Source organism: Zalophus californianus, chromosome 17, assembly GCF_009762305.2.
Source record: "Zalophus californianus isolate mZalCal1 chromosome 17, mZalCal1.pri.v2, whole genome shotgun sequence".
NCBI lineage: Eukaryota > Metazoa > Chordata > Mammalia > Carnivora > Otariidae > Zalophus > Zalophus californianus.
This window is the reverse complement of record NC_045611.1, coordinates 25,767,193-25,839,281: the sequence shown is the minus strand read 5'-3', so window position 1 is coordinate 25,839,281 and position 72,089 is coordinate 25,767,193. Positions and strand designations below refer to the sequence as shown.

Here is a 72,089-nt window from a genome sequence, read left to right as displayed (position 1 = left end):
GGGAAGACTGTATCTTTCTAAAACTAGAAGGAGAAGTATCACATCCTTGGAACTATGTGCTCATATGTCTCCTCCCATGCACATGAACCATGTCAGTACACCATCTCTAGCTCCTCATTCAACACCTGGCCTATACTAGGCATTCGGTACATATATACACATGATTTGTAATTGCTGGAAAGTATTTTACGTTTCCTATTTTATAAAGCATGCTTGGAACTGTGGGATTGGCACATAAGATTATAAGATTTTTCAAATGAGAGATTTTTAAAACAACATGCACTCTTTGAGTGCCCACTGAGCAAGTAGAAATCATAGAGACTCCTGGGGCTGAAGATTGTTGGTACATTTTGATGACTTATTGAACATTTAAAAATAATTATTTCTCTGGCTATTAGCTAGTCCTATCTCAATTATAATATTGGTGAACTTGTTTTTATTTATTCATTCATCCAAAGAACATGTAGAGCATCTACGGGTAGTAGATATTTCTGCTGGATTTTTTTTTTTTGGGGGGGGTGGTCTGGTGGATGTTGAGTCAAAGACTGCATGGTCACCATTCTTACTGCTTCAGGAGTATATTTAATATAAAAAAGGAAATGTGATACAACATCAGTCATACAGTTATAGAATCTCTAGAATGTGCAGTGCTGTCATGTCTGGTGATGCAGTCAGGGTCTTATCCTCTCTGAGTTCATAGTCTGGTAGGGAACATGTGCAAAATAACTGTCATGTAAATCACAGCATGCTGACATTTATCACCAACAACTGTTGAATAATGTCAAACAATAAGCCTGGTTGTACATGTAAATGACAGAAATATACACAGCAGATTCTTGCGAGTGCACTAATTTGCAGAGATTCTCCATACCTCACTAAGTAATGAGATATAACGTTGAGAGTTTCTTTTTTTCCTTTTTTTAAACTATTTCCATAAAAAATTATTTTCACAAAATATTGAGAGAATTCTGATTTTTAAAAAATTAGCATATCTTTGACCCCACAAATATACTCCCAGGAATGTCTTCCAAAGATATAAATGTAAGTGTAGAGACCCAGACACAAAGGCTTATTTTTATTTTTTAATTTTTTAACACTTTTTATTATACTAATAAGCCAACCTACTCCCTCTTCCGTCTTTTATAAACTGAATTTGGAAGGCTTGTCATTCAGATTTCCACATGGCTAGCACCATATATACCCTCATTCAGATTCAGATTTTATGATTCTTATAGTTTTATTGTAGGACTTAAACACCAACTGCCATATTTAGTTGTGTGCATTGTTATTCTTATTTGTCTTTCTCTCTCAGTCCCCAAAATGCAAACTCTATGAGAACAGAGGCTTTTCATTCCCAGTCTGGGATGAGGTAAATATTGAGCAATGAACACATATTCCATAAATATTTGTCGAATGAATAAACAGCAAAAACAAAACAAGCAAAATGTTCATCAGTAGATTATTGACCCAATGCATTAGATAACTGTATAATGAAATTCTGTGCAGCCATATCCATATCGTTTAAAATGGCATTGTTATAAATATATACAGTTTTTTTTTTAATGTGGTAGGTTGTTTATAATAGTAAAAAAAGTATAGTTTGCAAAACAGGCTTTTCACTGTTCAGTATTCTCTCCCCATATACATACATATTTTTGTGTTTTTATCTATGTATGAAAAAGAAACAAAAGTGTTAATGGTAATTATTTCTGAGTGGAGAGAATTCAATTTAACTTGTTCTTTGAATGTTTTGTAATATTTTAAATTTATTCTTTGTGCTTCTCTATATTTTTTACAAGTATTTTTTTTGTATAAAAGAGTATAAAGTCATAAAGGCACTTTTAGTTGTCAGATAGATTAAGCAATCATGTTCAGCTTTAAGGATTTTGAGGGTTTTGCTAGTTTCATTTCTCCAGAATGACCTATATTGACTAAGTTTCAAACTTGTCATTGGATTGTTACCTGTTGCCTCTAATATCTTTATATAGGTAGCCAGTTATTTAATGCTAAATCCAAGAATTTAGTAGCGTTCCTGTGTGCAAAAATACTTGCAGAGTAATATTACTGTATTGTACAGTATTTTAGCATCCTAAATACACACTTTTAAAATTGACGCCTAAGGGGTGTCTGACTGGCTTGGTCAGTAGAGCATGGAAATCTTGATCTCTGGGTTGTGAGCTTGAGCCCCACATTGGGCATAGAGTTTACTTTAAAAATAAAAATAAGATTGATACCTAATATATGTTTTCAAACAAATAACAATTTAATGTAAATAGCAAATTTGTCTTCTGACTTAAATGTGGCTTTTGAGTTTTGTTTACTTTCCTCTCCTCTTTGTCACATTTAGTATAGTGCCCTCACGAAAAGAATCTATTTATCCATTTAGTCCTTTGATAAGCCTGGGATCCTCAGATATATTTACAAGAAAGTTATGGTGCTACTGCTTTGAGAATCTAAAAAGGTAATTTTATGAAAATAATTCTCCATCTAAGTGGCAATCCTCAGGCAATCTCTGAGAATTTCCCCCAATATGGATCAGCCTATGAATTCCCAAGAAAGATTAAAAATACATTTTAAACTTATTTAAACTTTTAAAATCTTAAATTAAATGCTTAACTCTCTTTAAATGTGTGACACCATCCATCACAATTTTATATTTAGACACATAATAATGTATAATCTCAGCTTCTGTCCACTTGTAAAAATGGGAATAGACTTGAAGAAATAAGTAATTTCCCAACAGAAAATTGGAAATTCTGCCAACCAATTCCAGGTGACCTGCCATCAATCAGTGTTAAATTCTCTGGAGCTATTGTTGAAGGGTATTGCTATTAGTGAAGGGCTTCACCTGGTGACTAATGGTATATAACAAATACATTGAAGAACTATAGAAACACCCCGAATCTGTAATTGTCTGGTAACTTTCAGTAGAGACCTTTCCCAGCAATTGAGAAAGTGAGATTTTTATAACCTTCTTGCAGTTCTCTTATTAAAATATCCGTTTTTAGAGAAATGGGTGAAATGATTATGCCATGCAATTAAACTAAATTAGCTGACAAAATATTTCTTTATGACTAAACTGTTTAATGTAGGCATTTGGAAATATGTGGTATCATTTAGAATATGTGCAAATGTGACAATTATTCTGATTCTGAAGTTAAATAAGAAGTCTCACTTGGTAATAAAATCTCCTTGTTTGGTATTATTAAGTAATTATGATTAATGTCTGAAATGTAATGTTCCATGGTTATAATTTTCTTGTTTGCTTGAGTGAGTACATCAGGAATTCATTAAAAATGCAAGCTCTTTAGATACCTGCAAACTACAAATGTAGTGAGGACTTTGCTGGAGGTTAGGAAGCATTTTTCAATAAGAAGCCATGAGCGGGGTGAACCAACAGCTGGCAGATAACTATGATGGATTTCTAGTACTGAAATGCAGGGATAGACAAATGGGTTTGTTCATTGATGTCAAAAATCAAATCCATTCTGATGTAAAAATCTAATTGCAAGGCATCCCTGCCATTCCTCCAACTCTTAACTGTAAGCTGAAGCAGGTAAGAGAAAAAACTCACAAAAGTGGCTAATACTGATGAGTAAGCCATGGATATACAAAGGCAGCTAAGAATTTGATGTCTTCAAAACGTAATTTGTCTTAGGGTAGTGAAAATAGTAAAATCAATCAGTTGATTGCTTGATCAATCATTCCAGCACTCCTGGAGCATGTGCCTCACCAGATGGTTGTAAAGAGTAGATGAAATGAAGTACATAAAACACCAAATCTTGTGTTTGTTCTATCAGGAAAGTGTCCTTTAAAGTGTTGCCCCACAGTGAGTTGTGTAGCGATCAATCAGTTGGCTAGGATGAAGTGATGCAATGAAGAACAACCTCCATCCCCTCGGGAGGTTGAGAAAGTTGAGTTCTGGTGTCACTTCCTCTTTTTTAAGGACCATAATCCCATCATGAGGGCCTGACCCTCATGACCTCATCTAAATCTAATTACCTCCCAAAAGCTCTACCTCCTAATGCCATCATATTGGGAGTTAGGGCTTCAGTCTAAGAATTTTGAGGCCATAAACGTTCAGTCCATGCCAGGGGTTATGAGAGCATATCCTTAAAGGCTACAAATCATGACAGATCTGCAAAGGCGAACTTCCAGAATAATAGGACCAGGATAGCCATTTTTACTGTTTTATAACTTGAGAGATTGACTAGGCAATAAAAAGAAGTCATGATACAAGACTTGGTAACATGGGATCTGTTATCATAGACAGTGTGCCATCATGAAAAGGTGGTTGGATAGGACTCAGATTTGCTGTATAGCCCTAACCATTGTCTGCCTGTGGACACATCAGTTCTCTAAAGCTAGGTTTCCTTATCTGAAAAATAGAAATCATAAAAGTTTTGCTGAACTCAGAGGAAGGTTACAAGAACACAAGTGTATAATGTATATGAAAGTGGGGCCAAATGATGGGCAAATGGAAGGAATTATTATCATCTGTATTAATTTCCTATGGCAGCTATAACAAATCACTACAAACTTTTAGCTTAACACAAATTTATTATCTTACATTTTGGAGGTCAGAAACCCAAAATTAGTCTTATGCGGCTGAACTTAAGGTGTAAGGAAGGCTATGTGCCTTTGGGAGGCTCTAGGGAAGAAGCCATTTCTTGCCCTTTCCCAAGTTGAGAGGGGCTGCCCATATTCCTTGGCTTCTAGCCCTGTGTCACTCTAAACTCTGCTGCTGTCAGTTTGCCTTCTCTGACTCTTCTACTCCTTCCTCCCCCTCATCCTTTTTTATTGTGGTGAAAACCACACAACGTAAAATTTACCATCTTCTACTCCTTCCTCTCCTTCATCCTTTTTTATTGTGGTGAAAAACACAAAACATAAAATTTCCGTCTTATCATCTTTAATTGTGCACTCCAGTAGTGTTATCTATGTGCACATTTGTATTGCATCAGGACTCTAGAACATTTTCATCTTGGAACAGTGAAACTCTACACATTGAATAACAACTCCTTTTTCCTATTGCCCTGTCTCAATCTTATGAGGACCCTTGTGATTATATTGGGCCCATCTAGATAATCTAGGATAATCTTCTCACCTCAAAATCCTTAATTATACCTGTAAACTTCTTTTATACTCACCAGGCTCCAAAAATTAGGATGTGTGGACATCTTTGGGAAGCAGTTATTCTGTCTACCGTGTTATTTGATAAGACAGTTCAGATAGTTAATATAAGCAGCTTAGAAAAGGAATCAAAAATTACCAGAAATGTTCAAGAGAGTGAACTTACTCTGTATAACTGTATTTTCTTTTCTCCAGTGAAATTGTATTTTGGGAAAATGGAATTAGATACATTAATGGATGGTAGAATCATATGGATCAATTAAGAATATGATTTAGGGTTTCTTTCAATTGTCATTAAAAATAAAATGGTTTGTCTTAATTTTTAAAAAACTCCCTAAAAAGTGCCTGAAGATGAATGATTTTTTTTATGTTCTATAGGCTATGGCATATGTTTCCTAGTGAGATGGGGGAATGAGGAAATAATGAGGCTCGTCTTCTTTTGAATGCTAATTCCCCCTCCCCCTCCCCCGTCTTTGATATTAACAAGCCATATGTTCAGGTCTGTGACTAAGAGACCAGCCTTATACAAGTATTCAGGAGAGAAGCCTTCTATGAGCTTATAGAGATTAGAGAAATGAGGTCCATTTTGACTTCTTGAATTTTAGAGCTAGGGGCAACTATGTAATTTGAGGTGCTTCTAATATTGTCTCCCAGACTTGCTGAGTGATAAGACAGCTTCCCAGATAAGACAGCCTACCAGCAATTTAATCTGAAAATCTAAGAGAGTATTGCAAGATCTCCTCCAATGAGAACAGAGAAAGAGTAGAACAGCAGTTGCCTCTTTTGGGGTGTAGTCATAAGCATGTTCAGTATATGTTCCTTGAGGACATAGACATTTTGGCTGACCTTGGTACTCCCCCAGGGACTTTATCAGGAGGCATAGTGTCATGTGTTATGCTTGAGAACAGAGGATGAGTGATCCATGCTGAACCTTCAAAATGTCCCCTAAAGATTAAATTCACTGGGAACCCAGCAGGAAAAGGTGGAATAAGACTAGATAATGGAACTTGCCAGTGGTTTGGTTTGGTTTCACATTTGGACTAAATGGAAAGAAGGCAGCCTTCAAACTCTGGAGCCTCCAAAATGAAAAAGGAGAGAATTAAGCATGGTGGGAGGTAGGAGGATCCCCCATTTTTGGATTCTCCAGAAGTTACCTCATCGATTAGTTTTTATATGGGCAGTACATGAAGCTCTTCAATTACTGGACCCAGATTTGAGTTCAGAAGACCACTATCACCATTGGAAGTCTGATCTCTTAGTTCTAAACCTGCCCCTGCCATGTCCCCTGTGACTCCTCTACTCATGTCTATCCTTCTGAGTATAACCCTATAACCCACTGTATCTTTGATCACCATTCATCTGCTAACTAGGTTTCCTACCGGACTGTCTAGAATATACTTTCTCCTTCCATTATCCTACAGATTTATAATTACCCTTTAAAATTTGGTGCATGGGTGATTTCCTTCAGAAAGGCTTTCCTAAAGCCCAGTATGATGTAAGTCATAATCTCCATCCATAAGGAGTGTGACTTATCCCTTTCTATATTATAGCCACTACATAACATAGGGTCCAGCACATAATAGGTGTTTAATGAATATATAAGTGAAGGAATGAATAAATGAATGCATAAGAGCTCTTCCAGCCCGAAGCTGTGCTGCTAAAACATAACTGTACAACTCTCTTTAGAATCATGCCTGTTACCAGAAGATGAAACTTTGTGAAAACAGAGAAACTTATCACTGTTCACATTTAATTCACTCATAATTTTACCTAATTTAGAGAAGCCACAGATACACATGTTGGCAGTTACAAACTTATCTTAAAAATAAAGACTATACCATCTGTTTTTTTTTTTTTTTAAAGATTTATTTATTTTGAGAGAGTGAGAATGAGAGAGAGCACATGAGAGGGGGGAGGGTTAGAGGGAGAAGCAGGCTCTTCACTGAGCAGGGAGCCAGATGCGGAACTCGATTTCGGGACTCCAGGATCATGACCTGAGCCGAAGGCAGTCGCTTAACCAACTGAGCCACCCAGGCGCCCCTATACCATCTGGTTTTTGAGAGCAATAGTCAAGTGAGATGTTTATTTTGAGAAGTGATACTACCTATTAATTCTATCAGTGACTATCCTGCATTGGGTTTTTGTGTGTCAGGTGTTATGCTAAGTGCATTTGTAGAGAATTTAATTCATAGAACCATTTGCTTTCATGTGTAGAAGAAGAAATAGGACTAGAGAAGATAAGGGCTTATTCTCTGTTTTAGAACTATCACATGCCTTAGCTGAGGATCTAAATTTGGTTGCTCCTACTCTAGAAGTGATGCTTTTAGCCATTATGAGGTTGTGCCAGATTGGGTCATCTGAAAAGTCCAAAATGCTCTGGTCATATTTTTCAATTATGATATGCACTTAGAATCTCTATAGCAACAGTAGGAAAAAAGCCCACTGTAATAAATAGCTAATAGGGACAGGACTGTCCAGAAATTAAGGAAAATTCGTATTATGTAGTTCTGTAAAATGTGAAGCCCTCTTGTTCTAAGGAGATGACTAGTTCAGTGAGAGAAAAGGGACCATATCAGACTTCCCATTGCCTAGAATTTGCCTGGTTGTCATGCCATTTCATATCACGCCCCAGGTTCACCACATTGTAGCTGTATTAATTTCTTTCCTGATCTTTGAATTTATCAGATATTTCTGTCTCTGGGCCCTTCCATTTACTTCCCCCACTTTCTGGAACTCTTGTCTTAGAGCTCTGAATATTTGGATTACAGGATTTGTACATGGAGCATACTATACAGCCAGTAAATACTTTCTGAACAAAGGAAAGAAACAGGCAGATGAGTTGTTGACCTTTTGAGCATTGGTTTTATACTGACTTACTTCTAGGTCTCTCTCTCCTTTACTGTACTTTGAGATTTTATTGATGGTAAGCATGTGCTTAAAAAAAGTTTTTTTTACAGCCCCAGAAGAGGGAGAAGGGAAGTAAGCAAATGTTAATTATTTGACGTACCAGATTCTTATATATAATTGCCCCTTCAATCCTCAAAACATCTCTTTGCAGTAGTTTGCAGACATGAAATTTGAGGCTCAGAGAAGTTAATGGTGTAGTCAGAATTGTTCAAATATAGAACCAGCCTTATATAACCCAGGTGTAGTGGTGCCTGGGTGGCTCAGTCAGTTAAACATCTGACTCTTGATTTCAGCTCAGGTCATGATCTCATTGTGGTGAGATACAGTTCCACATGGGGCTGCATGCTCAGCGTGGAGTCTGCTTGAGATGCTTTCTCTCTCTCACTCCCCCTACCCCTCCCCGTGCTCACACTGGCTCTCTCTCAAAATAATTTTAAAAAAAGTCTTAAAAAACAAAATCCAGGTCTATCTGATTCCAGAGACATTTTCTTTCCATGATACCAAAGTGACTTGTATGGATGAAATAATTAAGACACTTATTGTGGAAGGGAAGCAGTGAAGAAATAGGGACTCACTTTAGGTTATTAAGAAAAATGTTTACATAGGTAGAACTCTTGGGTTTCCTCCATTTAGTGCATGTCCTTTCTTGTCCTGGGGTCATTGGATTAGCTATCTGGCTAATCTGTCTTGCTAGACTATTGAGAGAGTAAGAGGCTGAGTGGTATTTTAATAGTAGTTTAATAGTAACAGACAAAGCAATATTACAGCTTTTCTCTACTAGTAAAGTTAGAGGAACAGGAATTAGGATATAGAAGCAGGAACATTGGTCAATGAGACATTTCAGAATGGACCTCAGGTATCATGGGTTGATGCTTTAAAAAGGAAAACCGGAAACTGAGGATAGGGAACATTGCATGGAAACCCCTTCTGCTCCTACGGGCCACTTTGGGCTAGAACAGAGGGAGAATCACCTCTGTCTTCTCATTGAGCACTGAATCATATCAAGTGTGTGGTTTTTTTTTTTTTAAGATTTTATTTATTTGAGAGAGAGAGAATGAGAGAGAGTTAACATGGGAGGGGAGGGTCAGAGGGAGAAGCAGACTCCCCGCTGAGCAGGGAGCCCGATGCAGGACTCGATACCGGCACTCCAGGATCATGACCTGAGCCGAAGGCAGTCGCTTAACCAACTGAGCCACCCAGATTGCTCTCCTTTTTTTTTTTAATTTTATTTATTTGAGAGAGCATGAGCAGGAGTGAGGGGAGGTTGGGGAGGGGCAGAAGGAAAGGGACAAGCAGGGCACCCCTCCCCCCTCTGCAGGGAGCCCAATTCAGCGCTGGGTTCCAGGACCCTGGGATCATGACCTGAGCCTCCGAAGGTAGAAGCTTAACCAACTGAGCCACCCAGGTGCCATCAAGTGTGCTGTCTTTGAACCTTAGCTGGTAGTAGTGTGGGGGGGACTAGAAGCATGGATTTTGGAGTCAGGCAGACAGGAACTTAATTCCTAGGCAAGTCTTCTAGTTGTTGACTGACTGACACTTAAGTCTTTAAACTGTTTTGGCCTCACTTTCTTAAAAAAGAAATGAAGAGAATCTAACACTAGGGTTGTGTGGATTAACTTCAGTAGTGCTGCAAGAAATGCTTTGTACAGAAAAAGTGTGAGCTATTGTTATATTTAATAATATTAATATTAACAAATGTAATCCTAATGCTAAAGATATTAGAAATAGTAATGGTGCATTATTTTGTAGATAGAGTTACTTGTGATTTGTTTTTTATGAAGTGGTAAAGTTCATAAAAAAGATGCTTTACTTGAATTATACATCATTTATGTACTTTATCTTAAAACGAGACTTTATTCCTTCAGTAGATATTTAGTACAGTTATGGATTCTGCTGTCTTCCTTCATTTGTTTGAGTAATTACTTTATAACTGAGACTTACAGAAACTTGATTAAAAATCACCAATAATACTGTTTCTTTTCTGCTTTTCATGTTATTTAGTAAGGTGTGAAAAACAATTATATCTCTTAATAAAAAGCTGACTATTTAAGCAGCTGAGCAGTCAGTATTGTTACTTTTTTTTTTCTTCCCTGGATTTTCAAGATAATCAGTGGCCATTTTTGTAACAGTGAATAACTGAGCTCTCCTTTGGGAACCTGAAAGTGGAAAAATAGAGGAAAAAGGAAAAGGACCTTAAAAATTCAGAGTCACCAATACTGGTTCTGCATACTAATCTCACACTTTGCCCAAGGGCACGATAATTCCCTCCCAATCTGGATCATGATTCCCACCCTGGTGGCTCTCAAAGAGTTGGAGATCAGAATCAAACAACATCTATGCTAATAATGCTTTTAAGGCATTTAAGGAAACCATTTATCAGGATCAAGGTGTTCCTAAAGTGGTGTTTAGCTGCGGAGACATTTAGATTTGTTCTAATGACAAAGAAGAAGGAGGTTAAGTTAATCAAATAATTTGCCAAACTTTTGCTTTGGTAAAAAAAATTAAACAGTCTGGAAATTAGATGAAGGGTCTGTGTAGAGCTGGGGTCTATATGACCACTGAAAAAGTGTTTCAGAAAGGAATAATGTATAGCCCCATAGAACACTGAATTCCCTTGAAGGTTTCCCTCTTTTGTGGTGAAAGCATAAAAGTAAGAGCAAGGTAGTGATTTTTTTCTCAAAATGATTTTTGCTTCATTTGAAAGGTACACATTCTGAGATGGTATCATATCTGTCTACCTACCAACCTATGTACCGATCTCCATCATCATCTATCTATCCATCTCAAAATGTTGAGGCAGATCAACATCATTCTCATTTAACTTTGCAATTTAATTGGTTCTTGGAATTCCAATTTTGGGTGCCAGCGATAGAGAGTTAAGACTCCAGGGATTACCTTCTAGTTCCAGGCCTACAGTTAATTGGCTGGATAATCTTCTTAGTCACCTTCTCCAACTAAAACTCAGTTTCTCAGCAGAGATTTATTACAGCGATATAGATAATCTGGCCCAGTGCTACACAAAGTGTGGTCTGAGAACCAGCGGCATCAATATTACTTGGGAGCTTGTTAAAAATGCAAAATCTCAGGCTCCATCCCAGACTTACTGAGTTAGAAATTCTGGTAGCGGGAACCAGAAATATGTATTTTAACAAGTCCTCTAAGTGATTTTGACATACTCTGAAGATTGTGAACTAGTACTAATTTATCCTCTGGAGATGGTGTTCTTGGTTATAGATGATTTACAGTCAAGATTACTTAATTGTAAATTTCACTCTTGTTAGAGGGTGTTGTCTACTGAGAGCTATTAACACTTTCTCACTTGGTAACCATAATAGTTGGGGGAGTGAATAACTTTTCACAAGTCGGATTCCTTGGCACCTTCCATTTGGAGGCTCTAGGAGATGAAACATTTCTACTTAGGAGGGCACTCATTGTTTTGCCCCAAAGACTCAGTATTTTGTCTTGCTGAGAAGATAAAACTTGGTGAAAGGAGATAGTATGGTAAAGTGGGGAAGAATGCAGGTTTTGGAGTTACTTTCTATTGGGTCCTAATCTTATACAAGATTAACAATGGCTTCCCTTATTAATCTCCTAGGGTCTTTGTAGATGATGATAATTGTAAGGTTCTGTTAAAATTAAATGAGGGCGGGGCACCTGGGTGGCTCAGATGGTTAAGCATCCGCCTTCTGCTCAGGTCATAATCTCAGGTCCTGGGATTGAGCCCCACCTTGGGCTCCCTGCTCAGCGGGGAGTCTGCTTCTCCCTCTACCCTTCCCCCTCCCTTCTCTCTCTCTCAAATGAATAAATTAAAAAAAAAACATTAAATGAGGGGGCACCTGCGTGGCTTAGTCGGTTAAGCGTCTGCCTTCGGTTCAGGTCATGATCCCAGGCCCTCGGATTGAGCCCCATGTAGGGCTCTCCACTCAGTGGGGAGTCTGCTTCTCCCTCTCTCTCCTACCCTACCCCCTGCTTATTCTCTTCTCTCTCAAATGAATAAATAAAAAATCTTAAAAAAGATTAAATGAGATAATGCATGCAGAAAACTTATCCCTGATCCTAGCACAAGTGAGTGAGTGCTAGATCCACATTGCATATTTTTAGAGATTAATAATAATAAATTAATAATTTACCTTCAGGAATAAAAGAACAAAAATGCATTGGGACATATGTCCAACCCATTGATCCAGAATTTTATTTCTGTTTATTTACCCATGAGAAATACAAAATATGCCCACACTGAGCACAATTTTCATCATAGCTTTATTCATAAAAGCCTAAAATTGGAAACAACTCAAATGTCCATGAACAAATGACTGGATGTACAAAATATGATATTTTCTCACAATAGAACACTAGTCAGCAATAAAAAGGAATGAACTTCTGATGTACACAACATAGATAAATCTCAAAACATTGTGTTGAGGGAAAGAAGTCAGACATGAACATTGCCTATTGTGTATGCTGTATATGAGTTTCTGGAACAGACAAAACTAAGCTAATGTGAGGAGCAGTAGCTGTCTTTGGGGGAAAAGTTGACTAGAAAGGTGCACTGGGAACTTTGGGGGTGATGGGATGGTACTTGTGAAGATGTATATTTTGTCACAATATAATATGTCAAAATGTACACTTAAAGTATGAGCATTTATTGTCATGTAAATTAAAACTCAGTGAAAAAAAAGACAACCCAAGAAAATGCACTACATATGCTAGTTACCATCTCACAAGTTGATGAGAGATCATGATCTATAAGAACTTTGTAAAATTTCATAAACTTTAGGAATTCTCCATTGTTTCCTCATAGCAATTCCCCATGATGAGTAGCAATCCAACTCCAAAGTGCAAAATAAATCAATAACATCATTTAGAGCAGAAAGAAGCCAGAGATGCTGGGCTGAATCCAAATCTATTTTATGAGAAGATTGCCCATCAGCCACCATTTACTGCCTTTGAATCCCAAGGAGAAATGTTTTGCTTCCAAATTCTCTTAGAAATACTTTGTTAAAATTAAGAATAATTTGCCTTGAATCTAGTCTCATTACTACCCAAGCATCTATTGCCACTAAGCTTATCATATTGAGTACATTCATTCAGCAAGCAGTCAGCATGCATTAATTGAATACCTACTTCCTGCCCCGTAGGGCCTTTAAAGAGGTGAAAAATAGGTGTTAACATGACATTTTAGAGCTAGGCAATCGGTGTGGTTAAAAAACCTTTTATACAGGTGGAAATTGCAACACAGAGAGGGCAGTTGGCTTATTCAAGGTCACTTTTGCACTCCTGGGCCTAAATCACCTCAATGCCAGTCGAAGAATCTTCTCATGGAATCCCATTGGTTTTAGAGGATTTATAATCTGTTTGTAGTACTCCTGTAAGCACAAGCCAGAGACTAACTAGAACATAAACAAGAAGACAGGAGAAGAGGGAAAAGAGATTTAATGTTTGAGTGTCTACCATGTGCCAGATAATTTTCTGTGTTTTATTTTTCTTAACTATCCAAGAAATGGATGTTTTCATTTCCATATCATAGTTGAGAAATCTGAGGCTCAGATGGTTACCTAAGGTTTTAATGGTGGAAAGTGAGAGAACCCAGGTATGTCAGGCTCAAAATCTTTACATGATACGAAGTTGGAACATTATAATACTCAACAGAACAAATGAATCAATTATGTTTCCTTGTTTTCAGTAAGGAAAACGGAATTTCAAAGCCACTTTGGGATACCCATTGTGGACTGGGAATTTGCATGTTCTCCTAATGACAGAGAAGACATGATGTGAGATAGGATTTATCTGGCTTTTTTTTTTTTTTTTTTGCATTCACTATTAGTGAAATAGAACTTCTAATCAAGCATTTAATACTTTCTTTTTTGCCACTCAGTAAAAGGCTTTTTATTTCAATTTGCCTCCTAGGTGTTCTGTGTCAGGCAATTACTCTACCAGAAGGTTTTCAAAGTCTAAGAAATTAAAGGGGCGGTTCTTAAAGCAACACTGTCTTGAAAGCATAATTGCAGTTAAGTAGTAACAAACCTGAGTGCACAAATTGGGTTTTCTTCTTTTCTCAGCACCCAGGCTCCTTCTATTAGTGTGAGTTCCCAATGCATCAGAAAGGAAACCAGAATCCCACATTCAGATCAGTCACCTCTATGATCCAGAAATGAGAGCATGCTGCCTAACTGTATCATATTAGGTTTGCAGAAAATTACCCACCCCCTTTTTTTGTTGAGTTATTTTCTTAGTTTATTGTATTTTTATAGATGATAGATTATTTGAAGCTCCAGTGTGGAAAAAGGACTGAGATAGAGCCCTGGAGGTACCTAGGAGGGAACTCTCAGGCAGAATATAGTGGGATTGCATTAATTCTGCTGGAATCCAGGATTTCCAAGGATATTCAGACCCACCAGCCTGACCAACTACAAGATAGCACAGCTTTCATCGTGTGAGGAATCTGCTCATGGCATGGCTCATGAAGCGTACCTGAATGAGTCATTTTCTTTCTTTCTTTTTAAAAATCTATTTAAATTCAATTTAGTTAACATAGTGTATTATTAGTTTCAGGGGTAGAATTTAGTGATTCATCAAGTTCCATCCATTCCTCTAGTTCCATCCATGTCATTGCAAATGGCAAGATTTCATTCTTTTTGATGGCTGAGTAATATTCCATTATGGATATATATATTATACCACATCTTCTTTATCTACTCATCTGTCAATGGATATCTGGGCTCTTTCCATATTTTGGTTATTGTGGATATTGCTGGGGTGCAGGTGCCCCTTCGAATCACTATGTTTATATCCTTTGGATAAATACCTAATAGTGCAATTGCTGAGTCATAGGGTAGTTCTATTTTTCAATTTTTGAGGAACCTCCAGAGTGGCTGCACCAGTTTGCATTCCCACCAACAGTGTAAGAGGGTTCCCCTTTCTCCACACCCTCACCAACATCTGTTGTTTCCCGAGTTGTTAATTTTAGCCATTCTGACTGGTGTGAGGTGGTATCTCATTGTGGTTTTGATGTGTATTTCCCTGATGCTGAGTGATGTTGAGCATTTTTTCACGTGTCTGTTGGCCATTTGTATTTCTTCCTTGGAGAAATATCTGTTCATGTCTTCTGTCCGTTTCTTGACTGGATTTTTTTGGGTTTTGGGTGTTGTGTTTGATAAGTTCTTTATAGATTTTGGATACTAGCCATTCATTTGTGAATATCTTCTCTCCTGAATGAATCATTTTAAATATGGTGGCAGGCAGAATTCTGAAGATATCCCCCAAGATGCCTATCCTCTGGTTATTCAATTAAATGCTAATCTAGGTACTGCTGTGAAGGGGTTTTATAAGTAGAATTAAGGTTACTAATCAGCTGACCTTGAAATAGAAAGATTATCATGGAGTATCAGTAAGCACATGAGCCCTTAAAAATAAATAGAAGAGGAATTCAGAAGAGCCAGTCAGAGAGATGTTGTGGGAGAAGAGGAGGCAGAAGAGATGGACAGTTGTTAGAAGAATTTTTCTCAACTTTGCTGGTTCTGACATCCTGGGGGCCACATGCAAGGACCGGAGAAAGGCCTCTAGGATCTAAGGATAGTCTCCAGTTGACAGCCACCAAGAAAACAGCACCTAAGATCTACAACTGAATGGAACTGAATTCAGTCAACAACCGATTAACCTGGAAACAAATTCTCTCCTAGAGCCTCCAGAAGGGAACACAGCCCTGCCAACACCTTGATTCTGGTCTTCTGAGACTTTAAGCAGAACAACCTGCTGAGCCTACCAGATTTCTGTTCTATAGAACCATGATATAATAAATAGGTGTTGTTTTAAGCCACTAAATTTGTGGTAATTTGTTACAGCAGCAATAGAAAGTTAATACAAATCTCTTATGATGGGGACTGAAGAATTTCCCTGTTGTATTTTCAACCTGACTTCTTCAGGTTTTAGGATGAGACTCTTTTGGCACAACTGATAACTTTTCAGAGATTCTAATTAAGAACATCATTTTGTTGTTGTTTAAGGTTGGAGGGAGTAAGAAAATGCACATTGAGCCAAAATTTCATTTGGGTAGAATTAAAACTGTGATTAGGGTTCTCTTCTCCACTATAGTTTCCATCCAGTAGACTCTCGAGGTCAGTTTTCCAACTCAGGACAATGGGTGCTTCCAGAGGTTTTAGCATATTGTTGTTCAACTGATTCAATACAGTGGTAAAAAGAAATTGTATTAGATTCCTAGTGTCGTTGTAACAAATTACCTCAAAATGAGTGGCTTAAAACAACAGAAATTTTTGTGTCTTATTCTAGTTCTGGAGGCTAGAAGTCTGAAATCAAGGTGTTGGTAGGACTATTTCTGTCTCCAAAGACTTTAGGGGTCTTCCTTCCTTGTCTCTTCCTAGTTTCTGGTGGTTGCCAGCAATCTTGGCATTCCTTGGTTTGTAGATGCATCACTTTAGCCTTTGTCCCCATTGCTATATGATGTTCTCTCTGTGTGTCTTCACATGACATTCTCCTCTCTATGTGTTTGTGTCCAAATTTCCTTCTTATAAATACATCAGTCCCTAGGAGCCACCCTAATACATACGACCTCACCTTAACTTGACAGACTACCTCTGCCAACACCCTGTTTCCAAATAAGGTCAGATTCTGGGATTCTGGGTGAATATGCATTTTGAGGGGACATTGTTCAACTCAGTACAGACATGATGTGTGCCTCCTATTTTAGCTTTGGAAAGAATAATAAAGCAAATATCAATAAAGCAAAAATAAGGAAATGTTTGAAATTTATCCCAATTCATGGTGGTTTCCTCAGTTAAACACTTCAGATCTATTGTTTTTGTCTATGTGGTGCCATGTCAAAATAGGTGAGATTTAACTCTTAAACCTTACTGAAATGTTTTATATTTTAAGGCAATAGAACAAAAATTATGTCATCATTATGTCACCAAAGGAGACAGTGACTAGTTTAGAGTTACAGAATGTTGGATTTGGAAGTTATGTACCTCCCAAGAATTCTAAGAACCCTTCTAAGACGGTTCTCTGCTGTAAGAAAACAAACATCACCCCGCCCAACATACACAGTATGTTGGTCTGATCAATCTGCATGGGAGGGTGTGAATGAGGAGTATTTATAATACCAAAGGGTTAATTTTTTTATTATTATGTTATGTTAATCACCATACATTACATCATTAGTTTTTTTTACTTTAAAATTTTTATTGTTATGTTAATCACCATACATTACATCATTAGTTTTTGATGTAGTGTTCCATGATTCATTGTTTGCGTATAACACCCAGTGCCCCATTCAGTACATGCCCTCTTTAATACCCATCACCAGGCTAACCCATGCCTCCACCCCCCTCCCCTCTAGAACCCTCAGTTTGTTTCTCAGAGTCCATCGTCTCTCATGGTTCCTCTTGCCCTCCGATTTCCCCCCCTTCATTCTTCCCCTCCTGCTATCTTTTTCTTCTTCTTCTTTTTTTTAACATATAATGTATTATTTGTTTCAGAGGTACAGGTCTGTGATTCAACAGTCTTGCACAATTCACAGCGCTCACCATAGCACATACCCTCCCCAATGTCTATCACCCAGCCACCCCATCCCTCCCACCCCCCACCACTCCAGCGATTCTCAGTTTGTTTCCTGAGATTAAGAATTCCTCATATCAGTGAGGTCATATGATACATGTCTTTCTCTGATTGACTTATTTCGCTCACCATAATACCCTCCAGTTCCATCCATGTTGTTGCAAATGGCAAGATCTCATTCCTTTTGATGGCTGCATAATATTCCATTGTGTATATATACCACATCTTCTTTATCCATTCATCTGTCAATGGACATCTTGGCTCTTTCCACAGTTTGGCTATTGTGGACGTTGCTGCTATAAGCATTGGGGTGCACGTATCCTTTCAGATCCCTACATTTGTATCTTTGGGGTAAACACCCAGTAGTGCAATTGCTGGATCGTATGGTAGCTCTGTTTTCAACTTACCAAAGGGTTAATTAATGACAGAAGTCTTGCATACCAAGAAAATATATTTAACATTTGGTTAACAGCCCCAAATTCAATTCACAGACAATTTTTACTGTAGAAAGTAAAGCATAACTTAACAAGTTACGTATGTTCACATGCTTAATTTGCATGAACTTTATTATTTTCCATGCTTACATTAAGATGCAAGGTTCAAATATTTAGATAATTGGAACCAAACCTTTCATTAGCCCTGGCTACTCAATATTTTACATTTGTCTGTGTGTTCCCCGATAGGCTAATTCATAATAGCTAATGTATTTTCATCAACTTTGGTCCTGCACCCAAAATGTGGTGTTTCTGTGTGTATACTCTCCTAAATCCTTCAAGTTATTTTTTGGTACTGATGACAGGTGGTATTTAAAAAACATGAAATGAGTGTCCTCTTCATCCCTGTTTGTCCTCTTCGAAGGTCTGCTGTGGCACGGAGAGTCCGTAGTGCCCTGAAAGAGCAGCTAGTACCTGCTCAGTGCTCATGATCCTGGATCCATATTGCCTCATTTCACCACCTCCCGCCTTTCCCTCACCATTCTCATTGTTCTTGCTCCCTTTGCATTCTGCTTTACCTAATCCTTTCAGGGGATCCCTCTGGGCTTCAGAATCTCTGCTTCATTTCCTTAGTACTGTTCTTGTCTCTTGAGCCTTAAGTAACAGCTCTACAGACAGATCTAGAGAGCACCTCCTGACCTCTGAACCTGTGCCTCTTAGTGAGACTCTTAGTGAGTCTCCCAACTTCTAGTCCTGTCTTACTCCGGTCTGTTACCCAGACTACAACCCCAGAAATCCAGTAAGTCAGTCTGATTCTCCAACTCCTCTTGCGTTCAATGTCTGAAGTCATCAATAGGGCTTGTGAAGTTCTTCATAATGCGTCCCCTGCTTATGCCTCTGATCTCATTCTTTGTGTCCCTTGTCAGTGACCCATCCTGTACTGTAGATACAGTAGATTACTCCCTTTAGCTCCCCACTTGTTTTATGTTCCCTCTCTTCTCAAGGCCTTTGTAAATTCTGGGTCCCTGTCCCTTCCCCCCGGCCCCCACTCCTGGTCTGGTACATTCTTTCCTTTCCTCTTTTAAGTTAATCACAGAGTTGCTATTTGTCTACATTGACCTAAATGTCATGTTCCCTAGGTAATATGCTCTGATCTCTGAGGATTTTACTAGGGAATCTTTTCTGTAGTTATGTAACACTAAACTTTCCCTAGTTAGTGCATATAACTGAACATCATCATGATTAATTTATCCTATTTCCCCAAGGTTAATTTGTAAGCCTGCACGTGTTGTTACCAGTATGGCACATAAAAATAAGTCAAGAAGTATTTACTATTCAAATAAAGCTGAAAAGAAAAAAAAGAAAAATGTTTATCATTCAAGAAATGAATGTAGGAATGTTTGAGTAATGACTTTTCTATTTGAGAAGCTTTGGAATATATGCATGGGTTGAAGATCACGGGCAAATCCTAGACATGTTCTATGTAACATAAGATAGATGTGTTAAGAAGTGAAATGCTACTGTTGCTAAGAATGAAGGTTGCTGGCACAAGCTTGAGTACAGGAAAAACAGGCTTGTTAGTGTAAGGTCAGTCTAGAATTCAGAATACGGATGTTCACAGACCATCAAAGCATTATCATCATGAGTGCACAGCCTCTCATTTGTGGGTCTCTTTCCTAAGAGGAGAGACCTGCAAATGATTAATAGTTATGGTTTATGTGAGCCAGGTGTAAATTCACAAATTGTGCTCTTACTGATGAGCAGAGTCATTTTGGATGCATTTGAATCAGAATGCTTGCTGGGCTTATCTAATGCCTTCACAATTAACAAATAATCATTTTGCAATTTGGGCTGCCAATGTGCTGTTTGGACATAATAGAGGAACAGACAGAAGATTTTGTTGTGTTTTTCTCGATGATGGAAATACCTAGAAAAGGGCTATCCAGCCTCTCAAGTGCATGGGATCATTTGGGGATCTTGTTAAAATGTGGATTCTGATTCACTACATCTGGAGTGGGGTCTGAGAATCTGTATTTCTAGCAAGGTATCAAGGAATTCCAAGAACCCTACTTTAAATCGCAAGTTTCTAGGGAATAAGAGGTGAGGCTTTTTATTTTTTATTTTTTTGATTATTTATTTTTAAAGATTTTATTTATTTATTTGACAGAGAGAGAGAGAGCACAAGCAGGGGAAGCTGCAGGCAGAGGGAGAGGGAGAAGCAGGCTCCCCGCTGAGCAGAGATCCTGACGTGGGACTTGATCCCAGGACCCTGGGATCATGACCTGAGCCGAAGGCAGACACTTCACCAACTGAGCCCCCATTTTTGTTTGTTTTAAATTCTGTCACTAGATACTTCAAGATCTTCCTCCAAATGAGCAACAGAAATAGAAGTCAAAAAGTGGAAGCATTTTGCTTCCACTTCCTTTTGTTCTTACAAGTTTGTACCAAAGAAAGAAAATCATAAACAATAACAGAGACCTCTACTTCCCTGCCATGCACTTGATTCTGATTTAGGGTCTAGATTGGCTAAAATTGCAACAGTCGGATTTAATCACTTCCTCCAAGAGTGTATTGATTGACAGAGGTTCTTTTTACTTGAACTTTCAATTCCTATTGTCTTATTTGACATGGAATAAAAAAAGTAGCTTAGTGATGAATCTCAGAAGGAGTCTGGAAGATTCCTGACCTTCAGTTTTCTGCGTGGTCATCAGTAAGCATAACTAAGATCTCTGCCAACGGGTCATGATCTACCCCAGCACTCTCCTGCATTTTCTTCAGATGGTTTCTCAAATCTTTGCTTTTATATACTTTAAAAAAAATCAAACCAAATCTTCATCTAACATGGAACATTTGGTTCAGTCAGCTTCAGTATCTCATCTATGTATGAAAATGAATATATTGTATTTGTGAAGCCCTTTATAGTTAGTCAATGAACATAATCATGTTTTACCTTTTTGTCTAGTTAAGGGTTTCAGTGTTTATGTTAGAATAGAGTGGGTCTGTCAGATCTAACAATCTGATTAGAAAAATATACTCAAAACTCTGACTTTTAGAGTAAGACCTTTTACAAAATACCCTCTAAGTGCCAGGGACTATGCTAAGTACTTCACACATATTATTTAATTTAATATTATTGTAACAATAATTTATTGGTGTGTTTATATCTCACTAACCTTCTGCCAGTTAATACACAAATTTTTTTTTAGAAATAATGAACAAAACGAAACCAAAGCCCCATTCAGAAAAGATAAGCAAAGCACTCAAGGCCATCCAACTAGCAATGTTAAAAAAGAAATCAGAAATGTGCCTCTTGTACATCCTCTACTCTTTCACTGCACCCTTCCTTGGAAGGTCAAGAACTTTCTCTCTAATCCCATTCCACCTTTTCTCTGCTCCCGAGTTTCCTGTTTATGAGTCCATTGCAATCATTTATAAGTCATGAAGCACACCTTGGAGTCATTGCAATTTGAAAACATTTTTTGAAAATTGACCCAACATGTGCACAGTTTCCCTGGTCAGCTGCCAAGTCCCACGATATCTTTGGTATGCTGTCAAGCTAAGAGCTGTAAATTAAGCAAAGTGACTGTCTTAACCCTGGGAAGCTGAATTACAAGACATTTTATCAGAATAAGTGACCTGCATTAATAATTTTGGCTGCTATTTAACTCCGTTGTAGGTAGCAGGTTTAGAGGAAACCCACCTGGTGCAGAGAAGCCCAAATTCTATTGGGTACTAATGAGCCCTTGGACAATATCATCACTCACTTTCCACGACACTGTTACAACATATAGAGGTCTGTTTACAACAAAGACCATTTTGGTTTTGCTCCTCAGAAGGCAAATGAGAAGTTCAAATTCTAGCCTGGCATGTTCCTTCTTATTTGGATGCCATCATTGACTTCACCTTTGGCTGGAATTTTGTGAAAATCTCTAGCCTCTTTAATGGTAGTGGCTGAAAAGATCAGGCCAAGCTTTGACAGCCAGTAAGCTTTTAATTAACGAGCAGACGCATGCACTAGACCTTTAAAGAACTCATAACCATAGCTACACTTGTAATGCAACTTACAATGTGCTAAGAACTGTGCTAAACTCATCAAGTATATTTTCTCCTTTAACCTTCAGAACAACTCTCAATTTACAAATGAGAAAGAAAGGTGAAGCCCAGAGAAGTCATGCCATTTTCTACAAGGTAACGTGCTGAAATCAAAGCTGGAATTTGACCTCATGTCTGTATCATTGCAAAGCTCATGCCCTTTGTCTCTAAGTCTCTGGGTTCAATTTGACTGTAGGACACATGATATGCCCTCTAGCAACAGATACTCTTGTTGAGAGCTCAAGAGTTAAATACTGTGGTGTGATTGTTTTTCCTCATCTAGGATTTTCTTTCTTTCTTTCTTTCTTTTTTTTTTTAAAGATTTTATGTATTTATTTGACAGAAAGAGACACAGTGAGAGAGGGAACACAAGCAGGGGGAGTGGGAGAGGGAGAAGCAGGCTTCCCGCAGAGCAGGGAGCCCGATGCGGGGCTCGATCCCAGGACCCTGAGATCATGACCTGAGCCAAAGGCAGCTGCTTAACCTACTGAGCCACCCAGGCGTCCCTAGGTTTTTACTTCTATACGTGAGTTTGCACTTCCACTGAAATTTTAAGAACTTCATTGGTTTGTTCCTCAGCATTTTGAACTTCTATCATACATTCTGTATTCCTGAATGTATCAAAATTCTTAAAATTGATTTTTGCACGTTTAAGTAAATGCCTGAAGTAAAAATACTACCACAATATGTTCTCCATAAGCACCTTTCCTCTTTCTTCAAGCCATTTACTGTTCCTTTGAACGGTAAATGCCTAGCGTAAAGCGCCATGGAAGGTCACATTTGCTCAGGGCTCACTGGGCTAGTTGTGACTCACTTGCTTTGTCCCATTCTCTCCATTGCTTTCTGATTCTTTCTCACAGTTTCCTGATCTTGTTAGTTGTTCTTACATTTCTTGTGTCTTCTCACCCCCAGACTTGACACTGTCTCCCTGGATATTGACTTCCTTCCCTCTAAGCCATACTCTGTGTTCACTCTCAATGACTCGTTCTCATTCTTTTTTCTTGGAAAAATAATCTTGGTGGCACAGGAGTTGGTAACATTCCTACCAAGTTTTTGTCCTGGCCCCTCAAAGGAAAACCAGGCAGCATTCATTCTGAGAAAACAAACAGATTAATAAAACTTCAAACTTTAAGAAGGTATCTTCTTGTTATAATAGCCTATTGTGTAATAAGTAAACAAACATTAGTTTTGGAAGTCAATTATAATGTCACACAATAGAGCTTTTCTTTCTTCCTTCCGTCCTCCCTCCCTCTTTCTTTTCCTCCCCCCTTTCCTTCCTTCCTTCCTTCCTTCCTTCCTTCCTTCCTTCCTTCCTTCCTTCCTTCCTTCTTCCTTTTTTCTTCCTCCTCCCTCCCTCCCTCTCTCTCTTTCTCTGTCTTTCCCAACATCTTGACTTCCTTTCTTAACATATCCATCAAATGATTACTAAATAGATACTTAAGTATTCTAGTCATGGAGAACTTACTATTTCCTGAGGCAGCCTGATCTGTTTTTTATTCCACTCTTTTGGAATGTTCTTCCTCATATTAAATTTGTATTTCATTGTCTAAGTTCTTTGCAACTACACAGAACAAATCTATTTCCTCTTACACAAGACAATATTTCAACATTTATAGATAACTCTCACCGTGCTAACTCTTCCCATTTATTTTTACCATTCCTTGTAGGAACTGGTTTGGAAACTTTCATATCCTTGTCTCTTGTCTTGGGTGGGAGGACCTCACTTTTTCAATATCTGGTTTAAATGATCTAACTACCTTTAATCCCAATGTGGCTTGTTCAGAATAGAGTGAGGCTGTTATTATCTTTGTTATAGACACTAAACATGCTTGTTCACTAATAAATATGTGTCAGGTCTCTTTTGGTTGCAAGTTGTAAAACGATCCAACCGAAACAAAACAAAACAAAACCAAAAAGATGAATTTATATTAGGAGTTAGTGAGGTGTGCGCAAGTTTGACTAGGCTTCAAGAAGATCTGGAGCCCAGTACATAAATGCCTAAGTGTTTTGAACCTAACCCTTTTAAATTTTGGCTGGAATAATAGAATACATAAGAGAGCAGAGCGCTGTGTATCCTGCCGACTCTCAATTATCTCCCCAAACTATCCCCTCCCCTTCATCCTGTGCTAGTGCACTTTTTGTGCCAACCTTTAGATTTCAATTGGGTTATAGCAATATCCTCAAAAGGGAGGCTGTGGCCCTAGCAATTCACTATTGTAGGTGCATTCTGCTTTCATAGAAAGTAAGATCCTAAGCAACTGGAAAGTAAGATGCCCCCTCCCCCCCCAATACCAGAGAGGTTAGACTAATAATTATGGTGCATCCAAATGATGAAACATAATGGGCCCTTCAAAATCATGGATTGAGAATTTATAATGACATAGGAAAATGTTGATGATATAATTTCAGTGAAAATTGAAGGGCAAGAAACTGTATAACCCGTGTGATTCCAGTTACATTAAAAATGAAGACTTCCATGTGGAAAATGAATAGCAGCTCAATAGTGATAATATCTAGACCATAGATTATGGATGATTTATGGTTTCCTCTGAATATCTTTCCACAGTTTCTATGAGGAACATCATTAAGTTTATATATATATATGTATATATATATATATTTTAAGATTTTATTTATTTGACAGAGAGAGACACAGCGAGAGAGGGAACACAAGCAGGGGCAGTGGGAGAGGGAGAAGCAGGCTTCCCGCTGAGCAGGGAGCCTGACGTGGGACTCGATCCCAGGACCCTGGGACCATGACCTGAGCCGGAGGCAGACGCTTAACGACTGAGCCACCCAGGTGCCCCCATCATTAAGTTTATAAAAAACAAAACATAAAAGCCAAAAATAAGCAATAAACGTTAAGGCTATTAAATTAAATAGGTATAAATTTTGATAATTGTGAGGATTATGAGAGCTAATACATATAAAAGACTAAAAAAGAGTGACCAGTTGTAGGTGCTCAGTCAGTTTCTTTTTCTCTTTCATTTTCTCTGTTCAGTCCTGAGACTTTACATAAAATGATCCATCTAGATACTGCATACAAAGGCCAGATCGACAGTGAATAGAATTTAATGTAAGTCAACAGAATTAAAATAAAGTGTGTTAGAGAAAATAAATAAGCTTTGTGGGTTGAAGTAGCCTCCGAGGTGACTTTTAAACTCTGGGTTTTGCCTGATTCTATGATCTACTCCACTATGGTCCAATTAAATGTAGCATAATTAAGGGAATAAAATTCACATTTATATTCACAATAGTGTAGGTGTTTATACGTTCTCAAGGCTAATTTCCATTTCCAAACATCAATGTGCCAACACTCTTTAAGGAGGACTTCTAACTTCACATGTGAACTTTTCCTATGAGGGCAAGGACAGCATGTTGGAGTCCCCCTGATCTAAACTTACAGAAATAAGTTTAAGAGTCAGGAAGTATTCTTCAGTGTAAAGTAGAATTGGAGCCAAGTTGCATTAGAAATGTTTCCTATTCAGTTTTCCTTTTTTCCTCTCTCTTTTTTAAGTTTGAAACTCTTTGCTAGTTCATTGTTCTGTCAGAATTTTTTTTTTTAAAAATTTATCCTTGGCTTTTGTGTAACACGTTCATGTTTGTACTGAATCTTCCCCACCTCCCTTCTGCACACCATTTTGCTTTCTTAGCTGTGAGTTTGATGCATTTAAAAGCCTACCTCAATGTACAATTATAAGCATTTAAGATGAAACCAAGCCACAGATTATACAAATGAAAGGAGCAAAAATAACAGCATTTTGTATAAACAAGGGCAGAGAGACAATTTGTTCTAGTCAAAGATAAATAAAGTTAAACTCTATCCAAATTACCACATGTCAAGCTAATCAGAGGAAGCGTTGTTTCTGCAATGCTATTGTGCAAAAATAATTGAAATGACATTTTACAAAATCTAGTAGAGGTAATTTTTTTTAAAGCAGGCCTACAAACTTCCAGATACTTCGGTTCACCCTAAGAGCTATTTGTATTGTGTGCTCAACTGAAATAATTGAAGAACATAGTTTCAAAATGTGTTCTTTCTGCTTGAGAGAATCAGGGCCATCTCTTGGGGTTCAAAGTAAAACTGGCTATGTTAAAGGGACCGCCCAAATTCCCTACACTGTCCTTTTGAGATTCAACCCATGACACTTATTTTTTGTTTGTTTCTATCAATACCTTTATATTACCTGTCAATGTGCTCATAGTAAAATCCATTTACCTGTCATCTTTTCTTGCATATTGTAGAAGAAATGTCTTGACAATGAGTCAGCTTTCTCAAAAGAAAATTGGTGTAAGTTTAATTCAGAAATTAATTTAGACTTTTATTGGGGCAGTTATCAAGTAGGAAGACTAGAACAAAGATGAATAACATATTCATTCTTTTTGTCTCTCATTCTATTTTTCTCCGACGTCAATATTGCTTAAGGTTATAAAATGAAAGTTCTACAAATCACAATCACATAACTGTCAGGAGCCTTATTAAATTTCATTCAGTTCTATACCAATTCTTAAGGGACCATCACTATCCTCCAATTTACAAAAAGATTTAATAAAAACTGATCAAAAATTTATGGGATTGAAAAGTCATTCTAAATTTGATCTATTACTGGAGAGAAAACTAGGCCAAGAAGTTTAGCCTGTTAGGCAGTGGGGAGCCATCGAAAGCTTGTGAACAGAGGAGTGACATGATTATATCTGGCAGTGACACAGAAAATTGATTCCTTGATCATTGCTTACACTTTTTTTCTTTTATTATGAAGGCATAAAAAATATTGTAGCAAGCCAAAGCATACAGACTTCTTGGAAAGTTAAATCACTGTGGCAGACAGTACTCACAAAATATTCATGCAGTGTTCTCCATTTCTTAGGCTTTCTTGGAATTAAGTGACTTGTTCTGGCTGATGGTCTCTGAGTGACATGTGTCATGTCTGGGCTAAGGCGGGAGAGAATTGGTGTGCCTTTTCTGTCTTCTCTCCCTCTTGTGGAGGCTCAGAGTCATGAGATGGAAGCTGCCAGTAGCAACCAAAAAGAGGAGAGTTGTTCTGGAGCGTTGACCAACGTAAGAGATAAAAGCTTGTTGAATTATGTCACTGATATATCAACATGGCCTAGCTTATCCTATTACAGTGCCAAACTAGATGAGAAAAGATACTCAAGCTTACTATAATGGGAAAAAGACAAATTAAAACAATGAGCGAGGTACCATTTTACCCATGACATTGAAAAAACAACAGAAAGTTAGAAAGTACCAAATTTGATGAAGAATATGGACAAATGGAAACCTTTTTGTATTTCTGGCAGAGATACAAAAAAAATGATACAAACATTTTGGGGAGTTTGACAGTTTGTAATGAAATAAGGAATGACAGATCTGTAGACTAACAATCCCTACTTCTGGTTATCTATCCCATTAAAAATGTCACACAGGGGTGCCTGGATGGCTCAATTGGTTAAGCATCTGACTCTTAGCTTTGGCTCAGGTCATGATCTCAGGATTGTGGGATCAAGCCCTGTGTCGGGATCCTCACTCAGTAGGGAGTCTGCTTGAGATTCTCTCTCTCCTTCTCCCTCTGCTCCTCTCCCCACTTGTGTATGCTCTCTCTCAAAATAAATAGATCTTAAAAAAATGTCACATAGGTCTATAAAGGGGATACGCTCAAGATTATCATACCGTCCCTTCTTCGAGGGACTGTCTCTCTCTGCTAACATGGTTTTTTTGTTGATCTTTAGATTTCAATTTGTTTATATACTATTTGTGGTAATGAAAACTTTGAGGTAATGAAAACTATGTGCTTGTTTCTGGTAAAATCACAAGCAATGAACTGGGTACATATAATAAAACTTGGATTGATTTTAGATGTATAGTTTTGAATTATAAATTAATTAAGCATCATTTATGTAAGCTGAAAACAAACACACATAAAATAACATTGAATGTTTTACAAAATTATGTACACAGTCAAGAGTAGTGAGGAGAAAGACAATGGGCACTGGTGATAGGGGGAAAATAAAAACAGAGTAAAACCAGAGAAGGGTTTGCATGGAATAAGTGAGCAGCATGTTTGATTCAGCATTGTAAACCCAAGGTAATAAACATCAGAAGGAAAAAAATAATTACCTGTCTACTTTAAATTCTGCCTTGTGGAATATGTTCATGTTAATATACTGTTATCTCCTTTGCCATGTGTATAAAACACCTATGAGATTGATCTTTGCAAATGCCTACATTGCCTCCACTTGTAGGGACATATCTCTTCCTACATGACCTGCGCAGAGATTCATAAAACATCAACTGAAAACTTCCTTAGATAGCACCTTGTCCAAAGAATAACGCCATTTTACCAAACTCTGGCTCAAAGATCTGAACTCAATTTTTCAAACTAAAAGAAAAATTCAAGGGTCAGTGTCAGCATGGAAAGTTAGATCTCCCATAGTCGCTAATCAGCTTTTCCCATATTTGTGTTACAGATAAGAGTGTGCTAAGTGTCTGCACAACATCAAAATAAACATCATCAGTCTGAATATTAGTCGGACTAATTCATGTTACACCAATTATGCCTGCCACTTGAAAAATATATTTTAAGATGATTTTTCAAGTGCTCAGGCAACATTTTTCAGAGAAAACTGTGATGGTATTAGAGACTGAGCTGTTGATTACAAACAGGGTGGTTTTTTGGCTTCATGTGATTTGTTTAAAGAGGCAGCAAAATGAAGTGGAAACAGTGTTCTGTCTGGGTCCTGTTCATCCTCATAGAATTTGGTCCTTACACTCAAATAAGAGGAATTCTTTAGCTGTTGTTTGGTTTTGTTATTGCATTGGTTCAAGCATAGGAAATGTAAATGATTAAGAAACTTAAAAAAATTGTCCAATTACAAGTACACTTAAAGAATTTTGTCCCTAAAAGGCACATCTACTGGGATTTTAATCAGACAAGACAATCATTTTAATTCATTTTTTCCATTGTATTCAATTTCTGGAATATCTCCAAGGAAACTGACATGCTATGTAAGGATGAGATAGATAAACAGTGAAGAGGATCATTGCCTGAAATTGCTACTCCCTAAGCTCTTCCATTGAAGGTCAATGTAATGGTGGTTAGCATATTTGTAGGATAAACCGTAATGTGCATTGACTTAGTAGGTAAATGAACATGCATGTGCTTTTTCAAAATGACTTTCTGTAGGTGTAATCTCCAAGATCCCTATTTGAAGTTGCAAATATAGATTATTTTGAATAACAGTATAGCCCTTATCAACTCCTGTGAAAGAATGAAAACAAAATGGTAATAGATAATAAGACACAACAGCAGATATTTTCACTTTATAATATTGTGGACTACAATCTGTTTCTCAGTATAACCTTTGATCTAGACTTTTACAGTCATATAGTACCACAGATGTTAACATTTATGTTTGAAATAATTTTTTTTTTTGCTGGAAAATCCAGAAATAGAACACAATCATTTAAAATCTTGTTTAATAAAATAATATTTTTTTTAAAATGACATTTTTAAAATGTTTGTGCCAGAGTGTGAAATTGACATTTTTTTTTTGTGGTGGCATAAATTGATATAATTTTTTTTCTAAATAATCTGTGAACTAACAATGAATCATGGAACACTACATCAAAAACTAATGATGTATGGTGATTAACATAACAATAAAAATTTAAAGAGAAAATAAATAATCTGTGAACTGAGAAGGTAATTTTTTGAAAACAATTTTACATCTATCAGCTGCATGACCCAGAGCATATATCACTTAATCTTTTTGAGCCAGCTTAGTTTTACAACACCACTACCCCTGGGAGCTAACATTTCTTGTACACTTATTATGGGGCTAGCAGTATACTGAAAAGTTTTATCACACTGCATCAGTGTGGAGTAGGTATGATTAACCTCTATGAGCTTTAGTTTCTTCATCTGTAAAATAGGGATAATTGACTTGTCTAGAATTTCACAACTAAGAAGTGGCCAGGAATTGAACCTAAGTGTGTTGTACTCTACAGTATCCGGCACTTTTGACCACATACAATACTGCCTAGTGTATTACCCTCGCATGGCAAGGAGGGAAATACATCCCAACCCTATGTGTTCTGTGGGCTGATACTTGGTGTATTCTTTCTTCTCCCTTCCAATATACTAATTTAGGTCAAAGACTACTAGATTTTCCATCCTGCTTCTTCCCTTTCCTTTTGATTTTCTGGAAGGAACAAAAAACCCAGTCTTCTTAAAACACAAATTTGATTGTCTTGTTCTCTGATAAAAATAATTTAGTGGTTTCTGATTGCTCTCAGAAGAAAGTCTAACATACTTACTACCATTTTCAAAGTACTTGATCCGACCCTGGCTACCTTCCTGGCACCATCCTGCCTCATGCTTGCTCTAGGTTCCAAGGCTCCACACTTCTTCCTATTACAGGTTCTTTAGAGGAACACTTCCTTTTCTTGGAGACATTTTTCTCTACTCATCATCTATTAACTTTCTCAAGAAAATGTTTCCTTTTCATATAGTCAGTCAATTTCCTTGGTTAAATGCTCTAAGTGAAAAGCATTATATTGCTTTATAGCGTTTAGCTCAGTTCATAGTGTTTTCTGTGCATTTGTTGACCATCACACAAAAGATCCGCCTTATTATTTAAGAGAGGACTAGAGGGTGCCTTCAGCAAGATAGTGGAATTGGAAGCCTTGGACCCTCCTTCCCCTCTTGAACACATTGATTCAACAAGAGTATTTGGACAAATTCCCTTAGTGAGAAATCCAGAAATTAGTTGTGAGATTCCTGCACCAGGGGAGAGTACAAAACTAGCCACACTGAAGTGGGTGGGAAAAATCGACACACTCTCTGACCATAACCCTACTTCTGACACAGCACCATACAACCAGGAGAAACCCCCAGCTCCTAGCGTCTCCCTGGGGGAAGGAAAAGAGCTGGGCTGTGAGTCCAGTGTTCCAGCTTTTCTGGGTGCTGCTCAAGGTACTGACTTCTGTCTTACCTGTCTTGGCACACTGATGGGACCTGGCATGTTCTAGGCACCTCAGGATCAGTGAGAACAAAGATGGTGGTTTGAATTAGCATGCAAACAGTCACCATAGCCCCTCCTTCAGGCTCCACACCCAGCCAGCAGGTGAAAAAGCCCAGATCCCAGCTTCTGCCTGGGTAGGGAATAAATTGGACTATATATTTAAATTTTCCAAAATTTCCACAGGCTGTCCAAGGGACTAGAGCTGTCTTGCCTGTCTTGGAGCACTGATGGGACCTACCATACTCTACATTTGGTAGAGTACAGAGAAGGCTCTTACTTCAGTCGTGAGGAATAATTATGCCTGGACTGAGCATGCCTCAGTGCTACCTAATGAGTATCAATAGAAAGATTAAAAAAGATCAAATCATTTGGAGTAACTTAAATGCATTTCAGAACCAAGCTCAAGAATATGGGATTACAAAAAATCCTGTACCCAACAAGGTAAATTCTAAATGTCTGGCATTCAGTGAAAACTTATGAAGCACACAAGCAGGGAAATACAGTTCATAATGAGGAAAAAAATAATCAAAACCAACTCAGAACTGACATGTATTAGAATTACAGCAAGGACACTAACACATTTATTGTAATTGTATTCTATATATCCTAAAAGTTAGTTAGACACATAGAAGATATAAAATAGATCTAAATTGAAATTCTGAGTATGAAAACCACAATGCATGAGATGAAGAATACACTGGTTGGGATTAACAGCAGATTAGATATTGTAGAAGAAAAGGTTAGTAAACATGAAAAGACATAACAGTAGAAACTGAACAAAGGGAAGAGATAAAAGAGAATAAAAAAATGCATAGAGCATCAGTGAGCTGTAGGAAGACTTTGAAGAGCACTGGAAATGTAACTCTATGGGCAAATACAGAATTTAATTTTAATTTTAAATTTTATTTCTTGTTTTTAAATATCTTTGAAAGATCTTTGACTGTTCAAACAAAAATAACAACATAGGGTGGCTTTATAATATATATAAAAACAAAAAATATGACAACAGTAGCATAGAGGGAGAAGTGGAGAATAGAAAGCATACTGTTATAAGGATATTATACTATATGGGAAGTGGTATAATATCACTCAAAAGTAGACTGTGATAAATTAAAGGTGAATACTGTAAACTTTAGAGCAGTAAAAAAACCCCAAAAAACCCCCACTAAAATAACAAGACAAAGAATTATGGCTCATAAATCCACAAAGGAAATAAATTGAATTCATAAAAATATTTAATTTATATAATAGAAGGCACAAAAAAAGGAAAAAGGAACATGAAAGGACTAACAGAAAACAATAAGACAAACCTAATTATATGAATAATTGCTTTAGATATAAATACTCTAAATACCTCAAGGAAAAATTGAAGATTTTTAGGTTGGTTAAAAAGCAGGACATTGTGTATGCTGCCTCCAAGAAATGTACTTAAATGTAAAAGTGAAACAATGGAAACAGCTACCATGCTAACACTGATCAAAAGAAACCTGGAGTGACTATTTTAAAATCAGGCAAAGTAGATTTCAGAGAAAGGACTCTTACCAGGGAAAAAGGTGATTCATAATGATGAATCAATTTATCAAGAGGACATAATGATTCTAAATGTGTGTGCACCTAATAACAGATCTTCAAATACATGACAGTAAAACTGACAGAGCTGCAACTAATAGAATAGACAACTCCACAGTTTTTTGTCATAAATTTTAATACATCTCTCTCAATACTTGGTAGGAAAAATAGATATTTGGTCAAGAAGACTCAAAATTGTTAAGATGTATATTATCCCTTAATTGATCTATGGATCCAGTGCAATCCCAGTCAAAATCCCCAACAGTCTTTGTGTATGGAAATAGACAAACTGATTCTAAAATTCATATAAAAAACACAAAGGACTTAGAATAGCCACAACTTCTTTGAAAAAGAAGAAAAAAGAATATCCAACCCGATTTCAAGACTTAATACAGAGCTGCATAATCAAGACAATGTGGTGATGGTTTCCTGAGTGTATACATATGTCAAAACAAATCACATTTGTACAGTTTAAATATGTGCAATTTGTTGTATGTCAATTATACCTCAATAAAACTGCTAAAAATGATTACTGCAAAGAATCATGAATTTTAAATTATGTCAATAATGCAAGCAAAAAAGCAAATACTGGAAAATGATAGAGTCACATTTTTTTATTCCTCTACAAGCCTGTTGGCATGCACAGGGAGGCTAAAAACAACAAGCTAATCAAGTCAAACAAGTAGACTGAAAAAAAAATTTTCTAGGAAACAACTTGATATATACATTACAGACATGATTATTAATATACCACATTCTGTTTATTTTGCCTTGAGATATTGACTAAAGCTTGTATGAAATCATCACCCTTAGCAAGATATTTAAAAACGGTACATCCAAAACTTGAAGCAAATCCTATGTGATTGGTAAATAAGTATTATGATTTATTTTAGGAAGCTGATGATGTTCTTTCTTTTCCTTTTTAAAGATTTCTGCATTGTGGGAGATAGCTAGTTTAGCTTTGCTAAAACATGGTTTTGAAAGAATTGAACTAAGAGCCAGACCTTTGAATCGTAGTGATAATACTTTTAATGACAGTAACAAGGGTGCTTATTCCAATAATACATTAAATAATTATTTTTAAAATATGGGGCATTTCATTTTTATTTCATATTTTAAAAAAGTCTTTTATCCTGTACTTAAAATGTATGGGTAGACTTGTATATATATAAAATTTATAAATAAGTGTACGTATATTAGGGGAAAAATCCAAAGAAGAAACAAGCCTCTTGGGAGTATTCAAGAAGTATGCAGACTGTCTAAGTGAATGCTATTGAATTCAGAGAGAATTTATGAGTGTGTTTCTTGCAGTTCACTCCTACAGGGCTAGTTCAAGTTTGAACTTAATAACATTGGAACTTAATAGTCCTGAAAAATATAGCATTTTGGACATATTCTATTTTGTGTTTTATAGAAAGTTGTTGAAATGTTGACCTACAACTATTTATACTAAGCCCAAAAAAGATTTCAAATTGCAGAGAAAATACTGGAAACTTTCTCTAGTCCTATTGAATGGTATGGGGCATACAAAATGTGGAATTAAGATCATGCCTCTCTCTTTCCAATTCATGTTATTTATTAAGAGCAGTCAAAGCTTTAAAAAAGTCAAAGAACAGTAGTCACACACCTAGGATTTACTAAAACCATCTCAAATCAAACAGTCAAGTAGCAAATTTATTGCAGAGTTTCTGTTGTGATTGAGGAAATATTTTGATTCAATAGTAAGAGAAAATCATAATACAAAACTATAGATTATGATTTTAATTATCTGCTTAAATACATTTTGATATCTGTCTTTTTAGTTTTGTTTTTAAACAAAGAGTAATTGCCTTGGGATATGGATTTGTTATTTTATTTCTGCTTTTTAAATTTTATATGATTATATGTTTCTTAATTATCTGAAAAAATTCTCTAACAATTTTGGGTAGCTTTACATATCATTTCACATTTTTTACTTTTTAAAAAATCAATGAAATATATTTATAATCAATGTGATTTTAATCTTACAACTTTAAAAAATAATCATTTAAAAATTCAGAAAATGGGGCACCTGGGTGGCTCAGTTGTTAAGCGTCTGCCTTCGGCTCAGGTCGTGATCCCAGAGTGCTGGGATCGAGGCCCGCATCGGGCTCTCTGCTCAGCGGGAAGCCTGCTTCTCCCTTTCCCACTCCCCCTGCTTGTCTTCCCTCTCTCTCGCTGTCTCTCTCTCTCTGTCAAATAAATAAATAAAATCTTTAAAAAAAAATTCAGAAAATGGGAACTCTCCTTTTTAACCTATGAACCATATCTTTAATTTCAAAGAGAAATTTATATCATAAGGCAGTGACATAGTGAGAAGATTTTGTATAAGATACTCTTTGCATCTCTATAAGTAAGCTTTTTTTTTTAAGATTTTATTTATTTGACAGAGAGAGAGACAGAGAGGGAACACAAGCAGGGGGAGCGGGAGAGGGAGAAGCAGGTAGTACTGAGGAAAGCAGGTAGTGCTGTTATCCCTGATTTGGGAGCCCTTTGACCTCCTGTGAGGAAGAGGGAACCCCTAACTGACTGCTTTGAGCCTGAGACATTGGTCTTTCCTGGCTTGGGACTCAAATGGAAACATTGGCTCTTCTTTAGTCTCAAGCTTGTTGACTTTCAGATGGAATTATACCATCATCTCTCCTGGTTCTTAGGCCTTTGAACTCAGACTAGAATCACATATTGACTGGGTCTCCAGCTTTGCTGACTACAGATCTTGACACTTCTTAGCTTCCATAATTGCATAAGCCAATTCCTTACAATAAACTTCTTTCTATGTATATATCCTATTGGTTCTGTTTCTCTGGAGAATACTAATACCAAGTTCAATTTAACAATTTGTTTTTTATTTATCTGTTTATCATTATTTTTTTTAAAGATTTTATTTATTTATTTGACAGAGAGAGAGAGAGAGAGAGACAGTGAGAGAAGGAACACAAGCAGGGGGAGCGGGAGAGGGAGAAAGCAGGCTTCCCGCGGAGCAGGGAGCCCGATGCGGGGCTTGATCCCAGGACCCTGGGACCATGACCTAAGCCGAAGGCAGACGCTTAACGACTGAGCCACCCAGGCACCCAAAAATTTGTTTTTTAATTGATCATTGTTTTAGATTCATATCTAAGAAAATTTTCCCTAATCGAAGTCACAAAGGTTTTCTGCTATGTTTTCTCTGGAAATTTATAATTTTCAGTTTATATTAAATCTGTGATTGATTTTGGATTAATTTTGTATGTGGTATGTATCAAAATTATTATTATTATTCTCATTTTTGCTTATGGATAGGCAATTATTCCATCACCATGTGTTTATTTTTTTTCTAGAGAGAGAGAGAGAGCACAAGCGTGCAAATGGGGGCAGGGGGGTGAGAAGCAGAGGGAGAGGGAGAGAGAATCTCAAGTGGGTTCCACACTTACAGTGGAGCCCCACATGGGGCTCTATCTCATGACCCTGAGATCATGACCTGAGCCAAAATCAAGAGTTGGACGCCCAGCTGACTGAGTCACCCAGGCTCCCTTCCATCACCACATGTTTAAAAGATTTTTCTTTCTCCACTGAACTGTTTTTATACCTTTGTTGAAAATCAATTGTTCATGTATGTCTGGGTCTAATTTCTGAATTCTTTATTCTGTTATATGGATCTATTTATTTTTATGGCAATAACTCACTCTTTTGATTATTGTAGCTTTATAATTATAATGTTAGTCCTCAAATTTAAAAGTTGCTTTGGAGATTCTAGATCCTTTGTGTTTACCTATGAGTGTTAGGATCAGTTTGTCCACTTCTATAAAAAAATTCGACTTGAATTTTGATTGTGTTGTATTGAATTTATAGATCACTTTGGGGAGAACTTCTGTCTTCTGATTCATAAACATGGTTTATCTCTTCATTTACTTAGGTCTTCAGTTTCTCTCAACAATGTTTTGTAATTTTCTGTGTTCAGATTTCTTCCTAATAATTTCATATTTTTGTTGCTATTGTAAATAATGTATTGAAAAATTTCAACTTCCAGCTGTTTGTTGTTGGTAAATGGAAATATAATTGATTTTATATGTCGATCTTATATCCTGCAACCTTTTAAATTCACTTACTGGTTCTAGTTGCTTTATTGCACATTCTATCATATTTTTTTTACATAGATAATCATGTCATCTGTGAAAAAAGACAACTTTTCTTCTTCCTTTCCAAACTGGATGCCCTTTATTTCTTTTCCTTGCCTTACTGCCCTGGCCAGAGTCTCCAGTACAGCATTGAACAGAACTGGTGAGAATGGGCATCTTTGTTTTGTTCTTGTTCTTAGGAGGAAAATATTTAGTCTTTTACCATTATGTTTGATGGTAGCTATAAGCTTTATGTAGATGCCTTTATTGGGTTGAGAACGTTCCCTTCTATTTGTAGTTTGTTGAGAATTTTTTTAAAAATAAGGAATTAACATTGGATTTTGTCAAATGTATTTTCTGTATCTACTGATATTATCATATAGTTTTAAAAAATTAATATATTTTACATTGATTTTTGAATGTTGAACCGATAGTGCATTTTTTAAAAACATCACAAATAAGGTTTTTTATTTGTCACCATTAAACGTTTGAATTTTAAACAGATTCTTGGACTGGTGGCTCATATCAATCAGCTCGTTCAACTGTAGCACGGGTCTCATCCCCAGTAGCTTTTCCAGAACTACTACCTTCACCATGAAGCTCCATGAGCTTTCCCAATTCAAACTTGGGCTTCTTCAGCATTTTTACTTTTCTAACGAAGATATCATGGAATGGATAAATAGACTGACAGACTTTTTCTGTATCTTTTCCAATGCTGTCTGGAATGAATTTACTGGCCACTTCTTTCAAGTCATTTGTCTGCACCTCTCGGGTCATGATTTCCATCATCTTTTTCTGAATTTGACGGACCCTGTTGGTGCTGAGCATAAGAGGTCTTCCAAATCTGATTATTGCTTTTTTTAGTAAAACCAACAAAAAACTGATGAAGCAAATAACCATCACAAAACTGATGAAGCAAATAACCATTGGTAGTCTTGACATCAACATGAGCTTCAATCATGGTCTGCCATTTTTTTGACCAGGGAGCACATTTTGTCATGGGTAAGATCCATGCCATGGAAATTAGTCAGGCAGTTTTTGCCCTGCACATCCTCAGGAATTAGCTTGAATTTTCTAAATGCAAACTACATCATTCTGCAGATCAGCAAGGCTCATTTCAAAAACATGACCCTTGAGGCCATCAGATGTGATTTTGGTTCCTTGAGTTCTTGTGACTAATGTTTTTCCAATATTTCTTATATTGAACATAGCTGGTGCTTTCACATCATACCAATCTTTCTTAGAAAATGGATCAACCACTTTCTTCTTGGCTCCCTTTTTGCTGCCTTTCATAAGGTGCTTGTTCTTGCTGACCGCCATGGTGCTGCTCAGGGAGCGAAAAGGCCAATAGTGCATTTTAAAATTAAACTCAACTTGGTCATGATGTATTATACTTTTTGTACACTGTTAGAATTGTTTTGCTAAAATTTTGCTTAGAATTTTTGTATTCATGATCATGAGAGTTATTGGTCTGTAATTTTCTTTTGTCATATCTTCGCCTGATTTTTGTATTAGCATAATGCTGGTCTTACACAAATAGATTGGAAAGTACTCTTTAATTTTTTTTTTTTAAATTTTTTTATTGTTATATTAATCACCATATATTACATAATTTGTTTTGGTGTAGTGTTCCATGATTCATTGTTTGTTCATAACACCCAGTGCTCCATGCAGAATGTGCCCTCTTTAATACGCATCACCAGGCTAACCCATCCCCCCACCCTCCTCCCCTCCAGAAACCTCAGTTTGTTTTTCAGAGTCCATCATCTCTCCTGGTTCGTCTCCCCCTCTGACTTACTCCCCTTCATTCTTACTTTCCTGCTATCTTCTTCTTTTTCTTTTTTCTTAAAATATGTTGCGTTATTTGTTTCAGAAGTACAGATCTGTGATTCAACAGTCTTACACAATTCACAGCGCTCACCGTAGCACATATCTTCCCCAATGTCCATCACCCAGCCACCCCATCCCTCCCACCCCCGACCACTCCAGCAACCCTCAGTTTGTTCCTGAGATTAAGAATTCCTCACATCAGTGAGGTCATATGATACATGTCTTTCTCTGATTGACTTATTTCACTCAGCATAACACCCTCCAGTTCCATCCACGTCGTTGCAAATGGCAAGATCTCATTCCTTTTGATGGCTGCATAATATTCCATTGTGTATATATACCACTTCTTCTTTATCCATTCATCTGTCGATGGACATCTTGGCTCTTTCTGTAGTTTGGCTATTGTGGACATTGCTGCTATAAACATTGGGGTGCACGTACCCCTTCGGGTCCCTACATTTGTATCTTTGGGGTAAATACCCAGTAGTGCAATTGCTCGATCAAATGGTAGCTCTAATTTCAACTGTTTGAGGAACCTCCATACTGTTTTCCAGAGGGGTTGCACCAGCTTGCATTCCCACCAACAGTGTAGAAGGGTTCCCCTTTCTCCACATCCCCGCCAACATCTGTCGTTCCCTGACTTGTTAATTTTAGCCATTCTGACGGGTGTGAGGTGGTATCTCATTGAGGTTTTGATTTGGATTTCCCTGATGCCGAGCGATGTTGAGCACTTTTTCATGTGCCTGTTGGCCATTTGGATGTCTTCTTTGGAAAAATGTCTGTTCATGTCTTCTGCCCATTTCTTGATTGGATTATTTGTTCTTTGGGTGTTGAGTTTGATAAGTTCTTCATAGATTTTGGATACTAGCCCTTTATCTGATATGTCATTTGCAAATATTTTCTCCCATTCTGTCGGTTGTCTTTTGGTTTTGTGGACTGTTTCTTTTGCTGTGCAAAAGCTTTTTATCTTGATGAAATCCCAATAGTTCATTTTTACCCTGGCTTCCTGTGCCTTTGGTGATGTTTCTAGGAAGAAGTTGCTGCGGCTGAGGTCAAAGAGGTTGCTGCCTGTGTTCTCCTTTAGGATTTGGATGGACTTCTGTCTCACGTTTAGGTCTTTCAACCATTTGGAGTCTATTTTTGTGTGTGGTGTAAGGAAATGGTCCAGTTTCATTCTTCTGCATGTGGCTGTCCCATTTTCCCAACACCATTTGTTGAAGAGACTGTCTTTTTTCCACTGGACATTCTTTCCTGCTTTGTCAAAGATAAGTTGACCATAGAGTTGAGGGTCCATTTCTGGGCTCTCGATTCTGTTCCATTGATCTATGGGTCTGTTTTTGTGCCAGTACCATACTGTCTTGATGATGACAGCTTTGTAATAGAGCTGGAAGTCCAGAATTGTGATGCCGCCAGCTTTGCTTTTCTTTTCAACATTCCTCTGGCTATTCGGGGTCTCTTCTGGTTCCATACAAATTTTAGGATTATTTGTTCCATTCCTTTGAAAAAAGTGGATGGTATTTTGATGGGGATTGCTTTGAATGTGTAGATTGCTCTAGGTAGCATTGACATCTTCACAATGTTGGTTCTTCCAGTCCATGAGCATGGAACGTTTTTCCATTTCTTTGTGTCTTCTTCAATTTCTTTCCTGAGTATTTTATAGTTTTCTGAGTACAGATCCTTTGCCTCTTTGGTTAAATTTATTCCTAGGTATCTTATGGTTTTGGGTGCAATTGTGAATGGGATCGACTCCTTGACTTGTCTCTCTTCTGTCTTGTTGTTGGTGTATAGGAATGCCACTGATTTCTGTGCGTTGATTTTATAGCCTGCTACTTGACTGAATTCCTGTATGAGTTCTAGCAGTTTTGGGGTGGAGTCTTTTGGGTTTTCCACATAAAGTATCATATCATCTGCAAAGAGTGAGAGTTTGACTTCCTCTTTGCCGATTTGGATGCCTTTGATTTCTTTTTGTTGTCTGATTGCTGTGGCTAGGACTTCTAATACTATGTTGAATAGCAGTGGTGAGAGTGGACATCCCTGCCGCGTTCCTGACCTTAGGGGAAAAGCTCTCAGCTTTTCCCCATTGAGAATGATATTCGCTGTAGGTTTTTCGTAGATGGCTCTTATGATATTGAGGTATGTACCCTCTATCCCTATACTCTGAAGAGTTTTGATCAAGAAAGGATGCTGTACTTTGTCAAATGCTTTTTCTGCATCTATTGAGAGGATCATATGATTCTTGTTCTTTCTTTTGTTAATGTATTGTATCACGTTGATTGATTTGCGGATGTTGAACCAGCCTTGCAGCCCAGGGATAAATCCCACTTGGTCGTGGTGAATAATCCTTTTAATGTACTGTTGGATCCTATTGGCTAGTATTTTGGTGAGAATTTTTGCATCCATGTTCATCAAGGATATTGGTCTGCTATTCTCCTTTTTGATGGGATCTTTGTCTGGTTTTGGGATCAAGGTAATGGTGGCCTCATAAAATGAATTTGGAAGTTTTCCTTCCATTTCTATTTTTTGGAACAGTTTCAGGAGAATAGGTATTAATTCTTCTTTAAATGTCTGATAGAATTCCCCTGGGAAGCCATCTGGCCCTGGGCTTTTGTTTCTTGGGAGATTTTTGATGACTGCTTCAATTTCCTTAGTGGTTATAGGTCTGTTCAGGTTTTCTATTTCTTCCTGGTTCAGTTTTGGTAGTTGATACATCTCTAGGAATGCACCCATTTCTTCCAGGTTATCTAATTTGCTGGCATAGAGTTGCTCATAATATGTTCTTATAATTGTTTGTATTTCTTTGGTGTTGGTTGTGATCTCTCCTCTTTCATTCATGATTTTGTTGATTTGGGTCACTTCTCTTTTCTTTTTGATCAGTCTGGCCAGGGGTTTATCAATCTTGTTAATTCTTTCAAAGAACCAGCTCCTAGTTTCGTTGATCTGTTCTACTGTTCTTTTGGTTTCTATTTCATTGATTTCTGCTCTGATCTTTATTATTTCTCTTCTCCTGCCGGGTTTAGGCTTTATTTGCTGTTCTTTCTCCAGCTCCTTTAGGTGTAGGGTTAGATTGTGTATTTGAGACCTTTCTTGTTTCTTGAGAAAGGCTTGTATTGCTATATACTTTCCTCTCAGGACTGCCTTTGCTGTATCCCAAAGATTTTGGACAGTTGTGTTTTCATTTTCATTGGTTTCCATGACTTTTTTTAATTCTTCTTTAATTTCCTGGTTGACCCATTCATTCTTTAGTAGGATGCTCTTTAGCCTCCATGTATTTGAGTTCTTTCCGACTTTCCTCTTGTGATTGAGTTCTAGTTTCAAAGCATTGTGGTCTGAAAATATGCAGGGAATGATCCCAATCTTTTGGTTCCGGTTGAGACCAGATTTGTGACCTAGGATGTGATCAATTCTGGAGAATGTTCCATGGGCACTAGAGAAGAATGTGTATTCCTTTGCTTTGGGATGGAATGTTCTGAATATGTCTGTGAAGTCCATTTGGTCCAGTGTGTCATTTAAAGTCTTTATTTCCCTGTTGATCTTTTGCTTAGAGGATCTGTCCATTTCAGTCAGGGGGGTGTTAAAGTCCCCCACTATTATTGTATTGTTGTCAATGTGTTTCTTTGCTTTTGTTATTAATTGCCTTATATAATTGGCTGCTCCCATGTTCGGGGCATAGATATTTACAATTGTTAGATCTTCTTGTTGGATAGACCCTTTAAGTAGGATATAGTGTCCTTCCTCATCTCTTATTACAGTCTTTGTTTTAAAATCTAGTTTGTCTGATATAAGGATTGCCACCCCAGCTTTCTTTTGGTGTCCATTAGCATGGTAAATGGTTTTCCACCCCCTCACTTTCAATCTGGGGGTGTCTTTGGGTCTAAAATGAGTCTCTTGCAGACAGCATATGGATGGGTCTTGTTTTTTAATCCAATCTGATAGTCTGTGTCTTTTGATTGGGGCATTGAGCCCATTTACATTCAGGGTAACTATTGAAAGGTATGAATTTAGTGCCATTGTATTGCCTGTAAGGTGACTGTTACTGTATGTTGTCTGTGTTCCTGATCTTTGCTGCTTTTAGGCTCTCTCTTTGCTTAGAGGACCCCTTTCAATATTTCTTGGAGGGCTGGTTTCGTGTTTGCAAATTCCTTTAGTTTTTGTTTGTTCTGGAAGCTTTTTATCTCTCCTTCTATTTTCAATGACAGCCTAGCTGGATATAGTATTCTTGGCTGCATATTTTTCTCGTTTAGTGCTCTGAAGGTATCTTGCCAGTCCTTTCTGGCCTGCCAGGTGTCTGTGGATAGGTCTGTTGCCAATCTAATATTTTTACCATTGTAGGTTACATATCTCTTCTCCCGAGCTGCTTTCAGGATTTTCTCTTTGTCTCTGAGACTCGTTAAGTTTTACTATTAGATGTCGGGGTGTTGACCTATTTTTATTGATTTTGAGAGGGTTTCTCTGTGCCTCCTGGATTTTGATGCCTGTTTCCTTCCTCACATTAGGGAAGTTCTCTGCTATTATTTGCTCCAATATACCTTCTGCCCCTCTCTCTCTTTCTTCTTCTTCTGGGATCCCAATTATTCTAATGTTGTTTCGTCTTATCGAATCACTTATCTCTCGAATTCTGCCCTCGTGATCCTGTAGTTGTTTCTCCCTCTTTTTCTCAGCCTCTTTACTTTCCATCATTTGGTCTTCTATATCACTGATTCTCTCTTCTGCCTCATTTATCCTAGCAGTTAGTGCCCCCATTTTTTATTGCACCTCATCAATAGCCTTTTTGATTTCGACTTGGTTAGATTTTAGTTCTTTTATTTCTCCAGAAAGGGTTTCTCTAATAAGTTCCACGCTTTTTTCAAGCCCAGCTAGTATCTTTAAAGTCATGATTCTGAACTCTAGGTCCGACATCGTACTAATGTCCGTATTGAGTAGGTCCCTGGCTGACGGTACTACCTCTTGTTCTTTTTGCTGAGGTGATTTTTTTCGTCTTGTCATTTTGTCCAGAGGAGAATAGATGAATGAGAGAACAAAATGCTAACAGGTTTACAACGTCCCCAGCAAATATACTGTATACAAATCAGAAAAGACCTGAAACCAGGGGAAAAGAAAGGGAAAGAAAGAAAAAAGAAAGAGAAAGAAAAAAAAAGAAAAAAGAAAAAAAGATAAAAACAAAAACAGAACAATACAAAAAAAGGAGAATGTGATCAAATATGATCAGGCTAGTGCATAGATCAATGCCACACACTAGATTTTGGGCGTATTTTGGTCTGTTAGAAAAAAGTGCCTCCTAAAATTTTAAAGAAAGAAAGACATATATGTACAAAATAAGGGTTGATACAATGAAGGGATAGAAGATGACTGTAAAGATGAAAATTATAAAAGATTTTATAAAAGGACTTGGTAAGAAGTTGTTTGAAAAAAGAAAGAAGATTTAAAAAAAAAAAGAAAAAAGGGAGAGAATGTGATCAGGCAGGAGACTAGAACAGAACCATACACTAGTGATTTAGGGTATATTTTTATCTGTTAGAAGAAACTGTATCTCAAAATTTTAAAGAGAGAACAACTTATATATATATGCCAAAAATAAGGGTAACTACTATGAAGGGATAAAATATGACTCTAAAAATGAAAAATAAAAAATGTTTTTTTTTTTTTAAAAGAGATTGATAAGATGTTGGTTGAAAAAGGGAAAAAGAAAAAGAAAAAAAAACAGTTAACAAAAATTAACTTTGATGAACTAATGAATCATGGTAAAAAAAAGCCATGAATTCTATGTGCAGTATTCCCGTAGTGCTGGAGTTCTCCCGTTCTCCTTGATTGGTAAACTTGGTCTTGGCTTGCTGGCTGCTAGTGCTGATCTTCTGGGGGAGGGGCCTGTTGCTGTGGTTTCCAAATGTCTTTGCCAGAGGCTGAATTGCCCCGCCCTTGTCGGTCGCGGCTAAGCAAGCTGCTCGGGTTTGATCTCAGGAGCTTTTGTTCCCTGCAAGCTCTCCGTACAGCCTTGGAGGACCAGGGCAAAAATGGTGGCCTCCCAATCTCCACCCGGAGGAGCTGAGAACTCGGGGCCCCGCTCCTCAGTGCGCCCCCAGAGAAAAGCAGTCACTCCCTTGTCCCTGGTCTCCGGCCGCACTCCGTGCTCACCTGGCCTGTGACCGAGCGTTTGTATCTCGGGCACCCGACCCCGTGTGGAGTCTCCAAACCCAGCAGATCCCTGCCGTGCGTTCCCGCGCCGCTCCTCCCCGGGAAGGAAGGGGAGTCTCCCCGGATCTGCCGCCTGTTGGGTCCCTGCTGCAGGAACAGTGGCCCGACTGGGCCGCGGATCACAGTTTATGGCAACCCCAAGCTGAGAGCCCGCGCCTCAGCTCCGTCTCTGCAGCCGGCTTCCCCGCTCCGATACCTGGGAGCTCTGGCGCACTCAGGCTCCTGCGGTCTTTATGTGACCCCAAGGGTCCTGAGACCCCACTGTCCCACGAGGGTTCCACCCCCGCTTAGCCACTGGAGCGACATCCCTCAGCGGAGCCGACTTCTAAAAGGTCCGATTTTGTGCTCCGCGGCTCTAGCACTTGCCAGAAGTGGCCGGCGGAGGCCCCTCCCCCGCCGTCTATCCTCCCGAATATCGCCTCGGATTCACTTCTCCGCACGCCCTACCTTCCAGTAAGTGGTCGCTTCTCTGTTCAGAGAGTTGTTGCTACTCTCCTCTTTGATCTCCTGTTGAGTTCGTAGGTGTTCAGAATGGTTTGATCCCTATTCAGCTGAATTCCTGAGACCAGACGAAATCTAGGTCTCCTACTCCTCCGCCATCTTGCCTACTAATGAAAGTACTCTTTAATTTTTAAATTTCTACAACAGTTTACATAGAATTGGTATTATTTCTTTGTTAAATATTTGGTAGATTTTACCAGTGAAGCTATTTGGGCCTGGACTTTTGTTTGTGGGAGAGCTTTTAACTCCAATTACAATTAATGTAATAGATATGTGTTATTTAGGTTACTTCTTCTTGAGTGAGGCTTGGTCCTTTGTGCCTTTCAAAGAACATGTCCATTTCATCTAAATTGTTTATTGACATAAAATTATTCATAATATTTGCTTATCTTTAGAATCTATAATGATTTCACTTCTTTTATTCCTGATACTGGTAATTTGTTTTCTCTGTGTCCCTCTCTCTGAAAAATCGTGGGAGAGGTTATCAATATTTCTGGTTTCCCAAAACAACCAGATTTTGGTTTTGTTGATTTTTCTCTCATTTTTCTGTTTTTTATTTTATTGACTTTCATTTTTTTAATTTCTTATTCTTTGTTAACTTTGGGTTTAGTTTGTTCTTCTTTTCATTTTCAAGATGAATGCTGAGGTTGTTGATTAGAGACCTTTCTCCTCTTCCTCTTCCTTGTCTTTCTCCTCATCCTCCTTCATCTTAAATATAGGTATTCAGTACATATTTTGTCCCAACTACTACTTTAGAAGTATTCTTCAAAATTTAATATGTTGTGTTTTCATTTTCATTCATTTGAAAAGCTTTCTAATTTTTCTGTTGATTTCTTCTTTGACTTATGGGTTATTTATAAGAATCTTATTTCATTTCCAAATATTTTGGGATTTCTGGAGATATTTCTGTTAATGATTTTTATCTTAATTTCATTATATTCAGAGAATATACTTTGTTTGACCTGAATTTTTTCATATCCACTATCTTCTTCAGTTTTTAATTTTTATCTTTAATTTACTTTTAATATTTCACCCATCCTTCCACCCATCTTCCCTCTGGTAACCATCAGTATGTTCTCTATAATTAAGGGTCTAAGTCTTGGTTTGTCTCTCTCTCCTTTTTTCTCCCCTTGCTCATTTGTTTTGTTTCTTAAATTCCACATGTAAATGAAATTGTATGGTATTTGCCTTTCTCTGACTGGCTTATTTTACTTAGCATTATACCCTCTAACTCCATCCATGTTGTTGCAAATAGCAAGATTTCATTCTTTTTTATGGCTGAATAATATTCTGTTATATATATTTTCTTTATCCATTCACCAATTGGTGGACACTTGGGCTGCTTCCATAATTGGTTTTTGTGAAAAAAATGCTGCAATAAACATAGGGGTGCATGTATCCCTTTGAATTAGTGTTTTGTTTTTTTTTGGATAAGTATCCAGTAGTGCAATTACTAGATTGTAGGGTAGTTCCATTTTTAACTTTTTGAGGAAACTCCATACCGGTTTTCACAGCAGCTGCACCCGTTTTCTTTCATTCCTACCAACAGTGCACAAGGGTTCCCCTTTATGCACATCCTCTCCAACATTAGTTGTTTCTTGTGTTTTTGATTTTAACCATTCTGACAGCTGTGAAGTAATATCTCATTGTGGTTTTGATTTGCATTTCCTTGATGATAAGGGAAGTTGATCATCTTTTCATGTGTCTGTTGACCATCTGTATTTCTTCTTTGGAGAAATTTCTGTTTATATCTTCTGCCCATTTTTTAATTGGATTATTTGTTTTTTCAGTGTTGAGTTGTATCGGTTCTTTATATATTTTGTATACTAATCATTTACCAGCGATGTCATTTGCAAATATCTTCTCCCATTCAGTAGGTTGTCTTTTAGTTTTGTTGATTGTTTCCTTTGCTGTGCAGAAGCTTTTTATTTTGATGTAGTCTCAATAGTTTATTTTTTATTTATGTTTTAAAGATTTTATTTATTTATTTGACAGAGAAAGCAGAGGGAGTGGCAGGCAGAGGGAGAAGGAGAAGCAAGCTTCCTGCTGAGCAAGGAGCCTGATGGGGGCTCAATCCCAGGACCCTGGGATCATGATCTGAGCTGAAGGCTGATGCTTAACTGAGCCACCAAGGTGCCCTGATGTAGTTCCAATAGTTTAGTTGTTTAGTTTTGCTTTTGTTTCCCTCGCCTCAGGAGGCATATCTAGAAAAAAGTTGCCATATCCAATGTTGGAGAAATTACTGCTTTTGCTCTCTTGTAGGATTTTTATAGTTCCAGGTCTCACATTTAGGTCCTTAATCCATTTTGAATTTATCTTTGTGTGTAGTGTAAGCCAGTGGTGTATGACCTGAATTTTTTATGGCTCAGAATATGCTCTGTCTGTAAATATTCCATATGCACTTTAGAAGACTATATACTCTGCTTTTATTGGGGGGAATGTTCTAAAATGCCAATTAAGTCAAGTTTGTTTGTGATTTTCAAGTGTTCCATGTCTTTCCTGATAGACTTTCTACTTTTTCTATAAATAATATTTCATGAATTGTGGATTTGTCTACTTTTACTTGAAGTTCTCTCTTTCTGCTCCATTTTTGTATGTATAAATGTTTGTGATTTGTAGATCTTCTGTTTGACAGATAATAGACACAGCTTTTGCATGTATCTTAGTAATAAAATGTAACACATCTTAATCTACTTGTGTATCTTTCCATTTCATAAGCCCCATCTTTTTGTTTTGAAGGAAAATATGAAGATGTGATCCTTTCTCTTGCTACAATTATTTGTTTGACTAATATCAAATGTATATTCTGTTACTGGGACTCTGTTTCTATGAGTTTCTTTGTATTCCATCTTTCAGTTCAATGCTGAATTGTAACATAATATTTTCAAAGATATTTTACATGGCAGTTAAACTCTACACATGTAGTTTCGACAGCATGCAAACTCCAATGAAGAGATAAAAATATGAGCTGCTATGACCAACTTTTACGATGTGTAAGCAATGTCAATTATATCTCAATTGCTGTCTGAATGACATTAAGTGTAACATACACCTTGATGTTTAAATGTGGAAAAAAAAATGTTTCTTAAAGTCTAAGAGATACTGTAAATGTTAGATGGGAATATAGGATTCTATTCATTGAAGTAGCCAAGATTACTGTCCTCATTGAGCTTACATTTTAACGTGTAGAGGCCAAAGTGAAACAAGTACAAAATAAGCTAGATAATTCTCACCCATGGTATGCAATATAAAGACAGTTAATGGAGTCGATTGAAGGTGCCTTTAATTGGGTCATCAGTGAGGGCTTTTCTGAGGATATCATGAGTGAGATGAATGGTACCAACACCTGAATAGTGAGAAGAAACCATTGGGAGATGACTTGGCAGAAGAAGATGTGGGTGAGAGAGAGCAAGTTTAGCAAAAACAAACAAAAAGCCTTTTGCTTAGCAAGGAGCTTAATACTAGAGAAACATAAAGAAAACCAATGTAGCTGGCATTTAGTGGGTAAGGGTAATCATGGAACCAGGTGAAAGTAGAGAGGTAGTTGGTAGGGCTATTTTTGCTTCCATCTCTCCAAAGTTGAGTCAGAAGTTTAAGTATTCCTTTAGTACAATGCATTAAACACATTGGAGCTCGTGGATCTGTTTCATTTCAACCCTGACTGGGGACTAAAAGCAGAAAGAAATAAGTTGAGCCTCCCAGGGTGCTTAGCATCTGTACTACATGCAATTTAGCACTTGGATATATGTTTCCATGTGTTACTTGCAAATTGTATCATCTGTTTAAGCCCTTTCACTCTGAGCGGAAAGGGCCATATTATATTGGTTTGATTAATATTATATGGCTTCTCAAAAGGATGGTTATAGCTGGGGGAAGCAGGGGGTAGAAAAGGGTTGATGCAAAATCAGCACGTTTCCTGGCAGTTATATTACTCTGTTAGCATTTAGGAGTATAACTTGAACATCTTTCTAGAGTGCAATCTGGAAATATGTATAAACAAATCTAAGGATTTTTTTATGCTTTTATGTAAGAAAGTATATGGAAGAAGTGATCAGGACAAAGATACTTTAACTAGGATGTTCACTGAACTTTTTTTTATAATAGCAAAGAGATTGTAAACAAGTTAATGTTGGAAAACAGAGTTACCATGAGATATGTGGTGGTAAAGTTGTGATACAAATTTTTATTTCTTGATATGAAAAGCGTTGTCTAAAATAATTTAATTGAAAAATATGGACAGAGGCAGAGTATAATCCTAGTGCAGGAAAATAGCAAAGTTGTGTATGTATGAACAGAAAAAGAAAAAATTCTGGCCATATACAAAATTGGAAACAATGGTTATTTCTTTATGGTGGGGTTATTGGTAGGTTTCCTTTTATCTTTATACATTTTTATAATGTCTGGGTATTTATAATGAACATACATGATGTATCTAAAATAATTAAGAAGACACTCTTTCTATTTTGATAAAAAAACATAAGGGTAAGTAAGCTGCTAAAGGAACTGACTTAAAGAGTAAAAGGATTTATGAAGTAGAGCTAAGAACACACTTGGGGGAAGTCAGAAGAAAGTGGTTTCTGGCATCAGTCCTGACGTGTAGTAGATAGCAAATAGTAAGTGGTTGCCAAGGGCTGAATTTTGTCCCCTCCAAAATTCATATATTGTTGTCCCAACCTCTAGTACCTCAGAATATACCTGTATTTGAAGATAAGGCCTTAAAGGTATGATTATGTTAAAATGAGGCCATTACGATGGGGCCCTAATTCGATATGACTGGTGTTGTTAAGAGGAAGAGACACCAGGGATGCACACATACAGAAGACAAAGGGAGAAGGCAGCTATCTACAAACCAAGGAGGGAATCTTCAGGAGAAATCAAACCTGCTGACACCTTGGGGCGCCTGGGTGGCTCAGTTGGTTAAGCGACTGCCTTCGGCTCAGGTCATGATCCTGGAGTCCCGGGATCGAGTCCCGCATCGGGCTCCCTGCTCAGCGGGGAGTCTGCTTCTCCCTCTGGCTCTCCTCCCTCTCATGCTGTCTCTCATTCTCTCTCTCTCAAAGAAATAAATAAAATCTTTAAAAAAAAAAAAAAAAAAAAAAACCTGCTGACACCTTAATCTTGGACTTCTAGCTTCCAGAACTGTGAGAAAATACATTTTTGTTGTTTAAGCCACCCAATCTGTGGTATTTTGTTATAGCAGCCATGACAAACTAATACGGTGTTTTAAAAAAAATGATGGCTGCTTATATTGATAAGAGTTATCAAATCCCAGCTACTGCATAAAGCAACTTTACATGCATTATCTTATTTATTTATCACAAAATCTTAAGAATTAGATGCTACTGTTCATGCTCACATTGCAAATAAGGTAACTGAAGCTTAGAGATCTTAACTCATCACATAGCTAGTAGAGTGACAGAGCTAGGTTTTGAATGTAAGTTGTCTGATGTTATAATCCCTGCCCTCAGGTGCTGTACTAATATTAGTACAACTGCATAGCAGGGTGAAAGGTTAGGATTCAAAGACGTTGACATGGCAAAATCAAAGATTTGGCACATTATTTCAACTATAGGTAATATAACACATTATGACTATTTTCATATAATGTATACTTTTTTTTTTTACAATTTTTATGTCCTTTTTTGTTGAATTAAAAAACCCCACTTCCTCTTTATAATAAGGTAAAGAGGTTTCATGATATCTTGTTTGTTTGATTTTTAATCCCTAGGGATATAATTCCACACAGGTCTGTGAGAAGAATAATTAAGTACTAGAGCTAGGACCAGGGTCTCAAGAACAAAAAGGAAGTTATTATTTGGAACTTGAATCCCTTAAAGAGCCAGTGCCCCCTGCCAGTTTGCTTGGCCCTTTACATGTGGATACTCTTTCATGTACTCTTCAAATCAACCTTTTGAAGAAGGTTCTACTATCACGGAAGAAACTTACATTCTGGGAGTTTAAGCAACTTCTTTAAACTCACAGGTCTGGCAGGTGCTCCTGGGTCTTCCTAGTCCTGTGACGTGCTTGCACAGGAGAGCCATGCTCCTTAGGGGAATGAACCCTTTCTCTGTAGCCATTAATTTATATTTACTTCATGTTCATTCTATAGAAGACATTCGACTTTGTAGAAGAAACTCTGGGCTTCTAACACCAGGGAACTTTGAACTTACAAGCACTTGGTATTGCCCTGGGACCTACACTGGAAGAACTGCCATTTTGATTCCTGATGCCCCCCTGCCTGCCATCAGTTTAAGCCAGTCATTTGCTTCCTCCTTTATCAGTTGGGATGTGGTGGAAAACCGCAGTGCCCAACACAGACTCACCTCCCCATTAAGTATGAGGCATTCTTTTCCTCAGAGCCTGGGCTGGTTGGCTTCTAACAACAGTGTAGAACTGACTCCCTCTCTGGGAACTTCCTTTAGCCAGGTGCGTTGTCCTCATCCAATGACTAGTGGACTTAGATTACAAGCACAGGATATAACACTGAGGAGCTGTGCAGAACTCCCCCTAGTTTTAACTGAGGCTTCCTTGTGGTTTATCTTCTTTCTCTGCCCAGTCTTGCTGCTTTTATCTCTTACAAGTGTTTTTCCAGAGAGTGCTTCCCAAAACATCTCCTGTGTTCCTGTCTCTGCCTCGAAGTCTAGTTCCTAGGGAACCTGATCTAAGTTAGATGCCAGATAAAATTCTGTTCGTTTGTTCGTTCGTTCGTTCATTCATTCATTCATTCGCTCATTCACCAGGTAGTATCAAACACCTGCTCTTTGCTGGGCACTATTCAAAGTCTTGAGAATATATTGGGATTCTTGGGATTTCTGAAAGCAGGATCTCTGTGGAGCTCCTTACTGCTTTTATTTAAAAAAAGGCACTTTAGGCTGGGAGAAAGGCTTAGCACTTTATCATTATTAAATGTTCTTTAGTTATTGCTTTTCTACTGAATTACAAAAATTACCCCAGTCCATACAAACTCTGATTTGGGTTACAGCATCTGCTACTCCAAATTATTAAAAACTTCTTCCTAGGTCTTCCTAAGTAAAATCTCTTTGCTTCACTTTGTCCCTACTTTTGTTTTCTTCTTGAAAATCCTATCATTTCAAGCATCTGATATGATGCAACTTTCTTGGTAAATGGCAAGGAGGCCTTACAGACTGGCTCCATGCAATATTTTCAGCTTAAACTCTCATCAAACTTAATGCTGTCCCTAGGTCTCACTGATACCCCTTTTTCTTCTCGTGGTAGAAATAATTGCTATGGGCTGATTATTTCATGTTCTTGAGGCTTTTGTACATTATTCCCTTGCCCTGACAGGCCGCTCCATCTCCCACAACATCTGCAACCCTTATCAACATTTCTGCTTATTAACGTTCTGGCTTAAATGTAACCTCTTAAGTTTTCATGGTTAATGATCCTCCCTCCCCCACATAGTATCAACCAAATACAGTAGGATAATTCCTTCCTCTTCTATCCTCCTGTGACATTTTGTATGTCATTCTTTGTACACTTGACCAATTTGCATTGCATTTACCTATTTGTGTCCTTTAAAGAATTGTTACATCCTTGGGAGCAATGATTATGGCTTGTTTATCTTCATGTCTCCAGCATTTTAGTGTGTGTACAGCAAAAATTGGAAGTACTGCAGTTGAATGCATCTCTCATTTTCCTGTTTGACTATCAGAGACACAGAATTAGCATGCCATTCCACTGGATTTCCTTTATACAACGAAAGCAATATTTTCATATTAGTTTATATTGGTTCCTCCAGGGTAAATTTCAACCGAGGAGGAGAAACAGATACATGGTGGTGGTAGCGCCTTTCTTTTATTTAAATGACCTACTTCTTTGTTTTTGCTGCTATTTACCGTTGTCTTTTTGCACTGACTTAGTTCATAATGCAAATCTCTTCAGTCAATAGATACGCTTGGAATACTTAGCTTGTAGTGTGCTGTTTGAATAACTTTTCATCATTCAGCCTTCTGCATAACAAGTACTATAGAACAGACTTGGGGGCTCCTGTTGGGAGAGGGGAGCTGCAGAAGGATGAGTTATAATGGAGAGCAGGAAAAGGAAAAACTGGGAATCTTTTCTAGTTTGGAAGAGTTCAGTCATCTTTACCAAAATTTAATAACAGCTTTTTAAAAAAAATTTCATTAATTATTTGAGAGAAAGCATGAGAGAGAGAGAGAACATGAGCAGGGGGAGGGGCAGAGGGAGAAACAGGCTCCCCGCTGAGCAGGGAGCCCGATGTGGGGCTCGATCCCAGGACCCTGGGATCATGACCTGAACTGAAGGCAGACGCTTAACCACCTGAGCCACCCAGGCGCCCCTAAAAGTATTCACAGTTTAATTTTTAAAAATTTTAAGATTTTAAGAATTTTAAAATTTAAGAACTATATATATGCAGTAGGTGCTAGTGTATGGGAACAGGAATAGCATTAGTTCTATCCCTCCACTTCCGCTCTACTTTTCACTCACGGTTGGACAACTTGTGATTAATCCCGCTAGGGTTCTCCAGCCTCCCCACTTTCCACCTGCCTCTTCCTGCTCTCCCCCACACATGCACCTCAAGCGCTCCTCTTCAGTCGTCAACTGTTGCCTCCTATTACCTTTCCTGATTCCCCCCAGATCAGAATCATTTATTTTTTCTTCTGTGACATCATGTTAGTTTGTTTGCATCTATACTATTATTCTGGCAATGGCATTATTTCTCAGAGAGAACTTTTTATTACTTTTATGTACAGAAAATTCAGCAGCCTACACTTAGCCCAGTTTGGTGGCCAGTTCTTTAGCCTTTGCCTTTTCCAACTTGACAATGTGAGCCAGGACCCAGAAGGTTACCTCCCCAGTGATGGCAGATCTCATCATATCTGTCATTGTAATTGGTCCGGGTAGATTCCGCCAGCTTAGCCAGAGCTCCTTTGTCTTCTGAGTTAATCTGCGTGAGGGCAACAGTGGTGTAAGTCTTCCTGTGGACCATAAGCCCAGCCTGGCCTTCGCCTTCATAAGGCGGTAGGGAACCTGCTTTGTACAACATAATGCAGGCAGGAAGACAACCAGCTCAATGGGATCCACATCATATGCAGTCACTACCAGCTGAGCCTTCTTGTTTTCCACCAACGTGGTGACAGTAATAACCCAGATTGAAGACACCTGGCCTCTTAGTGAGGACCGCCCCTTCACTAGCAGCTTTCTTCTCAGCTTGGGCCAACAGTCTGCTTCTTCTCTTGCTTCGTCTCTGGTCTATATTTGTGGGCCAGCTTAAGCAGTTGAGTAGCTATTTGGTGGTCCAAAGTCTAGGTGAACTGGTTAGGCACTCTTAGAAGTCTATAGAGAATAGCCCTTTGCCGCCGCAGCCAGATATAGTGGGGCCATTGTACAAAGCAGGTGAAATCCCTTTTGGGCTGGATGTCTTGTTTGATGCCAAACTTCTTGGATCTTTTCTCAAATAGGGGATTGAACGCCTTCTTGGCTTCCTGCTTCTTCCCAACAGCAGGGGCTGAGGCCACCTTCTTCCCCTTAGCTTTCTTTCTTTTCTGCATCTTTGATAGCTGGAGGAGAGAGATAGAAAGGAGAATTCTCCTGGCAATGGCATTTAATTATTTGTTTGCATGGCTCCAAAAGAGAGGCTTGGATCACTCCAAAAGAGAAGTTAAGTCTTATACCTTAAGGCATTCTCAGAAGTTGCATGGTGAATGGGACAGGGCAGTCATTAGAAAATATGTGTTCTACAAACGATTCAGAAGAAATATTTATTATGGGTGTTTTTTGCTATATTACCTAATACAGCTCTTCTAAGATATTTGCCCATTTCAACAATAATTTGTCCTTGCTCCAGAATGTGATGAAAAGATTAGTACATGGCAAAGACAGATTAGAATTAGAAATACCACCAATCTATTTTTTTGTTTATTTATTTCTCTTTCTCTCAGACATGGAAAGTCTTTATGATTTAAACCAGAAGGGTCTAAGTGAGTGTTATTAGATGTAGCATAAGCCTTTAGTATGTTGACCGTTTAGGAAACCAGAGCTAGTGGGTGATTAAAAATGTCAATAATGGAAACCTGATAGAATCTTCTTATTCTTCTTATTAATGTTATTTCTTCATGGCAATAAATGGTCCAAGTATTCATAACAGGCAGGATGTTAAGATTGATAGGATATTTTTACGCAATGTTTTGTGTATATTTAGTGAGTTTTGTGGTTGATCATTGTTGTGCCATGATGTCCATTACTTCTTTAAAAATATTGGCTATGGCTAGCCCTAATCTGATGTATACCTGCTCTTTCTAAAGTTTACCCCTGTATACTTTACAGTATTATAGGTTTGTTATTTTGAGAAGGAGGAAAGAACATATTGGTTAAAATTTTAAGTAATCCCCTTCCCTAAACCATTCACTAGATGCAGAAATGGATACCAGTGGGGAGCCTGGGTGGCTCATTTGGTTAAGTGTCTGCCTTTGGCTCAGGTCATAATCCCAGGGTCCTGGGATGGAGTAACGCATTGGGCTCCTTCCTCAGCAGGGAGTCTGCTTCTCCCTCTTCCTCTGCCGCTCCCCCTGCTTGTGCTCTCTCTCTCTTTCTCTGTCTCTTTTGCTCTCTGTATCTCAATTAAATAAACAAATAAATAAAATCTTTAAAAAAATGGATACCCAGTGGCCCACATCAGCTATAAATATTGTATGATGTAGGCAATTAGCCTTCGTGGAAGCAGAAGTTCTGTACTTACCGATTGTACTAATTATAATCCAGCTTCTCTACTAGCTTCTTCTTAAATGGAAAACCATTTCTGTTTAATCTCTTCCACTAAGTTCAAAAACAAACAGATAGAACATCCTGAATATTTGAAAGAGTGACTTTTAAGAACAGGGTTTGGTGCTTGAAACCTGAATCCCCTGGAACTAACCAGAATATAAGGCATTGAAGCTAGGGAAAATGTAATTCTGATGTATGGTCCTACTTGAGGCAAGCTGAACTCAAGAGGTGTTTAGGGAATTGTAAACCAAAATGTTCCATCTTTAGTACTCAGGGTTAATGGAAGGAAAATGTCATAGTCCCGGCTACAGGGGCTGGTCCCTGAGGTCTGTTCTGGGTTACAATGTCATCCATTCTGGTCTCCTAGGAGGGCTGCAATTGACAAGGCAATAAGAATCAATCTGGAGGGAAGAAACAAGCTATAGACTAAGAAACAGAAGGCACCAACAAGCTGATTTGGCTCAAAGGAGGGGTATTCAATCTTGACAATATCACTGTCATGACATGTATAATTGTGTATTTTTTTGGTGATTATTTATTTATGATTTTGTTTCTCTAATAATAGACAGTGAATTCCTGAAAGATCAACCTTATATCTTCAGTGGGAAGAATCCTGTTTGGAAAACACACACACGTGTGTGCTCTCTCTCTCACACACACCCACACAAAACACAGATACACACATACACACAGATACACAGGAAAACAATCTGCATCTTTTGAGCCCTACATTGTCAAATGACAGATAATGAATTATTGCAGAAGGAAAGCAAGGAGGGAGGAAGGAAAGAAATGTTCTTAATCTTGACTTTCTCATCAGTCTTGACTTTTCCTTGGGAAGGTCCCAGTATCTCAGCTGCTTCCTCTGCAAAGTGGTTAGATCAGACTTGATATATTTTCTAAACATTTTCCAGAATTGGTATTTTATAGTTCCTTTGAAACGTTTGTTGTCATCAAGAGTATTATTGAATACTCTTGCTGGTGAAGCACTTGGTGACATCGGACATTGAAGAAGTAAACCTTACCAGTATTCGCTGCCATTTCCTGGCTTATTTATTACCAGCCTTCAGTGAACATAAAGGGGCCTTCCTGCCCATGTCACTGGGCTGTCAGAGTGGAATGGAATGGAGGGCAATTAAGAAAAAGTCCTTCTTTCAGTTTGTAAGAAGACTCTCAAGAAATGTCTGCACAAAGTACCTGCCTCTTCAACATTGCTGGCATGTTTTAGGGGATAAGGAATGATTTCATGGAGGGGCTTCAGAATCACAGAGAAATGTGGCCCTATCCCTTATATGCATGTGACAGTTGGCAAGTCATGTAACATTTCTAAATCAAATGTGTGAAGTAATTGTATATTTTAAGGAACTCTAACAGAAGTTGAAGGTATCAATGATTATTACTATGGATGTTAGTTATTATTATAATTACTTCATCTCTTAAGTGGGGATGCTCAGTCCATTATTATTCTCTGAGCAGGAGATCATAAAAGTTTTCACTAATGCATTTATCAATACTTTTTTTTTTTAAATCTTGTGATGAAATCGACCTCATGCAGGGAGAGAGGATGCTGAAGTAGATGATAGCACAGGAATTTTGGAGTTACAGAGATCTGACATAAATATGAACACAGTCTTTTAGCATATATGAGATGTTGGCAAATCAATAAGTATCTCTGAACCTTGATTTTCTTCATGTAAAACAGTGTTTATATTTCACTGTCAGGGTTCTTTGGATTATTGACTAAGAAAACACATAGTCAACTTCTTCTAGTGGGGGTTTTGGGAACAAAGCAGACATTCATTCATGCAACCAAAATTTATTGAATACTTACTGTTTCCTAATAATAAAATACTTAACAAAAATACAGTCTCTGTTCTCACAAATATGACTGTTTAGTTCCTTTAAATTTCAATGTTTCCTAATAACAGAGAACACATACTCAAGGGAATGTGCATTAAGATGGTGAATATTGCCAAGGGTGGTATAGATTTGTCAGTCAAGAAAAATGGTCTCTTTTCTAGGGTGTGAATAGGGCAAAGAAGAATCTGATGACAGAAGGGGCAGACATGGTTGAAGAGCAGCCTAAATCTTCACATTGTAGTCCCAATAATATTATTTGAAAATAATAAAAATTAGTTATTTAAATATAATCGTTGGGGCTCTTGGGTGGCTCCATCAGTTAAGCCTCTGACTCTTGATTTGGGCTCATGATCTCAGGGTTGTGAGATTGAGCCCCATGTCGGGCTCCATGCTCAGCAGGGAGTCTGCTTGAAGATTCTCTCCCTGTGCCCTGTCCCCCACTCGTGCACTCTTTCTCTCAAATAAATTAATGAAATCTTAAAAAAATATAATCTCTTACTAAATTAATTTTTTAAAGCTGAGAATCTGTATTTTTATTTTTTTTTCATTTTTTCTTTCAATTTTTTAATTGTTATGTTAATCGCCATATATTACATCATTAGTTTTTGATGTAGTGTTCCATGATTCATTGTTTGTGCATAACACACAGTGCTCCACGCAGAACATGCCCTCTTTAATTCCCATCAACAGGCCAACCCATCCCCCCAACCCCCTCCCCTCTAGAACCCTCAGTTTGTTTCTCAGAGTCCATCGTCTCTCATGGTTCGTCTCCACCTCTGATTTATCCCCCTTCATTCTTCCCCTCCTGCTATTGTCTCCTTTTTTTTTCTTAATATATATTACATTATTTGTTTCAGAAGTACAGATCTGTGATTCAACAGTCTTGCACAATTCACAGTGCTCACCATAGCACATACCCTCCCAATGTCTATCACCCAGCCACCCCATCCCTCCCACCCCCCACCACTCCAGCAACCCTCAGTTTGTTTCCTGAGATTAAGAATTCCTCATATCAGTGAGGTCATATGATACATGTCTTTCTCTGATTGACTTATTTCACTCAGCATAACACCCTCCAGTTCCATCCATGTCGTTGCAAATGGCAAGATCTCATTCCTTTTGATGGCTGCATAATATTCCTTTGTGTGTGTGTGTGTGTGTGTGTGTGTGTGTGTGTGTGTGTGTGTGTGTGTGTGTGTGTGTGTGTATACCACTTCTTCTTTATCCATTCATCTGTCGATGGACATCTTGGCTCTTTCCACAGTTTGGCTATTGTGGACATTGCTGCTATAAACATCGGTGTGCACATACCCCTTCAGATCCCTACATTTGTATCTTTGGGGTAAATACCCAGTAGTGCAATTGCTGGATCATATGGTAGCTCTATTTTCAACTGTTTGAGGAACCTCCATACTGTTTTCCAGAGTGGTTGCACCAGCTTGCATTCCCACCAACAGTGTAGGAGGGTTCCCCTTTCTTCGCATCCCCGCCAACATCTGTCGTTTCCTGACTTGTTAATTTTAGCCATTCTGACTGGTGTGAGGTGGTATCTCATGGAGGTTTTGATTTGGATTTCCCTGATGCCGAGCGATGTTGAGCACTTTTTCATGTGTCTGTTGGCCATTTGGAGGTCTTCTTTGGAAAAATGTCTGTTCATGTCTTCTGCCCATTTCTTGATTGGATTATTTGTTCTTTGGGTGTTGAGTTTGATAAGTTCTTTATAGATTCTGGATACTAGCCCTTTATCTGATATGTCATTTGCAAATATCTTCTCTTATTCTGTTGGTTGTCTTTTGGTTTTGTGGACTGTTTCTTTTGCTGTGCAAAAGCTTTTTATCTTGATGAAGTCCCAATAGTTCATTTTTGCCCTTGCTTCCCTTGCCTTTGGCTATATTTCTAGGAAGAAGTTGCTGTGGCTGAGGTCGAAGAGGTTGCTGCCTGTGTTCTCCATTAGGATTTTGATGGACTCCTGTCTCAGGTTTAGGTCTTTCAACCATTTGGAGTCTATTTTTGTGTGTGGTGTAAGGAAATGGTCCAGTTTCATTCTTCTGCATGTGGCTGTCCAATTTTCCCAACACCATTTGTGGAAGAGACTCTTTTTTCCATTGGACATTCTTTCCTGCTTTGTTGAAGATTAGTTGACCATAGAGTGGAGGGTCCATTTCTGGGCTCTCTATTCTGTTCCATTGATCTATGTGTCTGGTTTTGTGCCAGTACCATACCGTCTTGATGATGACAGCTTTGTGATAGAGCTGGAAGTCCGGAATGGTGATGCCGCCAGCTTTGCTTTTCTTTTTCAACATTCCTCTGGCTATTCGGGGGGTCTCTTCTGGTTCCATACAAATTTTAGGATTATTTGTTCCATTTCTTTGAAAAAAGTGGATGGTATTTTGATGGGGATTGCATTGAATGTGTAGATTGCTCTAGGTAGCATTGACATCTTCACAATGTTTGTTCTTCCAATCCATGAGCATGGAACGTTTTTCCATTTCTTTGTGTCTTCCTCAATTTCTTTCATGAGTATTTTATAGTTTTCTGAGTACAGATCCTTTGCCTCTTTGGTTATATTTATTCCTAGGCATCTTATAGTTTTGGATGCAATTGTAAATGGGATTGACTTCTTAATTTCTCTTTCTTCTGTCTTGTTGGTGTACAGGAATGCCACTGATTTCTGTGCATTGATTTTATATCCTGCCACTTTACTGAATTCCTGTATGAGTTCTAGCAGTTTTGAGGTGGAGTCTTTTGGGTTTTCCATATAAAGTATCATATCGTCTGCAAAGAGTGGGAGTTTGACTTCCTCTTTGCTGATTTGGATGCCTTTGATTTCTTTTTGCTGTCTGATTGCTGTGGCTAGGACTTCTAATACTATGTTGAATAGCAGTGGTGATAGTGGACATCCCTGCTGTTTTCCTGACCTTAGGGGGAAAGCTCTCAGTTTTCCCCCATTGAGAATGATATTCGCTGTGGGTTTTTCATAGATGGCTTTTAGGATATTGAGGTATGTACCCTCTATCCCTATCCTCTGAAGAGTTTTGATCAAGAAAGGATGCTGTACATTGTCAAATGCTTTTTCTGCATCTATTGAGAGGATCATATGATTCTTGTTCTTTCTTTTGTTAATGTATTATGTCACGTTGATTGATTTGTGGATGTTGAACCAAACTTGCAGCCCAGGGAAAATCCCACTTGGTCGTGGTGAAGAATCCTTTTAATGTACTGTTGGATCCTATTGGCTACTATTTTTGTGAGAATTTTTGCATCCATGTTCATCAAGGATATTGGTCTGTAATTCTCCTTTTTGATGGGGTCTTTGTCTGGTTTTGGGATCAAGGTAACGGTGGCCTCATAAAACGAGTTTGGAAGTTTTCCTTCTATTTCTATTTTTTGGAACAGTTTCAGGACAATAGGTATTAATTCCTCTTGAAATGTCTGATAGAATTCCCCTGGGAAGCCATCTGGCCCTGGGCTTTTGTTTCTTGGGAGATTTTTGATGACTGCTTCAATTTCCTTAGGGGTTATAGGTCTGTTCAGGTTTTCTCTTTCTTCCTGGTTCAGTTTTGGTAGTTGATACATCTCTGGGAATGCATCCATTTCTTCCAGGTTATCTAATTTGCTGGCATAGAGTTGCTCATAATATGTTGTTATAATTGTTTGTATTTCTTTGGTGTTGATTGTGATCTCTCCTCTTTCATTCATGATTTTGTTGATTTGGGTCACTTCTCTTTTCTTTTTGATCAGTCTGGCCAGGGGTTTATCAATCTTGTTAATTCTTTCAAAGAACCAGCTCCTAGTTTCGTTGATCTGTTCTACTGTTTCTTTTGGTTTCTATGTCATTGATTTCTGCTCTGATCTTTATTACTTCTCTTCTCCTGTTGGGTTTAGGCTTTATTTGCTGTTTTTTCTCTAACTCCTTTAGGTGTAGGGTTAGGTTGTGTATTTGAGACCTTTCTTGTTTCTTGAGAAAGGCTTGTGTTGCTATATACTTTCCTCTTAGGACTGCCTTTGCTGCATCCCAAAGATTTTGAACAGTTGTGTTTTCATTTTCATTTGTTTCCATGACTTTTTTTAATTCTTCTTTAATTTCCTGGTTGACCCATTCATTCTTTAGTAGGATGCTCTTTAGCCTCCATGTATTTGAGTTCTTTCCGACTTTCCTCTTGTGATTGAGTTCTAGTTTCAAAGCACTGTGGTCTGAAAATATGCAGGGAATGATCCCAATCTTTTGGTACCAGTTGAGACCTGATTTGTGACCTAGGATGTGATCTATTCTGGAGAATGTTCCATGGGCACTAGAGAAGAATGTGTATTCCGTTGCTTTGGGATGGAATGTTCTGAATATGTCTGTGAAGTCCATTTGGTCCAGTGTGTCATTTAAAGTCTTTATTTCCTTGTTGATCTTTTGCTTAGATGATCTGTCCATTTCAGTCAGGGGGGTGTTAATGTCCCCCACTATTAATGTATTGTTGTTGATGTGTTTCTTTACTTTTGTTATTAATTGCCTTATATAATTGGCTGCTCCCATGTTAGGGGCATAGATATTTACAATTGTTATTGTCTATCTTGTTGGATAGACCCTTTAAGTAGGATATAGTGTTCTTCCTCATCTCTTATTACAGTCTTTGGTTTAAAATCTAATTTGTCTGTTATAAGGATTGCCACCCCAGCTTTCTTTTGGTGTCTATTAGCAGGGTAAATGGTTTTCCGCCCCCTCACTTTCAATGTGGGGGTGTCTTTTGGTGTAAAATGAGTCTCTTGCAGACAGCATATGGATGGGTCTTGTTTTTTAATCCAATCTGATAGCCTGTGTCTTTTGATTGGGGCATTTAGCCCATTTACATTCAGGGTAACTATTGAAAGGTATGAATTTAGTGCCATTGTATTGCCTGTAAGGTGACTGTTACTGTCTTGTCTGTGTTCCTTTCTGGTCTATGTTACTTTTAGGTTCTCTCTTTGCTTAGAGGACCCCTTTCAATATTTCTTCTAGGGCTGGTTTTTTTTTTTTTTTTTCCAAATTCCTTTAAGTTTTGTTTGTCCTGGAAGCCTTTTATCTCTCCTTCTATTTTCAATGACAGCCTAGCTAGATAGAGTATTCTTGGCTGCATATTTTTCTCGTTTAGTGCTCTGAAGATCTCATGCCAGTCCTTTCTGTCCTGCCAGGTCTCTGTGGATAGTTCTGTTGCCAGCCTAATGTTTCTACCATTGTAGGTTACAGATCTCTTCTCCCGAGCTGCTTTCAGGATTTTCTCTTTGTCTCTGAGACTTGTAAGTTTTACTATTAGATGTCAGGGTGTTGACCTATTTTTATTGATTTTGAGAGGGGTTCTTTGTGCCTCCTGGATTTTGATGCCTGTTTCCTTCCCCACATTAGGGAAGTTCTCTGTTATAATTTGCTCCAATACACCTTCTGCCCCCCTCTGTCTTTTTTCTTCTTCTGGGATCCCAATTATTGTAATGTTGTTTTGTCTTATGGTATCACTTATCTCTCAAATTCTGCCCTCGTGATCCAGTAGTTGTTACCTTTCTTTTTCTCAGCTTCTTTATTTTCCAACATTTGGTCTTCTATATCACTGATTCTCTCTTCTGCCTCATTTATCCCAGTAGTTAGTGCCCCCATTTTTGATTGCATCTCATTAATAGCCTTTTTGATTTCAACTTGGTTAGATTTTAGTTCTTTTATTTCTCCAGGAATGGTTTCTCTAATAACTTCTATGCTTTTTTCAAGCCCAGCTAGTATCTTTAAAATCATGATTCTGAACTCTAGGTCCGACATCGTACTAATGTCCATATTGAGTAGGTCCCTGGCAGTCGGTACTACCTCTTGTTCTTTTTGTTTAGGTGATTTTTTCCATCTTGTCATTTTGTCCAGAGGAGAATAGATGAATGAGAGAACAAAATGCTAACAGGGTAATAACGTCCCCAGAAAATATACTCTAAAGAAATCAGAAAAGACCTGAAACCAGGGAAAAAGAAAGGGAAAGATAGAAAAAGAAAAAGAAAAAGATAAAAACAAATAAAAACAGAACAAATGTGATCAGATATGATCGGGCTGGTGCATAGATCAGTGACACACACTAGATTTTGGGTGTATTTTGGTCTGTTAGAAGAAAGTGCCTCCCAAAATTTTAAAGAAAGAAAAACTTATATATGTACAAAAATAAGGGTTGATACGATGAATGGATGGAATATGACTGTAAAGATGAAAATTTTATAAAAGGAATTGATAAGAAGTTGTTTGAAAAAAGAAAGAAGAGGATTTTAAAGAAAAAAAAAGAAAAAAAGGAGAGAATGTGATCAGGCAGGAGACTAGAACAAAGCCATACACTAGAGATTTAGGGTATATTTTGATCTGTTAGAAGAAACTGTATCTCAAAATTTTTAAGGAGAGAACAACTTACATATATATGCCAAAAATAAGGGTAACTACTATGAAGGGATAGAATATGACTCTACAAATGAAAAATAAAAATGTTTTTTTTTTTTAAAAAGGGTTTGATAAGATGTTGGTTGAAAAAGGGAAAAAGAAAAATTAAAAAAAAAAAGACAGTTAAAAAAAATTAACTTTGAAAGACTAAAGAATCATGGTAAAAAAGCCATGGATTCTATCTGCAGTATTCCCCCAGCGCTGGAGTTCTGCGGTTCTCATTGATCAGTAAACTTGGTCTTGGCTGGCTGTTCTTGCTGATCCTCTGGGGGAGGGGCCTGTTGTTGTGGTTCCCAAATGTCTTTCCTGGAGGTGGAATTGCCCCACCCTTGCCTGTTCCGGGCTAAGTCATCTGCTCGGTTTGCTCTTGGGAGCTTTTGTTCCCTGCAAGCTTTCTGTACAGCTTTGGAGGACGAGAGTGAAAATGGCGGCCTCCCAATCTCCACCCCAGAGGAGCTGAGAACTTGGGGCCCTGCTCCTCAGTGCACCCCCAGAGAAAAGCAGTCAGTCTCTCCTGTCTCCCTGGTCTCTGGCTGCACTCTGTGCTCACCTGGCCTGTGATGGAGCGTTTCTATGTCTGGCACCTGACCCCATGTGGAGTCTCCAGACTCAGCAGATCCCTGTGGTGCGCTCCCGCGCCGCTCCTCCCAGGGGAGGAAGGGGAGTCCCCCCGGATCTGCCGCTTGTTGGGTCCCTCCTGGAGGAGCAGTTGCCCAGCTGTTTCGCTGATCACAGTTTAGGGCAACCCCGAGCTGAGAGCCTGCCCCTTGGCTCCATCTCTGCAGTTGGCTTCCCTGCTCTGATACCTGGGAGCTCTGGCGCACTCAGGCTCCCGCGGTCTTTCTGTGACCCTGAGGGTCCTGAGACCACACTGTCCCACGAGGGTTCCACCCCCCACTTAGCCACTGGAGCGACGTCCCTCAGCGAAGCTGACTTCTAAATGTTCTGATTTTGGGCTCCGCGGCTCTAGCACTTGCCAGAAGTGCCGCAATCCTACTCTGCCATCTATCCTCCTGAATATCGCCTCGGATTCACTTCTCCGCACGTCCTACCTTCCAGAAAGTGTTCGCTTTTCTGTTCAGAGAGTTGTTGCTATTCTTTTCTTCGATCTCCTGTTGAGTTCGTAGGTGTTCAGAATGGTTTGGGGTTTTCCAGCTGAATTCCTGAGACCAGATGAAATCCAGGTCTCCTACTCCTCCGCCATCTTCGAGAATCTCTAAATTAATTTATTTAAAGGTAGTAAGTGTTCCATAAGTATCTTTGTAGCTTTTTCATGCCTTAAGTACAGAGGACCCAGTATTTGTTGAGTACCTTTAGTGGGTATTTGCTCATTTAATTCTCTCAACAGACTTATTTCTAAGTAGCATTTGTATGCATTCCCATTGCATAGATGAGTAAACTTGCAAAATTAAGCAGTTTGCTCAGGATCAAACATTTACTAAGTAGCTCATGTGGAATTGAACTCAGGTCTCATTGGCTTAAAAAAGTTACCCCACTGTACTTTCTCAAAATATAACAGCAAAGAAGGGAAACATAAAATGAATAAAGGAAGTACTGATTTTCTTTATTTGAGTGAAACCAGAAATTACTTGTGTCTTTAAGAGGATAATATGCCCAGTTTGTCTTTTCAAATATTTATATGAACTGTGGTGAACAGTTGTTTGTCAAGGAATAATGAACTCTTCACAAATCCAGAATTTTCTACTGGCTACTGACAAAAATTATCAATTGGTCACTGTTTAAGTTGTTAAGTGTTTGTTAATTTGAATCTATTTCCTGTCTAAATTATTGCCATGAGTCAGCATTCTGGTATTGGCCCAAATGATTTCAGTAGAAGATCTTTGGCATTTTCCTTTATAATGCCAATTCTGTGCATAAAACCTGTGAAATTATGAGTAGGTGCCTCTGAATGCTTTGAAAACTGATTTGTGTGGCTAACTTAAGCACATGAAGAAAGGATGAGGAAGTCTGTGAGTTACGACTGTGTAAGCATGAGTATGTATCCCCTCAGTTCTCATAATTTTATCATAAACAGAATGACAGTGACCTTGCTTTAAGTCCCTTATGCCATCTGTCAAAATATGAGGTGAATAAAATGTAAAGAAGAAAAAGAATGTAACACAAGACTGTTCATCACTCAGAAAAGGAATTATAGGAAATGCCCTAGGAATTCTGTCTTCACAGAGATAGGAAATTGTCTGAACATAGACTCATAGTGGTAGAAACTGCTGGAAATATAGCTTCTCTAGAAATTCTTCCTCCTTGTGAATTTATGGTACAGGTTAAGTTGTAGAAATACATCTTTACCAGTTGGAGGTTTAGCTCTATCCATAAATTTGGATAGACCTTCTTACCTAGACAATTACACTGCCTACCTTGGTATAGCCAGAACACATACCTTATCTCTTGCCATCCAAGTATGTGCATGCCTGCCTGAGTATAGGAGGAAAACAGTTTAAACCCGAAGCCAGCATAGTGGTGGCCCTGCTACATACCCTTGGTTGCTCCCAATATTCCCTTGGCACATTTGCATTAGCCACATGGGTGAAGAGAGAGTATTCAATGGGTATGCTTATCTTTTCACTTCTTTGACATTCCCAGTCTCTCAATCTATGACATGTTACATTATCCTGGAGTTTGGCCAGTCCAGATCAGCATCCTTCTTTGGAATGTAGGGAAGGGGAATGAGACCTCAGGAGCCTAGAGCTTCATTTAGAAGCTTACCCATCTCACAAGGATCTTGTTACAAGGAAATGTGATAAGTGAACAAGTGCATATTAAATAGTCCACTAGGTGGCATTTGTGAAAATGCCTTGGAAAATCAATTCTGATTTAAAAAAACAAACTGTAGGGGCGCCTGGGTGGCTCAGTTGGTTAAGCAATGAATTCTTGATTTCAGCTCAGGTCATGATCTCAGGGTTGTGAGATTGAGCCCGGAATCAGGCTCTCAAGTCTGCTTGCGATTCTCTTCCTCTCCCTCTGCCCCTCCTTCTGCTTGCTCTCTTTCAAATAAATAAATCTTAAAAAAACCCCACAAATCTATAGTCTGCTACTAACCTAATTATAATTCTTTAAATTTGAACTATATAATATGGGTCTAACAGAATAAATCAGCCAGCCAGAATTTGGATTAGTTTTGTCATCTAGCTACATTTTAGAGGAAAACATATTGGATGTAATATTACAAACAAGGTATTAATGTAATAAATGAGAATATACACAATTAATATATATATTTCTTACACTGAGAATGCCATTGTTATTGGTCGGGTATATCAGTTCTTCTGAAACCCCACGGGAACGAACTCTCCACTAACACTGCACAGCACCAGCTGCCTCACTTTTGTCCCTCATCAAAATTAGATCCGGGATAAATGCAGTGTTTCTGTCACTGGCTCCTATTTTCGAATCTGTATGCCCATCTTCCTCTCTCTGTATACCATCTCGCATGAAACCATGCTGAGAATAAAGTCAATTATCAAAATCACTTTTTAATAAAATTTCCTCAATGGGTCAGAGATTTTCAGTAACAATGGAATTTTTTTCGTTCATCCCAAGAAAGGCTCACATGCTACCAAAACTCTCTTTTTTATAAATTTTTTAAATAGGTGCACATAAATTTAGCAGTGAAGCCTCAATCCTTTCATTTTCTGCTTATGATCGATTTAGGACTATTTATCCTATAAAGGAAATAAGAGGAAAAAACGAACTCAGAAATTATGGACTAGCATGAGTTATCATGCTCCACAGGCCATATCTTTAAATATGTTCATGTTGTGAGAATAATTATCTTTGTCTTCATAGTCGATTTATCCACGTTTGACTAAGCATTAAATTATAAATTTACTTAGTTTTTCCTGTGCCATCCTACTTTTGCTTTAAATTTGTGTGAGTTATACTAAACTTGTATCATATATTTTACTGGTAGAATCCTTCAATTTTCCTTCTTATTTGCTCACATTTCACTGTTAGCATAAGAGAAGATTTGACCCCATCTATTTCCTTTCTGTGACTCAAATCTGATGACTCTATGCTTTAAAGAATAAACTCTAAGATTTTAATGTTTCTCCTTCTGTTCCCAAAAAACTGTCATTCAGAGAGGAGAAAAACAGCATGTTTAAACAAATAAGAGTGTTTATTGTGCAAATTATTGGTATAATGTGATGCAGTGTGACAACTATACCTCACTGCAGAAGTTTGATATTATTCTATTATTATCCTTAAATGGGAAAAAATATCCTTTATTCTGAGGGTAACCATATGCGAAGTGTTCATTGGAATATTGCAAGATCTTTAGGATTTGGTTGAAACATTGACTCTTGAGTTAACACATCTTCACAGGTCTGTTATGAAGGCAAGTGCATGAACAAGTTCTAATGTGACAACTTCTCCCCCAGTATTTAAAAAAAAAATTCAGGGGGTGGGTCCAAGATGGCAGAGGAGTAGGAGACCTGGATTTCGTCTGGTCCCAGGAATTCAGCTAGATAGGGATCAAACCATTCTGAACACCTACGAACCCAACAGGAGATTCTCCAGGAGAAAAGAATAGCAGCAATTCTATGAACAGAAAAGCGACCATTTTCTGGAAGATGGGGCAAGACATCTTGTTGCTGTTAATGAAAAAAATAAAAGAAGGTGTCAGTTATTAAAGAGAAAAAAAATAATTCAGATGGTTTATACTTTTGGATATTGCAAAGCCCAAACCACGGGTCCTTTCATACTTGTTGAGGAGATATCTGTTGCATTTGGATGCATCTCTCCATCAGAACAAAAAATACAATGCTTTCAAGGCTTCACAAGCAGGTACTTATTAGTAGCTTTCTAAAAATGCACAGGTGCTAATTTTCTAATAATTGGAAATCAGGATATGAGAGGCCTTTTTAGTGGGTGAGCTCCTGCTCCTTAAAGAACATCCCTCTAGAATATCACACGCATGCACAGGATTGTGGTACCCTCTTCATCTCCTTTTTTCTCTTGCTTACTTTTGTGGAGGATTTGTTACTAGCCGTCATATTCATACCTTACATAGTTTGGGTGCATCCCATTATGATAGTTAAGCCTGGTTTTTCTTTTGCTAAGTGTATTAGCGTTGACATCTGCCAACGTTCTTCTGAGGTCCAGTCACCAGTCCACTTTGTATCCTCTTACTCAAAAGCTGGGGTTGACCATTTTAACTAGAAGTCAAGACATTTCTTACACATTACAGAGTTTCCATGCAAATGGAAGTTTGAAGCCTACAAACTAGAGGAGGGAGAATGGGTTCAACAGATGTTAAAGTATTCATAGGAGAAGCAGCACTTACTGTGTGCTGTTTGTGCCAGGCAGTGTTCTGAGTGCTTTTCCTGGTTTATCTCAGTATTTCCTGAAAACAAGCACTCCCTGGGTAAGGAAAGTATCATCTCTGGGAGGTGGTTACTATTATTATCCCAATTTAACAGATGAGAAAATAGAGGCAGAGGTCGGTTATATATTGAGCTGAAGCTCAAGAAACTGATGAGTGTTTGAATTAGGACCCAAACCCAGACTGAGTTTAAGCTCTTAACTGCTATGTAGCACTTCACCCTGGGAGCAGGCAATTGTAAGTGGAAGGTAAATGTGGGGAGAGGCATGTGGAATTGAAGAAGAAGAAAAAAAGCTTTCTACATGATAGTGAGAACTACTTCCTCTAGGACCGATAGAGAATTATGCAAAATCTTTTGCAAACATTATCCAATTTAATTTAAAAAATAATGCTGGAATTTAAATGCCTTTATATCCATTGTATGGCTAAGAAAACTGAGTTGGGTTGGAATCTTAGTGTGGCATTTTCAACATTATGATCTGAGATATATTTTATCTCTCACGCTCCAGCTGATGTCATACTCTTTGTTCATTTTATTATGCGTGCTAAGGAAAAAAAAAACACAGAGACTAATTCCATTTGCTAGCTTTAAGAAGCAGTAGTCAACTCTAGGCATGACCGATAAAAATTTATTTGATTGCATAGTATTTACCTAACTCCACTGAGGGAGGCAGATTTCCTCTAGTGCAGTAACAAAGAAGCTTCTACGGGACCTGAGCATTTTTCAGGAAAAGGTGGGTATTATATTCTCCTAAATGGAGAGGAATATTTTACCCTTAGTCCTATTACTGACAGCTTCTAAATTTAATAACACAATGTTCACCTACAAATAAGAGTAATAAAAGCTTAATTTGCCACAGGGGGGAAAATGCTATGGTGTAACAGACCCAGGAATAAGTGAGATTCCTGGGAAGGTCACTGCCTGAGGCTGCTCAATAAACTCTAGTCCTTATATGTACCCACTGTTGGATGTTTCAATTTTGGATGCTGAGCCTGGTCATAACATACCCGTCAACAGTTTCTTGTTTAGACTTCTCAAGAAGTTGACAAAATAAAATCAGTGTAAAGCTGTCAAAAGAAAGGCCATCACTGAATTATATTTTGCTCAAGTAACCCATCTGAACCCAAACGTGTCCTTTGCTCAACTCTTTTGAGAATTCAGCCAATGAACACCAAGGGGCTCCATGATTGTTTCCCATCCAAGTCTCTTTTCAGAAAAATGCAAGCAAATTCCTGAGTCGACCTTGTTCTGATAAGTCTCCTTGAAGCAAGGTCATCATAATTCTCACCCACGTTTTTCTGCTGTCTTGTCAAATGAATCCGTGAAATTCACAGATTAACCTAAGTCCCTCACTTAGACGTTCTAAATGCGCCAAATGTTCAAGTGTAACAAAAAATTACACATCTGGTAATTCTGCATGTTATTTATAGCCTTTCTGATAGAGGCATAATTGATTCAGAAATGTAATTTACAGCTTGGCATCTCCATTTCAAAACCTCAATTCTATGACATCCACCAAGAGAGTAATCTCACTTTTGTGGGGAAGCAGAGATAATAATTGTAAAGAATTTTTGTATGATAGTCTCATGCTTTGGCATAAAGTTTTTCTTGCTCCTTGTCTTTCCTTTGCAAAACGGGCACTATTCATGTCAGCCACACACTTTTAATTCCACAGTATGATTTATGGAGACATAAATGAAGCATAAAGTTGATCAACAAACCCTGGGGTGATGGCAAATGGCTAAGGCAAGTTTCTCTTGCCCTCTATTTTTAATTGCAATTCTCATAAGAAAACACTCTTTAATTTAACTAGGTAATTGTTCTTTTCGAAGAGAACATTTATTATTTAGTTCCATTTTGAAAATTACTAAAGAATGCTGGAATATTGTGTTCATCAAAGAATAGTCATAAAATTGCTTCCCATCCCCCCTTCTGCCTTTGGCTTCCCCACCCTTCTAAAACATAAAACGATTCCTTCATTTACTGCTCTAACCACTCTCTAGCCTTGTGCACATTTTGAAGAAGTTATATGGAGGAATTAAATTCCATTAGCCAGTGGGGTCCAGTATGAGTTTCACTGATATCAGTCTAGGTATCTTATGTTTACCTTCATGCCACCAAATCATTACCCTAATTCTGACCATGCATATCTAATCTAGGCAATGGAAGACTACTTCAGTTCCTAATTAGCAGCTCAGATTTCTCTCTGCTCGCAAAAATTGATCTGTTTAGTCTCCTTATTTTGGCATTGTTGGCCCACCCAGATCCAGACTATATTGTTATTAGTATAATTTATGATACTAGGAGCGATTCTGGGGAATTTCTCCTGGCCATTCATTGAGCTCTGACTTCTGGA

The 72,089-nt window shown here is 38.0% G+C and overlaps 2 pseudogenes; both read right to left on the bottom strand.

Moving 5' to 3' along the window:
• Positions 1–37,336: 37,336 nt before the first annotated feature.
• On the bottom strand, positions 37,337–38,161 carry LOC113936496 (annotated as a pseudogene).
• Positions 38,162–54,115: 15,954 nt separating this feature from the next.
• Positions 54,116–54,894, bottom strand: LOC113936619 (annotated as a pseudogene).
• Between the last annotated feature and the right edge of the window lie 17,195 nt (positions 54,895–72,089).